Here is a 72,089-nt window from a genome sequence, read left to right on the forward strand (position 1 = left end):
ATTCCTCTAAAACCTCCCTTACTGCCCCTTGACATTCCCATAAACTGGGAGCTAAACCTAGTGATGAAACCAAAGGGCTTCTCCTTCCTTTGGTGCCCAAAAAGGCCATCCTCTGCTACATATTCAGTTGGAACCTTAGGTCTGTCCATTACATACTTTGAATCATGGTTTAGTACCTGAAATATCTGGTTCCTTGGCATTGTTGTTCTTATGCTTTTAATGCCCCTTCAGCTCTTGTTATCGTTTCTCAAAATCCACTAGCAAGAGGTCTGTTCTCAGTTCACTGGTTTGCCACTAGCTTTCATTTCTCTATTGGACCAGCTTTAGCTGTGTCTCTAGGAAAGATCTATATCCTGCTCCTGGAGGCATGCAATTCTTAGCTTAAACAGTCATTATATATATATATATATATATATATATATATATATATATATATATATATGTATATATATATATATATATATGTGTGTGTGTGTGTGTGTGTGTGTGTGTGTGTGTGTGTGTGTGTATGTGTGTGTGTGTGTGTCTCATACAAGCCATGAGATTAGTTGGAATTTAACATTGATACTTTGGAACTACATCAATTATTTAGAATTTACAAATGAAAATACCAAATTGACTTCCTTCTATTCTTATGAAACTAGTAATGTTGAGGTTTTCCTTGACCTCAAGCCATTGCTCTCCCTGCCCAATCTCCTGACTCTTATGTTTTATCTGAAGAAAGAACCATGTAAAACATCCAAAACCCTCAAGCCTGACCCTGGGAACAAAGGAAGGTATATATTAGCTATCTGACATCTAAAGGTATTACAGAATCTCTTTCTCTTGTCCATGTTGTACTTTGCTTTACTGATATCTGGTAATTTTTGGATAAAAAAAAAGGATTTGGTAGTTTATCGTTTGAAGCAATTACACAGTATTTACCCTGTTATATTCACTCTTTGCCTTGGCCTCCATTGTTCTCAAATTCATTACAAAAATATTGAATTGGAAAACAGAATTTTTGACTACACATTCAGGACACACACACACACACACACACACTATATATATATATATATATATATATATATATATATATATATATATATATATATATATACTGTGCCCTTTCAAGGAATGTACAGTAAGAAAATGAAATACAATGTTCACTCAATAATAGGGCTGTAGGGAAAATCCTGGCCTTTGGGAAACAGAGAAAAGCTAGGAAATTGAACTGAAGTTCACAGGAATGGACTTTGGATTAGAATTATTGTTCAGAAGAATCTCCTCCCTTCCATGATCCTAGATATGTTCTACCCATGACAAGCCTCTGACTAAGTTTCTCCATTCAAAGCATGTAAACACTAATGAAGCTAAGAGAAGTCTCTAGTTTTAGAGAGATGAATACATAAAGGTTTCCTCTGTTTCGCTGGAAAGCCTCCTTGAAGGGGCACTCTCAAATCTGGCCATTATAGTTCAGCAGGCAAGCTAAGGCAGTTCTCATTGACATCACCATTTGGCCCTCCCTGAAAAATCTCTTGTACCCTGGAGTGCACTAGCTTCTTCTGTGATGCCACAAGTGTTGTCATCACAGCATAGCCTAAGGGTTATTCCTTCTGTAAATCCAGGTTTACTAATTAGACTCTCATTCAATGTAAACAGTCATTTAGGAGGTAGTACAAAAAGGCTGAAGAGACCAGAGATGGGGAAAAGGCAGCTGGCCTTCTGTTTTCATTAAAAAATAAAAATAAAAAAAAGAAGAAGAAATATGCCATCACTGGGAACGTTCAGAGAGTCCGGGGTAGGGGCTAAGTGTGTTCGCTGAAGAGAAGCCTTGGTCTTAGTCTTCCACGTTTCGGAATCAGGAGCTGGGAGCCTCTGAGAAGAATCTGGACTTCCCTGTTGTTATGATACCTGGAAGTGAGAGCGTTTATAACATTCATTTATTTATTCCAAAAGCCAGGTGTTGGGAATCATACAGTTGTTTTCCTGAGAGCTCATGCCTTTATTCTTTTTGCCCAAAAGAAAAAGGTCCTAAGGAAGGAGGTAAAGACAAGTATTGTGTCCTCAGCTCAGAGGAATCTCCCACATGCTTTCCATTCCTATAATGCAGTTTGTGTCTGACACTGATATCGTGCTTCTAGTTGACACTTCATGATATCAGCCTTTCCACTAGTATTACTCTGACTCCCATTCTCTGAAGGTGACCCTTTAGATTTCTGAGACCATTGGTGACATTAGCCTGCAGTTTTCCTATCTTTTATTTCTTTCATTTTTCTTTATTTTTTACTAAATTCTGTTGCTTTTTTAAATGAATATTTCTATATTTACATTTCATATTTTTTTCTTTCCCAGTTTCCTGTCTGTAAGACCCGTTACCTGTCCCCCTACCCTTCTTATATAACCTCCCTTACTGCACCTTGACATTCCCTTGAAAGGGGAGTCAAACCTAGTTTGGACAAAGGGCTTGTCCTTCCATTGGTGCCCAACATGGCCATCCTCTGCTACGTATGCATTTGGAGTCATTGGTCTATCCATGTACAGTCTTCAAATATTTGTTTAGTACCAGAAAGCTCTGGTTTGTTGAAACAGTTCTTATTGAGTTGAAAGCCCCTTCATCTTTTGTTATCCTTTCACAAAATCTACCAATGTGTCGTCAGTTTACAATTCACTGGTTTGCCACTAGGATTCACTTCTGTATTTGACATGGTCTAGCAGTGTCTCTCTGGAAAATTCTATATCCGGTTCCCGGCAGCGTGCGATTCTTAGCTTCATTAATCTTAATTAATTTTGTTGTCTGATTATATATATATATATATATATATATATATATATACATATATATACATATATATATACACACACACACACAGACACACACACACACACACAGAAACACACACACACACACACACACACACACACACACACACATACTTTTGTTGGCTCCAAGAGGTATGATGTTAGGTGGAACTTTAACATGGATTCTGGGAAACTAGGTCAAGATTGTAGAATCCAAAAATGACTATTCCAAATAGACTCTCTCCTGTTCTTATGAAACTATTGAAGTTGAGTTTTAACTAGTCCTCAAGCCATTCCTCTCCCTGCCCATCCTCATGAATGTTATGTTTGGCCTGAAGAAAGGATCAAGGAAATATATCCAAAACCCTCAAGTGTGTCTCTGGGAACTCAGGAATTTTGATATTACATTACTGATATGTAATGGGACTCCAGAACCACAGTCTATAGTCCATGCTGTCCTTTGTTTTACTGATATCTCGAATTTTTGGAAAATATAAGAATTTGGGAGTTTATAATTTGAAGTAGGTACACAATATTTAAACTGTTGTATTCATTATTGCCTGGCCCCCTTTTTTGCCAAAATCATTGCATGAAACTGAATTGGAAAATACCATTTTTGAGTACACATACAGGAATATATAAAAATCCCCTATCATAGAATGTACAATAAGAAAATGTAATACAATATTTAGTGAATTAAAGTTGTGTGGTGCAAATACTAGCGTTTGCGAAATAGAGAAAACCTAGGAAATAGCACGGTATGTCACAGGAATGGAACTGGGAATAAAATTATTATCCTTAAGAATCTCCTCCACTTTATGTACCTAGATCATTTCTACCTCTGCCAAGCCTCTGAATAACTTCCTCCATTCAGAGCATGTAGCCAATAATGAACAAAGAGAAGTCTCTAGCTTTAGAGAGATGTAGTACATAAAGGTTTCCACTGTGTCACATGATACACTCCTGGAAAATGCACCCTCAAATCTGGTCAATGTAAGGAAAGCTGTTTAGCAGTTAGGCCATGGAATTCTCAGAGACACCATCATTAGGCCTGCCCTGAAAAATCTCTTCTATCCTGGAGAGTTTGAAATTCTTCGGTGATGACACAAGTTTTGGCATGACAGCAACTCACAGATATACCTTCAGTACCTCTAGGGTTTACTATTTGGCTGATAATTCAGAATAAACAACAATTTGGGAGGGAGAACAGGGAGGATGAAGAGATTAGAGATGGGGAGATGGAAGTTGTCTTTCTCTCTTGGTATAAAAGAAAATTCTTCGTCCATGGGAAATTTCAGTGAGTCCAGGGTATTAGTTAAGTGTGTTCTGAAGAGACAGCCTTGATCTGAGCTTTCCACATATGGGAATCAGGAGCAGGGTGCCTCTCAAAAGCATCTGTTCTTCCCTTTTTCTTATGGTTCCTGGAAGTCAGAGAGTTTATATCATTAACAGCTTTATCCCAAAAGTCAGGTTATTTGATGGGCACCGTTGTTCCGTAGAGCTCATGGCTTTTATTTGTTTTGCCCAGAAGAAAAAGGTCCTGAGGAAGAAGGGAGGAAAGACAAGTATTTTGTCCTCAGCTCAGAGGAAATTCCTCGTTGATTTGGATTCCTATAGTGCAGTTTATCTCTGACACTGATATTTGGGAGAGAGAAGTGCTTTGACTTGATATTTCATCATGTCAGTCTTTCCACTAGTATTACTCTGACTATCATTGCCTGACAGTGACCCTTTAGATTTCTGAGTCAATAGGTGTGTTAGCTTGCAGTTTTCTTCTCTTTTTCTTCTTTCATTTTTATTTTATTTTTTAGACAAATTCATTGCTCTTTTAAAATTATTGATTATATATTTATTTCAAATGTTATTTTCTTTCCCAGTTTCCTGCCATAAGTTCCCTACCCAGAACCCTCCCATTTTCTATAACCCCATTTACTGCCCCTTGACATTCTCTTGAACTAGTAGTCAAAGCTAGATTGGACCAAGGGCTTCTCCTTCCATTGGTGCCAAACAAGGAAATCCTCTGCTACATATGCAGTTTAGACGTAGGTATGTCAATATACAGTCTTTGACAATTGGTTTAGTAACAGAAATCTCTGCTTCATTTGAATTATTTTTCTTATGGTTTTGAAAGTCTTTCAGCTCTTGTAATCCTTTCTTAAAATCTACCAAAAGGGGTAGGTTTAAAGTTCACTTGTCTACCACTACCATTCACTTCTTCATTTGACAAGCTCTAGCCGTGTCTCTCAGAAAAGAATTATATCTTGTTACTCTCAGTGACACTTCTCTGCATTATCTAGATTTGGTGGCTGAATATATATATATATATGTATATATATATATGTATATATATATATATATATATGTATATATATATATATGTATATATACACTTTTGCTGTCTCCTACAACTATGAGCTTTGGTGGAATTTTAACTTGGATTCTGGGAAACTAGATCAAAGATTTGGAATCGACAAAGAACAATGCCAAATATAAACCCTCATGGTATTATGAAACCAATGAGGTAATGATGTAAAGGATTCAATGGACCTCACCGATTCCTCTGCATGCCCATCCTACTGAATCTTATGTTTGGCCTAAAGAAAGAATCATGGTTAAATATCCAAAAGCCTCAATTCTGCCCTTGGGAACACAGGAGGTAGATATTAGAGAACTGATATCTAATATGGATACAGATCCACATTCTATAATCCATGTTTTCCTTTTCTTTACTGATGTCTAGTAAATTTTTGATAAAATAGGATTATGGAGTTTATCTTTTCAAGTAGTACACAATATATACACTGGTATATTCACGCTATGGCTGGAGCCTCTTCATTTCCTACGTCATTGCAAAAATTGAATTAGAAAACAGAATTTTTGAGTACACATTCAGGAATATATATATATATATATATATATATATATATATATATATATATATATATATAGCAAGGAATGTACAGTGAAAAAATGTAGTAATATATTCACCCAATTAAAGATCTGTAAGGAAAATACTGGCCTTTTGGAAAGAGAGATAACGTAGAAAATTGAACTGCATGTCACAGGAATCAACCTGGGAAAAAAATTATTATCCAGAAGAATCTCCTCCACACATATTTTCTACCCATGTCAAGCCACTGACTAACTTTCTCCATTCAGAACATGTAACCAATAATGAAGCAAAGAGAAGTCTCTAGCTTTAGAGAGATGTAATACGTAAAGGTTTCCTCTGTGTCACAGGAGACATCCTGGAAAGGGGACCCTCAAATCTCTTCAATGTAAATAAAGCTGTTTAGAAGGTAGGCCATTGCAGTTCTCAGTGGCATCACCATTAGACCCTCCCTGAAAAATCTCTTGTACCCTGGAGAGCCCTAGTTTCTTCAGTGATGTCAAAAGTGTTGTTGTGTCCGCATGTGCCTCTTGGATGTTCCTTCAGTACCAATAGTGTTTACTATTTGGCCACTAATTCAGAGTAAACAGCCATTTGGGAGGGAGAACACAGAGGATGACAATGTCAGAGATGGAGAGAAGGAAGCTTGAATTCTGTCTTGGTATAAAAAAAGGAAGAAAAATATGGTTCATGAGAAACTCAGTGGGGCCTGAATAGCCATTGAGTGGTTTCACTAAACAGATAGACTTGATCTGAGTGTTCCACATATGGGATTCAGGAGAAAGATGCCTCTCAGAAGCATCTGGACTTGCCTGCTTGTTATGGTTGCTGGAAGGCAGAGAGTTTATATCGTTCATTTCTTTATTCCAAAAGCCAGTTGTTGGGAAGGGGTCCATTGTTTTTCTGAGAGCTCATCACATTTATTTTTGTTACCCCATAGTAAAACATCCTAAGGAAGAAGAGAAAGACAAATTTTATATCCTCAGCTCAGTGTAAACTCCTCCATGCACTGATATCTAGGAGAAAGAAGTACTTCTAGTCGATGTTTGATCATCTTACTCTTTCCACTAGAATTACTCTGACTACCATTCCCTGACAGTGAATCATTAGATTCCTGAGTCAATAGGTGTGATTAGCAGGCAGTTCTCTTTTGTATTATTTCTTAATTTTTAACTTTTTTTTGCCTTTTTAGTTGGATATTTCTTTTTTTTTCTTTTCTTTTATTCAGAGATGGGGACCATACCCAGGGCTTTGCACTTGCTAGGCAAGTACTCCACCACTGAGCAAATCTCCTACCCCTAATTGAATATTTATATATTTTCATTTCAAATGTTATGTTTCTATTCAGTTTCATTTCCATAAGATCCCTAAGCAGTCCCCCTCCTATGCCTCTATAACCACACTTATTACCCCTTGACTTTCCCATTCACTAGGAGTCAAATCTATGGATGACCAAGGGCTTCTCCTTCCTTTGGTGCCGTACAAGTCCTTGCTCTGCTACATATGCAGATGGAGACATAAGTCTGTCCATGTACAGTCTTTGAACATTGGTTTAGTACCAGGTTTGTTGGCATCTTTGTTCTTATTGAGTTGAAAGCCCCTTCAGCCCTTGTAATCCTTACTCAAAATCTACCAACAAGAGTTCCGTTTTCAGTTCACTGGTTTGCCACTGGCATTCACTTTTGTATTTGACATGCTCTAGCTGCGTCTCTCAGGAAGGATCTATATCTAGTTCCTGGAAGAATGCACTTATTACGTTCATCTATCTTATCTAGATTTGTTACACTATATATATATATATATATATATATATATATATACATATACATATATATATATATATATATATATACTGATATATACTGGATATATATTTGGTGGCTTCTACAATTATGACATTAGTTGGAATATTACCATGGATACTGCACAATTATCTCAAGAATGTAGAATCCACAAATGACAATGCCAAATAGACTCCCTCCTGTTCTTAAGAACCTATTGAATTTGAGGTATACCTGGACCTCACCCATTCTTCTCCCTTCCCATCCTCCTTAATCTTATGTTTGGCCTAAAGAAAGAATCATGGTAAAACATCCAAAACCCTCAAGACTGGCCGAGGGAACACAGGAAGGTAGATATTAGAAACTGATATCTAATGGAACTACAATACTGTATTCTATAGTCTATGTTGTCCTTTGTGTTACTGATGTTTGGTAATTTTAGGAAAAAATAAGGATTTGGGAGTTTATCTTTTGAAAAGAGTACACAATATTTACACTGTTATATTCACTCTAAAATTGACCCCCTTTGTTACCAAAATCATTGGAAAAAATTGAATTGAAAAGAGGAATATTTAAGTTCACATACGGGAAAAAATATATAGAGTCCTATACCAAGGAATGTACAATAGGAAAACGTAATACAATTTTCATTCAATTAAAAGTCTGCAAAGAAAATCCTGGTCTTTGGGAAACAGAGAAAACCTAACAAATTGAACTGTATCTCACAGGAATATATCTGGAAATAGAAATATCCAGAAGAATCTCCTCCACCTTATGTTCCTAAAATTTTTCTACCTATGCCAAGCCCCTGACAAAGTTTTTCCATTCAGAGCATGTAACCACTAATGAAGCAAAAAGAAGTCTCTACCTTCAGAGAGTTATAGTATGTATAGGTTTTCACTGTGTCACTGGAAACACTCCTGTAAAGGGCACACTCGAATCTGATTAATATAAGGGAAAGCTGTTCCCCAGGTAGGCTATGGCAGTTCTCAGTGACATCATCATTACACCTTCCCTGAAAAATGTCTTGTATCCTGGAGAGCCATTGCTTCGGCTGTGATGTCAAAAGTGTTGTTGTGTCTGCAACTGCCTCATTGATATTCTTTCAGTATCTCTAAGGTTTACTAATTTGCTTCCAATTCAGAGTAAACAGGCATTTGGGAAAGAGAACAAAGAGCATGATGATATCAGACATGGGGAGAAGGAAAGTGGCTTTCTGTCTTGGTATAAGAAAAGGAAGAAATATGTCGAAAATGGGAAAGCTCAGTCATTCCTGGGTAGGAGTTGAGTGGGATCGCTGAAGAGATAGCCTTGTCAGAGCCTTCCACATATGGTAATCAGGAACAGGAACCTCTCAGAAGCATCTGTACTTCCCTGCTTGTTATGGTTCCTGGTAGTCAGAGAACCATACTCCAAAAGCCTGGTTTTGGGAAGGGCACAGTTGTTTTCCTGAGAGCTCATGGACTTATTCCTTTTGGCTCATGTTTGTAAAGAATTTAGTTCTTGATAACCTGAACCCTTCAGGTCTGTAGGAAGGCACATCACTTTTGTCACAGTGTTAGAGTCAGTTGCTAACTGTTACTATTAGTAATACTACTCGCTGGGGACAGCACACATGATAGTTTACCTTTGGCCAACACTTCGTTTCCAAAAAACATCCTTCGTAGTTTATCACTTACACAAACATGAAATCTTTTTACTGTGTCTTCATATTCTTTGAATTTTATCACTATTCACTCCATCCATTATTACTATCTTTGTCTCAAGAGTTGTTTCTTGTTTATCCTACAACAGTGTGCATCTACCCTGAGCTTTTTCTAACCACAAGTCTGTGCAATGTGGTTTCCTTCTGTTCCCCTTTCTTCAAACCCTCCCCCTCCATAGTAAACAGTATGTTCAATGATGTTGCACCTTAATTGTTGGTTACTTCCTATCTTGTCTTTCTCCCCATGTTCATTCAGTTGAATCCATTAGTCTTTGGACACATCTGTTGCTTAGGGAGCTCTTTCCCAGGGTGTCAATTTGCCTTATTCTTTCCCTTCATTTAGATCTCTGTTTAATGCTGTATTATCAGTGAGGCATTCAGTGAGCACACTACATTAAAATGGTCTCCTCTCTATTTTTCTATCCCTTTAGCCATATTAGTTTTCTTCAGATGCTTGTGACATGACAGTGCATCACATACTCCTGTCTCTACTTGCCACTAATATGTAAGAAATAGTTGGACTTGGTCCCAAACACCTTTATTGCTGGACTTTTGTCTCTAATCACTAGAATACTACATGCAGCATAAGAGAAGTTTAACAATATTTGGAGAAGTATGAATGGATTGAAGAGAAAAACCAATTGAAATTAAGTGATGTACAGAACTTTATTATTTCTTGGATGCTTTTTCCTCAGAATTGCCTACTTTATATCACAAAGTTATAAACCTATTTGCAAGGCATTGCAAGAACTTTCCAATTAACTGTATGTTTTCATTGTATTATTAGAGTTTTGTAGCTAGAAAGACAGGTCAGCCATTACAACCAAAACTTCAAGGTCCTCCTTCCCACTAGTTGCTAAAAAGTATTATTCACACAAATCATACAATTTAATATTGCTGAGAGTTATGATAATTTTTAACCAGTTTCTGTGCATGTAGGGTAATTATAGTGTACGTGTCTAGGATACATGAAACGTCTACAGTACACACGACCAACCAGATTACCAAGCTGCCATGGAAAGAGCAGAACTCGGTCTGACTTTCAGTTCCAGGTCCATCATTGTTGGATTGTTTTGGTCCAATGGAAAATTCTTCTTTTCTACAGCAGTTTCCTCATCTATTCAATGAACTCAGTACCTTAAATATACAGGATTATTATAAATTTATCTTTATTTGTTCATCTATAAGTAACTTAGAACCTGAAGTTTTTGTATTATCCATAAATGTAAATGTGACCCCTGCACAGTTAGAATATCAGAGGAACAAGGCTGTTTTGAGGCTGGGTTTCTCTATTGTTTACCTCAGCTATGCCATTCAAGCTGGCCTATAGGTGTCTATTATTCTCCTATCTCACCCTGCTATCCAGTGGATGGAGCACAAGGATTATAGATTCATGTTATAAAATCTTGCTTTTTATGTGGATTTCTTGCATTCAAACTCAGATCCTCACACTTGCACCTTAAGCTCTCTGCTCACTATGCTATTTCCCCAGTAAACCCGCAAGTCACCTTTATGTGACTTGAACACATAGGAACTGCCCTTGACCGCAATGAGTCTTTAGACAAAAAAAAAGGGTTTGGGCGTACAGAGGAAGGAGAGGGTTATGTAGTTCAGTAGCAAAATGATTGCCTGTCTCAAATGGACTCCTGAGTTCAGTCCCCAGTACTGAAAAACTAGGAGAAGTCAATCCTTAAGAGTTAAATAAGTCAGGAAAAAAGCAGATTTCTTTCTTTTCATGTGAATTAAAGGAAAGGGAGATTTTGGGGGTTTTTTTATTTTTTTAACTTATTTGACAAGCTAAGTTTTTAGTAAACATAGACTGTATTACTCTGAGTTTATTTTTAATGCATGCAGTTTATATATCTAACATTGTGCATTACACTCTAACCTCAGAACCTTTTTTTGTTTGATTTTTGTGAGTATTGGTGAGGGGTAGGGTAAACAGATAAGGCCAGCTGTCTGTCTTTATTTAACTCCACTCAGGTACTGAGAAGATAGCACTGTTGAGAGTCAGAGAGAAACACAGCAGCGGTAAAGCAAGTACAAGCAAGATTCTTTTCATTTTGCATTCACATAAAAATTATGTGAAAAATTGCTATGGTCTCTCAAGGGAACATGACCTAGTGTTCAATAATTTTCAATAAAAAATCTCATATCCCAGAGTTTTAATTTCATAAAAATAATTTTTTCTATACAGATTTTTGTTTTTCAGTTTTTCTTCTATTAACCTTTGCTCAATTTAAAATAATCAAATTATTCCAGATTTCACTTATGACTTAACAATTGCAGTAGACTTAAGTGTATAAAATAAGCACTTGTAAATTAATGGTAGGACTATTGATTGTTGAAATCCTTTTTGAGAATAATTGGTAGTATATGTAAAATGTTAAAAAAATTTAATTATATTGTTTTTTATAAATGTACAACCTAAGAGGCTACAATACAAAGAAATATTTTTGTGCCAATGTGCCTACAACAGTAGCAGCCTCGAAGCCTCTCACATAGCCATATATTTGGAGTGTACAGGAGTTGTGTTGCTCTGTATAGTGGCACATCTTGGCAGTAATACTGGAAGTGAAAGGTAGGCATAGCACTTCAGAGTGTTGCTAGGCACTATTTACCAAAATGGAGGTAACCTATGTTTGTGGGCAGTAACCTATGAACCTCTCTAGGAATAGAGATAAGTGCATTCACCTACGTGTAAGCACTCGAGAACATTAGTAACTGTACTATGTTTATGTTCCCAAACTGGAACAATACAAAGTTCTATCAACAATGTAATAGATGTTTTGTTTTGTTTTTTTCCCAATGTGATGGTGTGGAGAAGAGAGAGGAATGAACTGAAGCCACATACAGGGACACAGATGAAAGTTTATAACTGAGGTTTATAGAACATGAAACTAACCATTTAAAAATAAACAAAAGAAGCCAAACTCCAAAAATACACTTATTTCATTTAGCTCACAAAAAGATTGACAATTCGTATTAGAAGACAGTGCTTACTTACCATGGCTGGAAAGGGATGTAAAGCGCAGGCACTGTTTTGTGATGAGTTTCAACAGTGATTTAGGACCCAAAACAACAAAAGAAAACATATCCACCAACTGGACTCAATGCAGCAAAGATTATAATGAAAAGATATAGAATAGACTTCTGTTTGGGGCATTGTTTTTTTTTTTTTTTTTGAGTTCACAGACATGTTCTGATTTGTAAATATTTTACATACAAGTCCAGAAGGCTCTGGAACCAGATTACTGAAATTAAATATTTGTGTCCTTAGATGACGTACTTGATTTAACTCTGTTTCTTCATTTAGCTCCTGTAAAATCATGTACTTTTTACTGTGAAAATAAAATTATACACAGCAAGCAACATAAAACATCACTTAGCCCAAAAGATGCTAATGAATGTTAGTATCCTCTCACTAAGATTTTAAACTATGTGAGAGTTTAGAATAGAACAGTATGCAGCTTTTATTATATGGATCCATTATTCACAGAGGTGGTATTCTTATTCTTAGATAGAAACTCCATGAACTCAGCTTATTCCATAATTACTTGAGTTTTTTTGCGGCCCTCTCACATCAGCCATCAGTCAAGACCGTCTCCCAGAGACACAGTCACAACACATTCTCAATAGGGGTACCTCTTCCCAGGTCACTCTACGTTATGTCAAGTTGACCAGACAGAATTAGAAATTTTGGAATGTTGGAGCAAATCCGTGAGTGGCAAACAGTTAAAACAGTTAATCTTAAGATGGAATTTCAATGTCAACTTCAATATTTTATTACTTTCCCCCTTTGTAATTATTTTTTTTAGTGAAATGAAGTGTATAAAAGATGAACACTCCTTCTTTGTGTGTGTGTGTGTGTGTGTGTGTGTGTGTGTGTGTGTGTGTCAGATTCCTGTATACAGGTATACCCAGCATGTGTACATGAAAAAGCCCAAAAGAGGATAACAGATGTCTTTCTTATCCCTGCTTTATTCCCTTAGGCCAGGTTGCTCACTGAACTTGAGGCTGATTATTTTGCTAGGCTGCTGGTTAGTGAACTTTCCAGGCATGACTGGCTTCATGATACAGCACTAAATTATAAGTATCTATGACAAAGCCTGTTTTTATATGGTGCAAACTCACTTTGTCATGCTTGCTTAAGCTGTTTTTTGACCTCAGAATTAACTATTTTACAAGAAGATGTCAATATTGTTGCACAATCTACCTAAACCTTTTACTGTCTTAGAAGGGAGCCCAGTCACAAATTTCTATTGCTCCAGCTGTCGACAACTACAGAACTTTTCTGTCTTTATGGATATACCTCCAGTAGATAGTCCATGTGATTGAAGTCTTGTGGCATTTTCACTTAGTGTATTCTCAATATTCATTTACGTTGTGGCATCAATCCGTACTACGTTCCACATATCACTTTTTGTTTATCCATTCGTCCATTCATAGACTCTTTGGGTCTTCTAAACTTAATTAATAAACTTTCATTGTTTATATTATGATATTAGGACCTATGGGCATGTGCTTGCTATGGCTCACATGTATTGATCAGAAAACACTGTACGGGTGACGTAGGTGAGTTGTTTCCCTCCTATTGGGGCGAGAAATGGAACCCAAGTAGGTGTGCAGGCTTGGGACATGCTTTACTTTATAGGAAAGCATCTTATTTTCTTCTATAGAGGTTATACCGCTTTCCATTACTACCAGTAATGTATGAGGGTGCTTTAACGTCCATCCAAGTGGATGTGAGGTATTGTCTTAGTTTTTAAGTTGCATTTTCCTAATAACTTATCATTTTAAGCATTTTTCTTTTAGACCAGTATGAGAACAGATGATATTTCTATTGACCAAGAGGAAACTGAGAACCAGAAATTCTAAATCAAATAATTTCTCCTACTAGGATTTGATATTTGATTTATATATTTGATTTCAAAGCAACACTTTTTCTGACCTGTTATTTTTAAGTTACTAAATATTTTTTTTAAAAAAAATGATTATATAAATTAAGGAAGTATAATTTGGTTGAGATGAAATCAAAGAGCACAGTAGGTGCTGGGAAAAAACCCACTTTTTAAAAGGTAAGATGCATTAGGACTGTCAGTGGGAGTAGTGTAGCATAGGTTTGGGAAAAGTAATTTGGAGAGTAGATGTCTTTAAGAGCTTTAATTTGCAGAGCTAAAGTGTTTGAATATCAGAATTGTAGGAAGTGGAGATCAATAGTGTTCCCGAGTGGTGTGAATGGGCATATAAGCAACATAGTACTTGAGAGCACCAGCTTCGTGCACAGTTATAAAAGTTGCAGCCAGGTGTGGAGGCAGAGGAGATGGGTACCTTCAAGTACAAGGCCAGGCCAACCAAATGTTACATTTAGCTCAATAATCCAGAGCAAATTCCTCAACCTTTCTGTGCTCTTGTTTTCTCCATCAACATAGGCATAATAATTTAAATTCATGAAGCTATTATAATGATTTAAACTATTTTACATGTAAATGTACCAAGAACAAAGTAAACTCTTAATGTTTTAAACATTCCATAGATGTCAACTATTATTATGTGACATTTGCCTTGTGTTTTGTATCTTTTCATTTTACAACAAATCTGTGCAGTAGAAGTAAGTGTAATTAGTGTAATGACAGAGACAGCAAAGTAGAAGAGGTTGTATCATATAGAAAGCTCCCATTGACTAAACTAGTCTTATACTAGGCATGGCACATATTTAATGCCAGGATACAGAAGGCAGAGGAAAGATGATCCCTGTGTTTGAAGCCAGTCTGGTCTACATAGCATGCTGCAGGATTGTCATGACTGCATGTCTCAAACAAAAACAAAGTCTGGTCTTACTGTTCAATGCCATTTAAACCTGCTGTTTTATACTTTAGAAAAAGAATGAAAATTAAAAAAAACATATAGAACTATGGAATAACATGATTAAAAAAGTTTGATAGAAATTAATCTAATGGAACTCTGCAGCATAAAGAGGTAGAAGAATATGCCTAGATGTATATTTGTTGACTATTAAGATTATCTATATACAGATTGTCTTTGTAGAAATATTTTGTCCTAGGTCTGTGACTTAGAGAATTATGAGAAAAGATATTTAAAGGGAACATGGTAGATAACTAACCAATATATTTCTTTCAGTTGTTTATAAACTTGAAATAGATAGAACTGTGTGGTCCTTGATAAGAATCTACTGTGGTAGCTATCTTCTGATTGAATTCCTTTTTCTACTGAGCATCAACACAAATGGTTGGAGACAAGCTGGAGTAAATCATTTCCTCACCTTTTAACTTAATTCAAGAAACAATTTGTCTCATCATCATCCCTTTGAGGTAGTACAGCACAGAGTCTTGTGAACATGTCCTCACTAAAAGAATGGCCAGCTCACTGGGAGTCTCCTGAGTGTTCTCCGCTCTCACAGAGCGTCTGACTTACTGGGACTCCATAGATGTACTCCACTCTGAGTGACTGAATGCAAGGGTGTTCATGAATAACCTGATCAGTGCTCAAGTCAACCTCCCACTAGAGGATTATTGAACTGTGCATCATTTTTATATATTTGTTTATTAAAGGCTATTCTGTGTAATGATAATGAGGAACTTTCTCTCTTTTGTCTTCCCTCTGCTTTACAGATTGCTGAATTCCTGGTAATATTATGGTTCCTGAGTCTTCTGCCGTGCTTCTTTGCTCCAATTGGTATCATCCCAATATATGTGTATTCACTTGCGCTTTATGGGTTTATGCACTTCTTTCTTATCAACCCCCCAAAAAACTTTCTACTATAAATCCAGATTTTGGTTGTTTAAACTTCTGGTAAGTCTAGAAGGCATGCACAATATTTTGAGCATAGTACATTAGCACTGACTTCCTCAAATTCCTCACTGGACTGTTGGATTGCACAGCCTTAGAGGGAGGATTCACATTGGGACAAGGGAATAGTGCCCAGATTCAGGAGTAAGTGCTTTTGTTGGATACCAGATATAATTGAACATTTATAACATGGAAGTCAGATAGTGAATTGATTGTATATATTATAATTAATTAACCAGTGTGGTAAAATATAGCACTTTTTTTTCTAAAGAAAAGAGAGTCAGGCAGAGTGTTATTGTGTAATCCATTACTTAGAATTTGAAGGTAGAAGGATCAGAAGTCCAAGGCTACTTTATACTGCATTTACCTCAGTATTCTCTTAGATTTCCTCTAACTATAAATCCCTATGAAGTGTTTATTTTTGTCTAAAACATATATGTGAGTGCCTACATATATGTATATGTATGGGTATCACATATGTGGTTGGTATTCATGAAAGCCTAATGAGTGTGTCTGATCCCTGAAGGTTGAGTTGTAGACAGTGGTGAACCAAGCATGGGTGATGGGAACTAAGCTCCTTTCTCCACAAAATCAGCAATACATAACTATAGAGCCACCGATCTAGCATTTCTATAAACTTATTTCTAAATGACGGTTTTGGAAGATTCAGAAAGCTTACTGTGATGATGTTGCAATAGCAGGATGGTATAGATGCGTACTTTGTGAGCAGTGCCTCGGTGAGTCCTTTTTTTTTTTTTTGAGTAGGAAGCCATCATTTCATGCATAATTACTTTCTCTGATGAGTAGAATGATCCCTGTTGAATGGATGGGTATCTAGGTCTGAACTGTGTGATGATAAATTTAGACTGATTGGTTGAATAGGCTAGAGTGAGGTATAAAAAGGATTAACACACTAGTAAACGTCTTCTTTGAAGAAGTGATTTGTTGCTTTTATAATATCATTACTAAAACAGAAGTGTTATAGGGTATAGGTCATTTAAAATCAGTTCGACTATTTACTCAAACTTCATTTATAAAATTATTCCCTAAAATGTATGTCAGAGTATTAACTTAATGTTTTCACCATAGTTTTATTTATTGAAAATGTTTGTAAACTTTTGTCCTAAAATAAATATCTTATTTCCCTTTTTTCTCCATTATTTTTACTGAAAAATACTTGGTCTTAAAAATAAAGATTGCTCAACATTTATATTCATAGTTGTATCGGAATCTTTATAATTGACTTATGCTACCTTCTTTGACCCCCAAAAAAATTAAGAAATTTAAGTACTATCTTTCTGCAAAGTTACTGTGTCAAATATAGTGCATTCTATTTATACTAAGGAAGTCTTTTGTCCTCTATCCTATCATTTTTTGCCCCAACTAGGAATCCAATTAGATAGCACAAAGTCCCAGACTTTCCAATAGTAACATTACCTCATTCTTCTAGTAAGCTAACTAAAGTTTTAAAATAGAGTCCTTAGTTATATCACTAGCGATCAATTTGTTATGTTTTGTTTATTTTTGTTGCTGCTGCTGCTGCTGTTGTTATTTTTCAAGGCACGTATTTCAGTGTGGCCCTGTTTGTCTGAGATCAGGATCTACAGAACAGGCTAATCTTGAACTCACCCAGATCTGCTGCCTCTGACTCTAAAGGCATGTGCAATGAGTGCCTGGGCACAGATCAGGTTTTACCAATTTTTTTGTGTAAAATTGTGTGTGCATGGACATGAACTTAAGGGACCTGAAGAGTGTTCAGTGGTTATCAGCACAGGCTGAGGATCATGGAATCAAAATATATCTGCTCCAGAGACCAGTATCTCAAAACTTGTTATTATTGTTTCCATAGCTAATTCAAACCTTATCTGTTATAGATGATATTCAAGATTGATTCATATTATATAGTCATGTATCTCTCTGAAGAGAAATGTTTATAGAATAAAGAGAAAGAACCAACCACATCTGAGGGCAGGCCTGCCATAGTTTCCCTGGTTGAATGTGTCTACTAAATAAAAAAAGGATACATCCAGAGAGCTAGAAATTTAAGCTCATTTTCAGAATTACTATAGTGTCAGAGGAATGCAATATTATCTATAAATTTTCTTCTGTATGATAAAGTAAAGGGAGACTAAGAGGATAAAGTTAAAAGCTATCTCTATCCATTCTCCTCCACGCAGGTACCACTGGGTCCACTGCACAACAAACAGTATCTGGTTCTCCTCTGCAGTGACAGGAATTTTTTTTATAATTATAACAGGTTTAAAGAAAACCAGTCAAGGTGAATTTGTGTTAATGCGAATAACAAAGGACTAGCTTAGGAAATACTATGAGAAAGTTGACCGTGCTGTTACACACTATGATCCTGGCCTTACTGAGTAAAGGCAGGAGAATTTCAAGTTAGAGGCCAGCCTGGGGTACATAGTGCAGCCTGTCTCAACCCCCCCTTAAGAGAATTGTTATCAGAATTGAGCTATACCCATTTATAAACTCTAAGAGAATATATTGCATGAGTTAGTTGCTTAACAACACATTTATCATTATTTTCAGAATAGTGGTCAGAGGTGATTTTTGTGGAAATGTTAAGGCCAACACAGTCATTACCATTACATTAGTGAAATCAATATTATATAGTCTGTGGGTGCAGTCAAGTGGTAGAGTGCATGCCTCATATGCATAAGATCCTGGGCTTGAAACCCAATGCTCTAAGAGTGTCATTTAGGTTAGAGAATGCAACAGACCTCAGATGATCACACTCCCTGCCAGTTTTTCTCTCTCTGATTTTGTGAGACAGGGTTTTTCTGTGCAGCTGTCCTAGAACTCATATTGTAGACCAGGCTGGATAACAATTCAGAGATAAGCATGCCTCTTCTTCCCTCTTTTGGAATTAAAGGCATGACCCACCACTGTCTGTCCCTTCCTGTCTTTTATAGGCAAAGAAGAGCTTTGTAGTCAGCCAAGTGTACCCTGTCCAACAAATGATTTGTAGTCCAACACCGGGTTACCTCTTGTGCTTACATCACTTATTTTTCTTACTCCATAGCACAGGCTAGCCTCAAACTTGTTGCACTGCTGCCTCAGCCTTCTAAGTGAAGGCCTACAGGAACGAACCACTATGGCTAGCATATTCTCCCTCCACTTGGTTTCTGCTTTCCCCAACGAGAACCACACACTCATCCACTGTTTACCTTCCAATTTTGCATTCAACTCCTTCCTACTTTACTGGGTTACACACCCTCGTTGTCTGGGCTTAGTGTACGTGTGTTATTTATTGGTTTCCTTTTTAACAGCAGTCATTCTGAATGGTCAGCCTTGCAGTAGAGAACTGATTCTATGTTTTCTCATTTTTTCCTTTCTTTTTCTCATTTTTGAGTATTTACTGCTGCCTTTCATAAGGTAGGCTTTGCCAATTTCTGGATGGCCGATCAGCTGAACAGCCTGTCAGTGATTCACATGGACCTGGAATATATGATCTGCTTTTACAATTTGTACTTAAATGGGATGAGAATAAGGGCCTGTTGCCAAATGATCCGCAAGATACAGTATGATTTTGTATTCACACTAGTGAATGCCAGCATAAACAAAGAACTGTTGGGAATGATAACTTCGACAGTTAATGTCATGATGAAAACTCATCCAATAGCATTACACACAGAATTAAATGTGCTTGACACCCTGTTAGCAATCTCCTTAACTGAAATCATTTATTTGGCATTTAAGTTGTGTTAGGATTTTAGTCAACCTCTTGCCAAAACATTTACAGCTTACATTTAAAGAATTCTGCAGTTATATCTCAACGTTCATATGTGTTGGTAGCTGTATCACAACTGCTAGAGTGCCAGCAGCTAGTCCTCATAGAAATGCTCAGGATGCCATTGTAGGAGCCAGTGGTCCAAGTACTGATTGCTTAGAATCAGGTTGAATGCCTGAGAAAGAACATCCTGGTCAGTTCAGAAGTCTTGACCTTCTTCTGGCTCTTTACCCATGCTTAGGTGACACCAAGTTAATTTAGTTAGGAAGTTTGCATTAATTACAAAGATCTAAATTTAGAGAGACCTAGCATGTACTCACAAAAGATAATGATAAATTGGGTATGGCAGGCCACCACTCACCTGCAATCCCAGCACTGAGGAGGCTGAACCCATAGGATGGCCAGTCATCCTGGGGTGCATAAATGAAATCCTGTCCCCAAAACAAAAAACTACTGCAGAGCAGCAATTAAAGCAATAATGAGCCATAAGCGTTCTATGATTATGAGGAGGCCATAGAGCGTGTGCTTTGGGTGTATGTTTATAGTATCTTGCCACTTACAAAGCTGTCTCAGTACCCGGGATATTTCTACATTTTCCTATGTTTAAAGTCATAGAACAAAGCATGTGTTTTTCTTCCTTTTATTCATAGACTCTTTTCCTATAGTTTTATTACACTTGAAAAAAGTACAAAATTGTTTGAGTTCGTTCTAGGATATTCAGAAATCACAAAAAGAATTGCCCAGTAGTCACCTCAGCTTCTCTCGTTTTCTCAGCCACTAAAGAGGTTGTGCAAGTAGTGTCTGCATAGGAGAAAGTGACTGTGAAGCACGGGTTAGGGTTTTATGGATATGCTGATGGGTAGTTGTAGTGTGTGACTAAATGGTATGAACAGTTAATTTATTTGAATTGCGATATTGTTTTCGTTCTTCTTTGAAATCTTCACAGAACCAGAATTTTGCAACAGAAATACATACAGAGTGCGAGCCACTGTTCAGTGCATTCCTGCTTGGCTTCGCTTCATCCAGTGCCTGTGCTGGTACCGTGACACAAGAAGAGCCTTTCCTCTTCCAGTAAATGCTGCCTGGCAAATACTCTACGACTTTCTTCACCCTGACATTTCCAGCCCTTTACAACACTCACAAAGGTAGGGTGAGTTCTCCCATCTGAGCCCTTACTACTGCATTCTGTTGCCCTGGACTCTGCCGTCGCTGCTGCTGGTTCTGCTGAGGCTTCAGTACCTGGACATCTCACTTTAGCCTTGAATATAGTTTTAATCTCATTTCAATTAACAGTTATTATCACTAAGATTTTCAGTCAATTGGTAAGAATTGTGATGCTGTTTCAATCCTGTCTGTTGCTCAGTGGCTTTAACCTATGGGTGCCTTGGGTTTTAATTTAGTGGTTTAGAGTGTTTTTTTTTTTTTTCTGTTTGTTTTTGAAGATTTTTTGTTGTTTTTCCTTGGTGGGGTTGGGGAAGTTGAAATTTCCTTGTTTATTAGTGAGGTTAAGAAATGGTTAGGTGCACAAGAATCCCTCTTCCAACCAAGTATTTAATATTTAAGTATTTTCTTTGATGAACATGTAAGGATTGTTTACAGCCCATTTAACTGCAAATTGAGTTCTCTGATCGCTTCAGTTTCTCATTTCCATGGCATCCTGCTATGACTTGCTACTGATCTTCTGTTGGGAATAGAAAAAAAAAAGTCTTTTAAGTTTAGAACCAAACGGAGACACTCATTTTGAATTTTTACCATTTCCCATGAACTGTCAGTGGTTTTCCATCCTTGCACTAAAATGTATTCCTTCTTTGTCTGCTGAGTAGAGAGCATCAGCCCACACCTTACAAAGTGCAAAGAGCTTTGACTAATGCAGATTAGTAAAGAGCTTTTTAAATACGCACGTAAATTGTTCTCAGTAAACTTTTCTGTGCGGCTCTATTGGGAGATATATTCAGAAGTACAAAACTACTGTTGCTGTAATATGTATCTGATGCCATGTCAGATGAGGTCACTGTCAGTACCGTGATATTGGTGTCCCTGAACTTTCACAGTGTGACATAGGGTCTGTGCTAGAATAGTAATGATAAATATAGCCATTCTTATTAAGTGTTAGAATTTAATTGAGTACCTCAGTGAAGGAAACACATCCACAATAATTCCATAATTTTAGTTCTTGCTAAGGAATGCCAGTACTCAATACCAGTATGCACCTTGATTTATAGATTTGACAGTTGATTTGGAAAAAAGATGCGATATGGCTTCTTTTACTAAATTATCAGAAATATTTGTCTCCTGTCTTAGATATAAATGAGTGCTGTGATAGATTATACTAGTAATATATTTATTAGGAAGTTAAAATTGCTGGAAGGTACTATTGACACAAAATACAGCACTTACCTCAGGAAATAAGGAATAGTTAATTCTTGAGGCAAACCTAAGTGCTAGTAGCCTGGGAGCATAGACTCAGGTTATAACCATCGGAGGTGATCACATAATATTTTATTTGATACAAAACAAAGAGAAACATAAATAAGTGCATTTATCACATTGATGATCACTGCCAATAAGCAGGCTACAGCAAAACAAGTGGAACTCTGTATAGATCTAGGATGTCTGATAACATGTTTAGCTTTCAGATTGGTAAAGGATGGTGCCCTGCTGAGCATACATTTTAGGGCTGTAGTGAATTTGGTCCCCAACACCCATGTAAAGGCTGTGAAAGGCAGCAAACACCTATAACTCGAGCTCTGGGGAGATAGACACTGTGACTTACTTGCCACTCCTATTATGGTATCATTGAGCTGCAGATTCAATCAGAGACCTTGTCACAAAAAATAGGGTGGAGAATGCCTGGGAAGACACTGATACCAAGCTTCCCACACACAGAGAAAACATTTGACAGATTTGGATAGTCACAGGCCCATTCAGATAAAGGAGTGAACAGTGAGTGACTTTCAAAGGGAAAGTCTAAGGTAGTCTGGTTAGGTTCTTCACACCATCTTCAATCACGAAGCTCGTTATTGAGACTCAGCCTTGAGGAACTTATGTTTACATAAAGACCTTTAACAACGCAAAAGGATTACAAGTCCAAGCCTGTCTTATTTACAGAGTGAGTTCAGGCCAATCTGGCCGCATAATAAAATCCTGTCCCAAAATAAGTAATATATAGCTTACCTCTAATTCATAGAACTCTGTGGTCTGTCCTTAGCACGATGTAAGAAGAATTACAAAGAAGGTTGGGATGAGCCAGTAAAAATGGCTTCACAAGTAAAGGCACCTGAAGCAAAACTTGACAGCCTGAGTTCAGTCCCTGAGCACGATGGTAGAGAAAAAGAACTACCTCCATCAGGTTGTTTTCTGACCTCTGTGTTTGAACAGTTGGACTATGAGGAAATGGATGCTTTGTCCCCAGTATCACAGGGGGCTGGGGTATGTGAACAGAACTTTGAGCCAACATAATTTACCTATACATGAAGCAGTCCTGTACTAGTAAATACATACATTTCCTATTCAAGTATAGTTTAAATTGGTACAGTTTTACATTGATATATTTGATGCATTGATGACTTATCTGTTATATATATATATATATATATATGTATATATATATATATATATATATATATATATATAATTATATTCTTTTCTCAAAAACAAAAAAATATCAGATTACATTATTCTTTCATTACAAGGTACTAAGAGAAGTTTCCTTATATCTGATTTAAAATTATAGAGGTTTGTTTAACTGTATATACTAAGGAATGGTTAAAGTGGTAAATTTATGGAGGTTTAAAACCACATATTTTTGAAAGGCTTCAATTATACTATTTTGTGTAAGCAGTGATCAGTAAAACCCTTAGCACAAAACTCTCACACAGCTTGCTAGGCCACAAATAAAAGTTGACATTCAGAGGACATGCAGGTGAGAATGACCGTGAAGGTCTGATCCTCCTGCCATAACCACTCAAGTTCTGGGATTACAGAAGTGAGTAACCCTGCCTGGCTCCTTATTTTTATTTTGTGATACCAGGCTCGTTCTCAGGGGTCTGAGTGTGAAGTGCCATGGGGTCACTGTGCCATGGGGCTCATTCTGCCCCACCATGCAGTGTAAGAGGTAATTCTGCTTCCTTCTCCTGTTTCCCTTGACCCCATTTGTCATGGCTGTGTTTTTCTTACACATTGCTACATCTTTTACTTCACATAATCATTGTAAGAATTGTCCTGAAATCATGGTATAGACTTTATAGGTGTACATGCTGCATGAATGCCCTGGAGAGAAAAATGGTGTGGCCATTTATTAATTTTGTTTATCATATCCCTAAAGTTTTAAATATATTTTAATATTGCTACATATTGGATACATAAATAATTTTTGTACAAAACTTCTGACGTTTTGTAATTCACATAATATCCTAGTGGAATTAGAACCTTACTGTTCACATACATAATAGGGATTGTTGGCAGGTGAGTGTGGGGGAATTACATGTCATGTTTCCTCAGACTTCTTAGGTTGAGGTAGGATTAGCTATTACATTTTTGAAGGAGACCCTATGTAGAGCTCACTCATATCCATGTTATTGGTGCCCAGTTCTTGTCTGGGTATCTTTGTGCACTCTGAAGGCTGATGCTCTCAGAGAGGTTTTCTCGGCTCCAGTCTGGACCTCTGCAGAAGTAGCTGCTTTATTAATCTGAGTAAGCACACATAGTCCTGAAGTGCTGCTTCTCTGGGGTTCAGCCAGTTGCTCCTCTTTTGCTGCCCTGAAAAATAGACTTCTCATCCACATTTTATTCTGCTTATACTATAATAAAAATGGTAATTTTGGCTTTTAATTTTCTAGGTAAATCTTTGTTCTATTAACGTTAAAAGATATATGTGGTATTAGCAAAAAAAAAAACTCATTTGGATAAATGTTCTCATTTTTGCCTTACTATTGAAAGTAGCTCAAAACATTATCTCTTTTGGAAGTTATTACACTCTTTTGTAATGCCCTCACATGGGAAGGAACTGATTTACAATCTGTCTCAAAAAATTGGCTAAATACCTGTGGATACCAGGAAACTAAAATATAAATATACTCGGATTTTCCTAATTAGTAATTGCCATTTTTCTGCTGTTATTATGCTGATTTTTAAAAAAAAGTATAGTTGTTTTTTACATATAAATCATGTATACATAAATTATGTCTCTATATAATATTAACTATAGCTTTGAAAAAATTTAAACCTTTATCTTCTTCTTCACTGAAGACTTGTAAAAAGTAACAACTGTGTTGACACCTAAATTTTGCTTTGATTCTTTTCTCTTGTCACATTGATTTTCTTAATTGTTCTTATAATAAAAACAACATTTCAACTGGATAGTGGTGGCACATACCTTTAATTCCCACTCTTGGGAGGCAGAGGCACACTGATCTTTGTGAGTTCTAGGCGTGGTCAGGATAATCAAGGCTATACAGAGAAACCCTGTCTCAAAAAATAAAAACAAAAAGAAAAACAAAAAAAAACAAAAAACAAAATAAACTAAACAAAACAACCACAAAAAACAGCAATTTAAATATAAGTTATATAGCTTTGTAATACTCCTACAAAATAGTTTAAAGATTGTAAAGTATCTATAATATTTTATTGTTCAGAAGTTGTAAGATTTTTGAGTCTTGAAGGAAGCAAAGTGATTGTTATTTGAGTTTAACTTATACAACAATATCTGATTAGAGAGAAAGTTGAGACTTGGTAGAATTCTAAATTTTCATTTTAATCTGTACATATGACTTCATATTGATGCTATCAGTGAAAACCAATGAATTTATTACATTGACATATTTTAGCTGGAAAAGAAAAGGCAGAAGAAATGAGCAGACAAATAGACAATAAGGCCTCATTTCTACTATATCGTATTTTGGGAGCAGACAAGACTATATACGAGTCTCTTCAAAGTCTTTTATAGTTCACCATAGTAAGAATACTCATCAGCTGTTGTTGCCACATATAAATGCACCCAAAATTTTGTAAATTAAATGATTGTAAATTGTTCTTGCTGGAAACACTTTGGGTCAGCTGGAAATTCACTGGAGTAGGTTGAACTCATCCAGTAGAACTGCTTCTGCCCTGTTTTATTTGTGCTTAGCTCTTACCTTTCAATTGGGAGTGGGGTTGTTTCATGGGTGTTAATTCTAGAGCCCCACCCCATGAAGCAAGCCTTGGGAAGGGAATCTCCTCGTGTGGCACTGAGGAAAGCAAGTCCTAAGGCACAAATACTTTTAAAGCATCTTTTCTTGCTGTCTAAGAAATCCCACAGCAGGACCAAAGGAAGCCTGCCCTGCCTAATGCAAAAGCAATCACCAAACCCAGCATCAGTGAGGCAAAGAACACTCTTGCCTTGGGAATGGAGAGCTGAAAGGAACGATATTTCAGCTGCAGCCAGACCTCTACATGGAAAACATTCCAAATTGACTCCTTAATTGGCAAAGGTCTTAACCATAATTTTGCAGAATAAACACATTAGCAGTGTTTCCATTCACTAGTAGCAGAATAATGGAAGTTAAGATAATATCTGCTGGGTGATGATGTCACTGCCAGTAAAGTTACAGGGTGGTGATCATTTATTCTCAGGCAGTTATTATTTTGAAAAATATGTCTTCTATGCAGGTGTGGTAGTTCATGCCTTTAGTCCCAGCACTTAAGTGGCAGAGGCAGACACATCTCTGAGATGGAGGCCAGCAAGGTCTACAGAGCGAGTTTGACACAGAGAAACCCTGTCTCGAAAAACCAAAATATATATATTTCGATCTAGTAAATCCCTTTCCATAACTAGAATAGGAAGAGAACTTGGGGAAAGCTAAGACATGATTATGGCATTCTACAGTAAGAAAATGAAATCATGTAACAAGTTTACAGTAGATTTAGCAGCTGCAGGACATGAAACATCACATGGTAGCCTGACAAAGGATAATTCCATCACCTGGAGGAGTAGGCCAACCAGCCCTACTTGGGAAATTTAAGGGTAAGAGAGGCCCTATCTCAGGGGGTAAATGAAGATGGATGTCCCTGATCAAAGACCAATAACATTGTCCTCTGGCCCACAGAAGACAGACTGTGCCCATGGCTAGACATTACTGGAAGTATTTACATGTACTAATAGCAGCCCTGGATACGAAAAGCAGAGCTAGGCAGGTCTAAAGGTGGCGTTTTATTGAGAAACATTGCAATTGTGGAAAAGTGATTATTATTCTTCTGTGTTTGCAACTCGACTTACAATAGTAACAAAGAAATGAGGGCTTATAGCCAAGCAGTTAAGGAAAGGAAATTCCTAAAAGGAAACATTGGATTATAGACCCTGTCTAAGCCAACCTGGCAGATTCTTGCTGAAGACAGGTGTAAGTGCTCCGATGAATGTTGGGTTTGCACAGTCTAGACTTACTTAGAAAGATGCTTGTTAGGACTAGGTGACATAGACCCCATGTACAAATTACAAGAGCTAGGACTGTGGCCTGGAGAGGTTAAAGAAACTTAGCTAAGCAAATCAAGGAGAAAGTCTTTGAGAGAGACAAACACTTGACTTTCATTTTATAGGGAAGGGAATTAAAGCAGTGGTTAAGATATTTGCCCAAGCCCCCCAGTTAGGAAGTAGAGGAACCAAGGGAATGAATATGCATAAAAGATTGAACTTCAAAATCCACACTACCAAATGGATAACAGTGCTAGAATTCACTTCAAGGACTTGTGATCATTTCTGTTGTACTAATATTCTTTGTAAGCTTGCCAAATGCCCTGAGTACTACCCAATGTCACAGTGTTAAAATCTAGGTAAACAATAGAGAACCAATCAGATAGGGTGTTGTGGTTTCATTCTATGTTACAGAGCTGTGTTTGAGAAAGCACAGAAGTACAGTGAGCAAGAATAATGCAGGTGTGTTTATCAGAAGATATACCCATTTCCTGCTTCCTTGTCCTAATCACCACATCCACTGAGTGCCAAGCCAGGAACTTGCCAGTCACACTAACAGCCACAGCATTGGTTCAGGCAGTGTGGAGTCAGCTCCAATATGAAAGTAAGTCCTCCCTCTGCAAGGGAATACATTATCTCTGAATAAGAGGAAAATAGAGACATTAATGCTATTTCAAGTTGGAAATGATTTAGCTAGTATGTTTAATTTGCCTAGCATTATGATCTTTGTACATTTTTATTTCATTTCTAACGTATATGTAATGGGGGCTCTGTGCTTGCCGTTATCTGCATGTGATATGAGAAGACAACTTTGTGCAGTCTGTGTTCACCTCCATTTTAAGTGGGGAGGGAGATACATACATACATGTGTGTGAGTTTGTGTGAGATATATATATATATATATATATATATATATATATATATATATATATATATATATATATCTCAAGTTCCAGAAGAATATATATATATATATATATATATATATATATTCCTGGATTTGCAGACAGTTGTAAGCTGCCATGTGAGTCCTAGGAAATAAACCCGTATCCTCTGGAGGAACAGCCATTGCTCTTAACATCGAGCCATCAGTCTAGCCCCAATAAAATACATTTTAAAGGTAGTATTGGAAAAAATTAGGAAGTTGGCTATTGTGCTAATAAATAAGACATGTCATCTATATACCTCTTAGAATCCAGTGGACAAAAAATGTCCACACATTTCACATACACATGTTGGGGATTTACAACAAAGTCTTGAGCATGCTCAGCATATCCTTATACTCAGCTATGCTGTGGAGTCTTCAGTGATACTCTGAATAGTATGCAGTATATGGTTTTCATTGAAACGTTGAAAGAAAATTTGTTTTGTACAGTAAAATAGTGCTTCTGTTTTATTTAGTGGAAAAGAAAAGAAAAAATTTATCATCACCTAGTATTTTACTGACACATACCATTTGCATTTGAGTCAGGCAGGCTTCTCAGTGCTTAGTACATATTTTTAATGGCTTTGAAGGATATCCTAGAGCATATATTCTTTAAAGGCAAATTTTTTACCTGTTTACACAAGGGGAATCAACACTTACCAAATAAAGTGAAATATTATCACCTACTCAACATATTTAATCTCTGGTACAGAAAGACTAAAGCAAAGTAAAGTGATACAAAGTGTAGAAACTGCTGGGTGGTTCTTCTTGTCCCTGACACTTACACACACACTATTCTGTTTCCTATATCAAGAACTTCACAGCTGGGTGTGGGTGCATAGCTCAGTAATCCCAGCACTTGAGAGCCTGAGTCAGGAGGATTTTGAGTTTGAGGACAGCCAAATCTATACACCAAGACCCTGTCTCAAACACCTCCCCACCCAAGTCTTCCTCCTCAAACAAACACAACTCAAAAGATTCTAATTGTTTTTTTTCTAATCTCCCACCTAATTTTGCATTGCCTACAGTAAGGTTTAATTACCTTCCTCTTTCAATTTAACCAAGTCCTCTGCCAGAAAGAATTTTAAAGAAGCATTTGAGTGAAAAGTCCTCATGTGTCAAGAGCTGAAACATGGTCTTGGGATAATAGACAGAGTGGGCCTGCCTTACTTTGCTCCCTTATGAACTGTGCTACCCTGAAAGAGGCACTCATCTATATTATAGGTTTATAAATGTGAAATACCCGTCTTTTGCTACCTGTAAGATTTACCTTCTGTGTAAGACTCCTGTTTCTGAGTTTGGTTGGTTGAGCTCCGTGGTGTGACACAAGCATGTAGAAAACACAAGTGAAATACCAGAGAATGTCTCTCTCTTCCTTTAATATTTTTATGAATGTGAACGTTGAGCTTGGATGTATGTCTGCACCATGTGTGAGCCTGATGTCCTTAGAGGTCAGAAGAGGATAAGGAACCTTCTGGAACTGGAGTTCTAGGTAGCTGTGAACAACCATATGGATGCTGGGAATTAAACCTGGGTCCTCTGGAAGAACAACCAGCCATCTAAACACTGACCCAATCCCAGAAAGGAGCTTTGTCTTGTTTTTAGCACACTTCTGGCGAACTTCAGTAGATCAGAGGTTGCTTCAGTTCTCATCTGTCACTCTGCAGAGCAATTTGTAAGCACAGGTGCCACTCTGCTAGATGATTAATTTGGAATTTAGTCATTTCCTTTGGAATTTCTGGTTTTTTAAGGAATTATCATTGTATATTTTTAATCCACCCTTTGTTGTATTTCCTCTTAGTTTTTTTTAATTTGTTGAGTTCTTTACATATTAGGTAGAATTCATCTGGTAGTTTTTAAAATCTGGAAGTTTTTATAAATAAATATTACCCGAGACATGCTGTGGAGTCCCATGCCTTTAATCCCAGCGCTAGGGAAGCAGAAGCAGGTGTATCCCTGAGTTTCAAATCATTCTGGTCTACAGAGAATTCCAGGTTGGCCAGGGCTACAGAAAGAAGCTTCTGCTGCAGCTTTTCTCCTAACGTGGCCTTTAACAGGCAAAGTTTAATTTATCAATATTTCCTTGTATGAATGACTCTTTACCAAGGCCTTGTTCTTAAGATTTCTTTTCTTTTCTTTTCTTTTCTTTTCTTTTCTTTCTTTTTTTTTTCTTTTTTTTTCTTTTTTTTTTCTATCTCGGTCTTAACATTTTTATTGGTGTCCTATTTTCTTGTTTTACAGGTAAGTCCATAATCTATTTTGATTGAATTCCCATGTAAGTTCTGAAATAGTCAAAGTTTCTGTTAGATCTCTGACTGTCAGTTTTGAGTAACACTACTGTTATTGCAAAGAGCTGTCTCTGCTCTATTGAATGTCCGCTTTAAAAATCAATTAGGCATTTTGGGGGCAGTGGGGCCCATTCCCAGATTCTCCCTTTGTGTTTCTTTTTTGCCAATACTGGAAAATGTGTATTAAATCTCAATTTGGTAAGAAGATTCCCCATGCCTTACTATTCGTTTCCAGGTTGTTTTGCCTCTTTTAATTCTTTGCATTCTTTTCCTAGTTTTAGAACTATATTATATTTAGAATTATATATATATATATATATATGTTTTTCCCATTTATTATTATTTTTTTAACTTAATACACTTTACATCCTGATCACTGCCACCTCCTCATCACCCCTCCCACATTCCTTCTCTGAATTCCCCCATCCCTTTTCCTCTGACAATTAGGGTTCCTCCTGGATTTCCCCCTACCCTTACACGTCAAGTGTCTAAAAGGCTAGGCATATCCACTGCCCCTGAAACCAGACATGGGAGCCCTGTTAGAAAATATCCCTCATGCAGGCTACAGCTTTTGGGAACACCCACCCCAAGTTATTCAGGACTGATATGAAATCCAGGCTGCATTTGTGCAGGGAGGCCAAGGTCTAACCTGTGTATGTTCTTTCATTGGTGGTTCAGTCTGTGGGAGCTTCAAAGTTCCAAGTTAATTGCTTCTGTTGGTCTTTTTATGGTGTGCCAGTCCCCTCTTGGTCACCAAATCCTTCCTTCTAATTCTTACATAAGAGTCCTCAAGTTCTGCCTGCTGTTTGTCTGTGGGTACCTACATATGTCTGAGTCAGCTGCTCGTTGGAGCCTCTCTGGCGACAGCCATGCTAGATTCCTGTCTGTAAGCATAACAGAGCATCATGAATGGTGTTAGGGATTAGTGTTTGCCCATGGGATGCATCTCTCGTTGGGCCAGTTATTGGTTGGCCATTCTATAAGTCTTTGATCCATCCCCTGTCCCTGCATTTCTTGAAGACAGGAAAGATTTTGGGTCAAGTTTCTTGGACGGGATGGTGTCTCTGTTGTTCCACTGAGGTTCCTGACTTGGCTACAGGAGGTGGCCTCTTTGGGTACCATATCCCCAATGCTGTGAGTCACAGCTAAGGATGCTTCCATTGATCTTGGGGACCTCCCTTATCCCAGGTCTTTCTCATCTTAGAGTTGCCCATGCCTACCCCTGTCAATTGCAGTTTTCCACTCATTCTCCTGTCCTTTTGGCCATCCCTCCTTCTCCTCCCCACACCTGTTCCTGAATTTCCCCCAATTTCCCTTCTCATCCCCTCTTCCACCCAGTTCCCTCCCTCCATCTGACTCTAATGACATTTTTATTCCCCCTCTATGTGAGTTTCAAGCATTCTCCATTGTGCCTTCCTTCTTGTTTAAGTTCTTTGGGTTTGTGGAATGTACCATGAGTATCCTGTATTTTATGGCTAATATCATTTATTAGTGAATACATACCTGGCATGCCGTTTTGGGATTGGGATACATCAATTAGGATGATACTCTCCGCCCATTTGCCAGCAAAATTCATGATGTCTTTTTTTTCAATAATTGAATAGTATTCCATTCTGTAGATGTACCACATCTTCTGTATCCATGCCTCAGCTGAGGGTCATCTAGGTTCTTTTAGCTTCTGACTATCATGAATAAAATTGAGCAAGTGTTTGTGGGATGGTGGAGAATCTTTGTTTATATGCTCAGGAGTGGTATAGCTATGTCTTGAGTTAGAACTATTCCCATTTTTCTGAGAAACCTCCAAAAGGCACTACCAACAGCAATGGAGGAATGTTCCCATTATCCACATCCCCACCAGCTGTGTTTTTATTGATGTGAAGGTCAAGTCCAGATCTCACACAGGCAGAGCATTGCTCTACCACAGTACTGCTCCCTTAGCCTCTATGTATGGTTTAACATAATTTCCCGGAATTATCGTAGACATATTTTAATGGTACTCCATACTCCAAGAATTCCTTTTCACTTTAAATGTCAAAGGGGATCAGGGAAGCATTCTGTGAGGTACAAAAGTGTGTAAATAGAATTGCTATTTCCCTTTTCCTCTTTTATTCTTAGTACTGGTTAGCCCCATTCTATTTCCAATTACGTAAGTGTACAAGTCTCCTGTAAACATAAGTTTGGGAAGAGACAGAGTCTGGATTCCAACTCAAATCTAAACCATTTAATTTTTTTACCTCCTGTCTCTAGGATTGTATTATCTTTAACTGTGAATGAAACTGAGAATGGCTGCTTTTCATACTCCAAGATGAAAATTGTCATAACCTAAGGAGTACCATGTGCAATCATATGTGCACATAAACTTACTGATGACCAGTGACAGAACACCCATACTTCTGACAGATGAGAAAGTTGTGTCCTGTAACTAATGGGCATTGAGAATATGGTCAGTCCAAGTGGATTTCATGCACTTAGACGACCACAAATCATAGCTTTTGCACTGGGGAGAAACAGCTGCTGGAAGTCATGAACTCATGACCGCTGGAGCTGTGCCCACTATTGCTGCCTGTCATTATGAGAATGTCAAGCAGCATATAAGTAGTCAGAATACAGGCTATAATTTCCTCTGAGGTCATACAGATTTACATTATTATATGTTGCAGATTTTCTGTCTATTTCTCAGAGAACAGTAGTAATCTCAAAAATCAGTAGTTTGAATTGGGGGACTATAGGACAAAATCCAATTTTTTTTTTTTAGGTGAAAACCTTATTCATAATTCAGCTTACTCCAAAGCTTGGACTTTGAAAACAATGTCTGCCCCATTTTACTTTTCATCTAAATTTGGGTTGAAAAGTGTTTATTATCAGAGTGGGTGACTTTTGAGAGACTAGACACCCTTCACATGCAGACCCTTTAAGCACCCCTCAAAAAGAGATGATTGCTATTTGGTGCTCTGGTTTCCTACCTTTCACTTCTCTCCCTTCTTATTTCACTTTATTCCTATCATGGCTATGGCTCCGCAGCTCTTATGAAATTTATATATTTTTTAAACTCAATAGATGTCAGTTCTATAAATTAGTTCCATATATTATGCTTCAAATTTGGCATATGTGTAACAGAGAGACTCCTCTGGTAGAATAGCAATGATTTGATTTACTGTGATTCTTACCATTACTGAAGTGGACTAGCAGGGTAACCCAAGGAAGAATAAGGTGTAATTGCTTGACTAAAGTGGTGGTCGCATCCTTCCAGGACATCCTCTCAATACCAAAGAAGGAGGAGGACTTAAAGGAGGAATATTCTTTATTAGGGAAATAGGGAAGATAAAAAAGGAGACCAAAATGTAGCATGGGTGCATCATTGGAATCTGAGGTAAATATTACCTACTCTGGAATAGTCTGTGAAGATATTTAAAAGCCAGTACATCTACATGTGTTTCTCCTACAAGTGTCATAGAATAAATGGGCTTAGAAACAGGAAGCTGCTAACACCATCTTAAAAATTGTATTATAAAGACAAGGCAAAATTATAGAAATACAGGAAGATTAGTATACTGTGTTTTGTTTCAGTATTAATTTACTTTCTTCTGACAACAATTTATATTTATTTCTTCAGTAACTAATAAAGAGCATCCGCTTTCAGTAATAAGACTTGATACTACTTATGCTCACTAGACTAACACCAGCGTGTGACTTACTGAATATATGCCTGTTATTCTGTGCAAGTCCTCACTTACTAGTAAGCTGGTTAATTTATTATTATTTTTATTATTATTATTATTATTATTATTATTATATTTCCATTATGAGAAATGAAATAAAGTGTGTGGATTACATGACTTAACATACACATTTCATTTTAAAGGTTTCTAATTTATCATCAAATATCTTGTCTTTTAATCTCTATATTCATCTTATTTTTTAAATATTGAAGACTGGATTTCATTCCATTCCTGAAATTGCTTTATTTTTGCAAACCTTGGTAGATAAATTGTGAGCGGGTTTTAATGACCCATGAAGCTGGTAATACCTACTACTTAGCTGACCTCTGAAAAAATTCAAACATACCTAGATAACAAATTATGTGTTAGACACATAGAATTCAAATTCAGTGTTCTAATATAAATATTTAGACCAATATGCTTCTGATGAAAATTCTTATGACTTTTCAGGACTTTATTTCTGTGAAGAAACAATATCATCACAGCAATTCTCATAAAGGAAAACATTTAATTGGGGCTGGCTTACAGTTTCAGAAGTTTAATCCATTTTCATGGTGTGAAGCATGACAGAGTACAGTCAGACTGACACTGAGGAGGAGCTGAGAGTTCTACACCTTGATACACTAGGAACATAAGGAAACTGTATATTACACTGGGCCTGGAATGAACATATTAGACCTAAAAGCCTGTCTCTTCCACCAAGGACACACCTCTTAATAGTGCCACTCTCTTTGGACCCAGGTTTCAGTCTGTTGGGCCAAAACTATTCAAATAACCACAGTGATTATAATTTAAACCTGAAGATTGTTTCCTATCCAAACAGAGACTTTCTGTTCTGTTCTTTCTTTTCTTCCTCCTCTCCCTCCTTTTTCCTTCTTCCTCATCTTCCTCTATTTTCTTCTTTTTTTAATAGATCCAATTAGGATCACATGCCTTTACCTCCTACTAACTGTCTAAAAAAACGCTAAGTAAGTGATATGCTGGTGTATATTTATTTAATAAACCAGCTCTGGTGTGGGAGTATAGATTGAGAACACTGGGTTGTAGTGTTTCTTGATTTCTTTGATATAAATTTTTCCATCAGACCCAGTTTTTGCCACTGACTGTTGCATGTGGAGTTGAAAGAAGATGTGCAGTGGAGCAGCAATACACAGTGTCATGCAGATAGAATGTATGCAACCTGGAAAGGGTAGAGAACAACACAGTTTACACCAGGAAGAAGTGATAAATTGTGAGTGTCTATTATTTTAACATATACCTAGGTGTAAGTTTATATGCCTTACCATTTAATAATGATTGTGTCAGCAAACAGTTATGTATCTTATGAGATAAGACATACTGAATCCAGTTTTTCTAGACCTGCAAGGTATCAGGTCTTTCTGACTGTGCAATTCTGGTGTCAGTAAAAGTGTGAGCATTTATTTGACTAAAATAATGATCCTAAGGTCCAAGAAGGCATTCAGAAATCAAGGCCTATGTCTCTTCCAATGTTATTTCAAATGGTTACAAACTATCTTGTGTGTTGTCTTATGTCTTATAAACCCTATATAAACAACATTTTTTTTTCTTTTTTTCGGAGCTGGAGACCGAACCCAGGGCCTTGCACTTCCTAGTCAAGTGTTCTACCGCTGAGCTAAATCCCCAACCCCAACAACAATTTTTTAAACATAACACACTTTTATACCTTAAACCTTTTCAAAAATGTCTTCAACCTTGAATGACATCACTTTATCCTCCTAGCATTCGCACTATTGTATATTTCTTTTTCTAGAAATATCACAAATGCTGCGGGCGTCCATTTCCTTCTGTGGGAAACTCCCATTCTCCTTGATGTTTTTGCAGCTCTTTGTAGTTCATTTGAACTCAGCTTCACTTATGTAGTAAACGTCTGTTACTCAGCAAATTATCAGTTACCCTGGTATCATTCCATACTCAACTCACTAATAACTTTAAAATGATCTGTAAATACTTGTTTAATAGGACAAATTGTGGAGAATGCATGAGACAGTATGAGAAACTGACCAAAATTTAAAACTTTTTGAGGTTAGATGATGTGATCATTATTTTTCCTGGTAACGCAGAACCAGTTTATTGGATATCTAGCCATATCTTGTAACTGGAGAACATCATGGGGACTCAAGAAGTTACCAGAGGATGATTTCAGAGAACAAATGGCACTCAAAACCAAAAAGTTCAAATTGTATAACTATGTTTACAAATTATTTTTATTCTGATTTGATGTGCTTTATTGTGTTCTCGGAATAAAGCCAAAAGTTTCCAGCATAAAGACAGATTAGCCTTTGTATGGGTGATGCCTCAGTTGGGGGAAGCGGGGAGTGAAAGGCATGGATCTCTGTAGCTTGAGGGAAGCTCGGCTCCATGAACATAAAGGGCAAGAAAGTGCCTCATCACAGCCTCTGTTGTGTTCTCAGCTCTTTCTCTGGAGTCCTCTGTGCTCCTGAAGGCTAAGCATTGATGATCCAGTGTGTGAAGGAGGCTCTAAAGTAAAAAAACACCCCAGGTGCTCTTGGAGAGAAAGTGGTGCAGGATCTTCCTGTGGTTCTGCATTGTTTTTTCCTCCCAATCTTTTACCCTAAGCTGTCACCTAGTATTAGAAGTTTAAATTTCATGTTTAGACATCCAAAGAGTACACTGAAATGTTGCAGACCCCTAGTAAACATTTGTATAATTTTGTTTATGGTTAGTTCAATGATTCTAATGGCACATCAAAGAAGTCATATTTCTTATTAACCAATGTTTCACAATGATTCTTTTAAGGATGTTTATTTTAACAGTTTGATTTCTTTCTGGTGTTATGAAGAATCTACCTTTACTAAGGAACTATAATTCAATCTAGTAATTTTTTCTTTCCTTTTGCTTTTCTCTCCTCTTTCTCCACAATGAGGTCACTCTGACACCATGGTGTTCTCTTACATGCAGTCTTCTTTTGTATCATCAGTTCCTGCTATGCCCTCATCTGGGATCTCAAGATGGACTGGGGTCTCTTTGATAAGAATGCAGGAGAAAACACTTTCCTCTGGGAATAAATTGTATACCCTCAAAAAGCATGTATGGAATATTCACACTTATCTTAGATATATCTGCAGTTAGGTCATACAGCAGTACTGACACAGGTCTAGTTAACTAATATGATTACAAAACAATTATCCCAGATGCCAATCTAGCCCCAAAACACCTTATCTTGTTTTTCTGCTGTGTAGTAAATGCAGTGGGACATTTGTTAGAAGTGAGTACCAACCCAATCAGAGTGGGAGAAAAAATATATATGTTATATGTTGTATATAATATATTTTATATATAATATAATATTTTATGATTTTACTGGTATATTAGAGTTACAGGACTATGAGATGCTGAATTTTAAATTAAAAGAAAAGATCCTTACACAGATGATTTAGTAAAGGTAAATGTGGTGATTAGATCTTGAAAACATTAAGCCAAGAACTGGGAATCTAGCTGTCTGTATCCAATCCCAGCTGTACAACAACTAGGCCATTCAGACAGAGAAGTCCATAGAAGATTATTAAAGTAAGGATGTTAGACTACATTAGCTCTTTATATTTTTATTGGCCTAAAGTTCTCTTTGGATAGCATAGTTATATAGTTAATAATTTTTAAGATTTTTATATTTATTTCATGTATATGAGTACATTGTAGCTGTCTTCAGACACAGCAGAAGAGGGCATCAGATCCCCTTACAGATGGTTGTGAGCCACCATGTGGTTGCTGGGGTTTGAACTCAGGACCTCTTGAAGAGCAGTCAGTGTTTTTAACTGCTGAACCATCTCTCTAAGACTGAGTTAATGTTTTGACCTATATCAAAATGTCACCATTATGTCAGATTTGTGTTTTGAAAAGTATATGACTGTGGGGTGCTGGGTAGAGAAAGTTGCCTGTGAGGACTGGAGCAGCATGCATGAGCCGTATGCTGTATGCATAGGGGCCTCGGGTGAACCCTTGCAGGGAAGCAGTGATCCTGACATGAGAATTTAGGAAACATCACTGTTCATTGAATATACTTTTTACAATTCTAAACTAAAGGGAAACAAAGGGCAGGGCCAGGTGACAGCAGGCATGCACAATCAGGCACAGGATGGAGATTTCAGTCCCTAGTACCGTTAGAAAGAAAGAAAGAAAGCAGGGTCAGGTAAAGCTGCTTCATATTCACCACATGTGTGCTTCTTATTACTCTTGTGCTGTTTGGTAAAAAATGGGACACATTTGTTTCCTGTGCTGACTGTGTAAGATCAGTGTCTCTATATGAATGTAGTTTGTTTTCTGTCATAGACTTCTCATTTATAGACTTCCATACAGTGAGATTGGCGAATAGATTCTGTCAGTCAGTTTCTTTATTATTACATATTTAATGTGATAGAAAATAAAGTTATACTTTCTTGAAATATAATTGCAAATTTTTAAGAAAAACGTGAAGAAGCCAGTGTGCAGTCCAGTTTACCTTCATTCTGAAATCCTGTTATAGTCCTCATTCAAATTCTGCCTGCCTCCTCTCAATGGGGAACCTAGGTTCAGTGTGTGTGTAATGAAACTGGGAAGGGGACCACGAAAGGGATAAAATAAGCTGTTAAGCCAGGAGGGCATGGGAGTGAACACCACATGTGACATGAAAATAGAAGTGGAGCCACTGTGTGGCAAGAAGAGGGGTTAGGGCTGGGGGGCAGGAATGAATCTGAAAAATTCAGAATGGAGATTGTGGAGATGCCATACCAAAAACTTTTGCTGATTTTTGCTGGCATAATTTTTTTTATTTGAAAGCTAATTGTCAGCTCATTGATAATGTTTAATACTGAATAATCAAAACATTTACAGTTATGGAGTCAAATGGGATGGATAATTACAAATGTTTGTCTCTAGGGAGTGGAAAAAGAAAGCAGTACAAGGGGACTGATTGTAGGTTCTTAACTTTCTAGTGGTGATGAATACACTTGGTTAAAGTTAAAATAGGGTTGGAGGAATGGCTCTGGAACTCAGGAAACCTGTTGATCTTTGAGAGGAACTTGCTCAGTTCCTAGTATCCCATGACAGCTCACAGCCATCTCCAATTCAATGGCAGGAACTCATTCTCTTCTCCTAGCTTCTGAAGGGGCAAGGTACACACAAGGTACACATATATACATGACAGCAAACACACACATAAAAGAAGAATACTTTTCAACAGTAAATTAAATAAATACTATAGCTTAGTACCTAGGAGTTCTATTTACCAAAATGACACAGCCGTGAAATACACTTTAAAGTGCTAATTTTGCTTAGAAATAAGTAAATTATATGTTCCGGGATCTGTTGGCAGTTGAATTCTTAAGAATCTTGGATAAACTGCATTACCAGAATACTATGATCAGTGATGCTTCTCGAATCCAAACCTCGATTTATTTTTCAACATCAAAATAAAAGGCAACAGTTATGTGTGGGATGAAGAAATTACAGTCTGCACATTGTGTCTGACACTAATATCTGGGAGAGAGAAGTGTTTCTAGTTGAGACTTCATCGTCTCAATCTTTGAATTAGTATTACTCTGACTACCATTCATTGACAGTGACTCTTTATATTTCTGGGTCAATACATGTGATTAGTAGGCAGTTCTCTTTTTTAATAACTTCTTTCATTTTCTCTCATTTTAACAATTTTTTGCTTCTTTAATTGTATATTTTTATATTTTCATTAAAAATGTTATGTACTTTTCTAGTTTCCTGTCCATAAGATCCCTAAGCTGTCCCCATCCAATTCTTCTATAACCAACCTTACTGCCCCTTGTCATTTCCATAAACTGGGAGTTAATCCTAGGAATGAAACCAAAGGGCTTCTCCTTCCTTTGGTGCCCAACATGGCCATCCTCTCCTACATAAACAGTTGGAGCACTAGGTCTGTCCATATACATTCTTTGAATATTGGTTTAACCTGAAACTTCTGTTTTGTTGGCATTGTTGTTCTCATGGTGTTGATCCCCCTTCAGTTCTTGTAATCCTTTCTCAAAATCTAACAACAAAAGGTCCATTCTCAGTTGACTGGTTTGCCACTGGCTTTCACTTCTGTATTGGACGTTCTCTACCTGTGTCTCTCAGGAAGCAACTATATCCTGTTCCTGGCCGCATGCACTTCAAAGCTTCAACCCTCTTATCTAGTTTTGGTGGCTGGTATATATATATATATATATATATATATATATATATATATATATATATATATATTAGATAATATATATATATATACATATGATAATATAATAGATTATATATATACACACACACATACACATATATATTTTGGTGGCTCCTATAAATGAGATTAGGTATAATTTTGACATTGATTCTTTGGAACAAACAAGCTCAATTATTTAGAATCCACAAATGACAATGCCAAATAGACTCCCTCCTGTTCTTATGAAACTAGTAATGTTGAGGTGTCCCTGGACCTGAAGCCATTACTCTCCATGCCCATCCAAATGAATCTCATGTTTTGTCTGAAGTAAAACCATGATAAAATATCCAAATCCCTCAAGTCTGGCACTGGGAAAACAGCATGGTAGTTATTAGAGAACTGACATATAATGGGACTACAGAACCACATTCTATGGCACATGTTGTCCTTTGCTTTACTGATGTCTCATAATTTATGATAAAATAAGGATTTGGGAGCTTATCATTTGATGTAGGTACAGAGTATCTACACTGTTATATTCATTCTATAGCTGTGCCACCTTTGTTGACAAAATCATTGCAAAAAAATTGAAAAGGAAAACTGAATTTATGAGTACATATTAAGGAATATTATAAAGTCCCCTATCAATGAATGTACAATAAGAAAATGTAATAAAATATACATTCAATTAAAGGTCTATAGGGAAAATACTGGCCCTTGGGAAACAGAGAAATACCAGGAAATTGAATTGTACGGCACAGGAATGGACCTGGGAATAAAATAATTATTCAGAAGAATCTCTTCCACTCCATGTTCCTAGATCCTTTGTACCCATACCAAGGCCCTTTCTTTCTCTATTCAGAGCATGTAACCAATAATGAACAAAGAGAATTCTATAGATTTAGAGATATGTAGTATTTAAAGGTTTCTCCTGTGTCACAGTAGACTCTCTTGTAAAGGTCACCCTCGAATATGGTCAATGTAAATATAGCAGTTCAGCAGGTAGGCCATTGCAATTCTCAGTGTTATCATCATTAGGCCCTCCCTGAAAAATCTCTTGTATCCTGCAGAGACCTAGCTTCTTTTGTGATGTCACGAGTGTTGTCCTGACTGCAACTGCCTTTCAGATATTACTTCAGTACCTCTAGGGTTTACTAATTGGCTCCTAATTCAGAGAAAACAGCCATTTGGGAGTGAGAACAAAGAGGAAGATGATATCAGAGATGGGGAAAAGGAAGCTGCCCTTCTGTCTTTGTATAAAAAGGGAAGAAATACATGGTCTATGGGAAAGCTTGGTGAGTCCTGCGTTGGGTTTGAGTGAATTCACTGAAGAGATAGCCTTGATCTGAGCCTTCCACATACGGGTATCAGGAGTTGTGAGCCTCTCAGAAGCATCTGTATTTCCATGCTTGTTATGGTTCCTGGACATCAGAGAGCTTATATCATTAATTTCTTACAAAATCCGTGAGTTAGGAAGGGCATAGTTGTTTACCTGAGAGCACATGACTCTTATTCTTTTTCTCACAGAAGAAAAAGTTTCTAAGGAAGAAGGGAAAGACAGGTATTGTGTCTTCAGCTCAGAGTAAACTCCTCCATGATTTGCATTCATTTAGTGCAGTTTTTGTCTGACCCTGTTATCTGGGATAGAGAAGTGATCGTATTAGACACTTCATTGTCCCCATCTTTTCACTAGTATATCTCTGACTACCATTCCTTGTCAATGATTTTTTAGATTTCTGAGTCAATAGGTGTTATTAGTTGGTTGTGCTCTTTTCTTTAATTTCTTTCATTTTTTTATTTTTACCATATTTTATTCCTTATTATTAATTGGATATTTTTATATTTATATTCAAATGTTATTTCCTTTCCCAATTTCCTGCCCATAAGACCACTAGCCATGTTTTTGTTCTTGTTCTATTATGCCCCTTACTCCTCATTTACGATCCATTGACCTGTGAGTCTAACCCAGGGAGAACAAAAGGGTTGTCCTTCAATTGATGCTTAAGAAGGACATACTCTGCCACATATGCAGTTCCAGCCATAGTTCTGTCCATGTACCTATTTTGAATATTTGTTTAGTACCAGAAAGCACTGATTCATTTGCATTGATGTTCATATGTGGTTAAAGCCCCTTCACCTCTTGTAATACTTTTTCAAAATCTACCAACAAGAAGTCCATTTTAAGTTCACTGGTTTGCCACTAGCACTCACTTCTGAATTTTTTCTAAGGAAAGATCTATATCTGGTTCCTGGCAGAATGCACTTCTTAGGTTCATCAATATTATCTAGTTTTGGTGGCATATATATATATATATATATATATATATATATATATATATATATATATATATTCACACATAGATGGCTCTTGCAGTGAGGAAGTAAGGTGGAATTTTAACATGGATTCTGTTCAACTAGGTCAAGAATGTAGAATCCATGTTGGGGATTTGGCTCAGGGGAAGAGCGCTTGCCTAGTAAGCGCAAAAACCTGGGTTCGGTCCCCAGCTCTGCAAAAAAGAAATAAAAAGGTAGAATTCACAAATAAAAATGCAAAAGAGACTCCCTCCTGTTCTTATGAATCTACTGAAGTTGAGGGTTCCCTGGACATCAGTCATTCCTCTCCCGGCCCATCCTCCTGAATCTTTTGTTTGGCCTGAAGAATGAATCATGGAAAACTATCCAAAACCCTGAAATCTTACCTGGGACACTGGAAGGTTGATACTGTAGTACTGATATCAAAAAGGTCAAGAGAACAAATTCGATACTCCATGTGGTCCTTTGCTTTACTGATGTCTGAAATTTGTTGAAAAAAAATTAAGAATTTAGGAGTTTACTATTCGAAGTAGGTACACAATATTTACCCTGTCATACTCACTGTGTACCTAGTCCCCTTTTTTGGCAAAATCATTGAAATAATTGAATTGGAATACAATTTTTGCGTACACATTCAGGAATATATATAATGTCCCCTCTCAAGAAATGTAGAAAAAAAATTATTACAATATTTCATCAATTGAAGGTCTGTAGGGAAAATACTTGCCTTTGAAAAACAGAGAAAACCTAGGAAATTGAAGAGTATGTCACAGGAATGGACCAGTGAATAAAATTATTATCTGGAAGAATCTGTTCCACTCCATTTTCCTAGATCCGTTGTACCCATAACAAACCCCTATCTTTCTCTATTCAGAGCATGTAACCACTAATGAAACAATAGAAGTACTTAGCATTGGAGAGATGGAGTATGTAAAGGTTTCCACTGTGTCACAGGAAACACACCTGGAAAAGGCATGGTCAAATCTGTTCAATGTAAGGAAAGCTGTTTAGCAGGTAGGCCATGGCATCTCTCAGTGACATCATCAATAGGAACTGCCTGAAATGTCTCTTGTATCCTGGAGAGACCTAGCTATTTCTGTGATGTCACAAGTGTTGTCCTGACTGCAACTGCCTTTCAGATATTCCCTCAGTACCACTAAGGTTTACTAATTGGCCTCTAATTCAGAGTAAACACCCATTTGGGAGTGAGAAGAAAGAGGGTAAAAACTACAGTGATGGGGAGAAAGAAGTTGGCCCTCTGTATTTGTATAAAAACGGAAGAAATTCTTGGAACATTGGAAAGCTCAGTGAGCCCTGGTTAGGGGTTGAGTGGGTTCCCTGAAGAGATAGCCTTTATCTGAGACTTCAACATATGGAAATCAGGAACTGAGGTCCTCCCAGAAGCATCTGGACATCCCTGTTTGTTATGGTTCCTTGAAGTCAGAGAGTTTATATCATTAATTTCCTTATTCCAAAAGCCAGTTGTTGGAAAGGACCCAGTTGTTTCCTGAGAGCTCATGGCTTTTATAATTTTTCCCAGAAGAGAATGATCCTAAGGAAGAAGGGAAAGAAAAGTATTCTTTCCTCAGCTCAGAGTAAACTCCTCCTTGCTTTGGATCCCTATAGTGCAGTTTGGGTATGACACTGATATCTGGGAGAGAGAAGCGTTTCTAGTTGAGTCTTCATTATCTCAGTCTTTCCACTAGTATTATTCTGACTACCATTCCCTGTCAGTTACCCTTTAGATTTCTGAGTGAATAGGTGTTTTTAGCTGGCAGTTAACTTTTCCTTTTTCTCTGATTTTTTTATTTTTTATCAATTTTTATTGCTTTTTCTAATTGGATATTTTTATATTTACATTTCAAATATTATTTCCCAGATTCATATCCATGAGATCCCTAAACAGTCCCAATAACCTTCTTCTATAACCCCCTTACTGCACCTTGACATTCCCTTGAACTTGGAGGCAAACTAGGGAGGAGAAAGGGCTTCTCCTTCCATTGGGACCCAACAAGGCCATCCTCTGCTACCTATGCAGCTGGAGCCATAGGCCTGTCCATACACAGTCTTTGAATATTGGTTTAGTACCAGAAAGCTCTGCTTAGTTGAATTGTTGTTCTTATGGGGTTTAAAGTCCATTCAGCTCTTGTAATCATTGCTACAAACATGAGGTCCATTTTCAGTTCTCTGGTTTGCCACTAGCATTCACTTCTGTATTTGACATGCTCTAGCTGTATCTCTCATGAAAGAGCTGTATCCAGTTTCTGGCAGAATGTTCTTCTTAGCTTCAACAATCCTATCTAGTTTTGGTGCCATATATATATATATTCTTTTGCTGGTTCCTACCACTATGAATTTTGATGGAATATTTACTTGGATTCTGTGTAACTAGGTCAAGAATATAGGATCCACAAATGACAATGTCAAATAGACTCCCTCCTGTTCTTATAACCTATTGAAGTTGAGTTTGAGGAGTTACACTCCTGGAAAGGGCACCCTCAACTCTGGTCAATGTAAGTGAAGCTGTTCAGCAGGTAGGCTGTGGCACTTCTCAGTGACATCATCATTAGGCCCTCCATGAAATATCTCTTGCACCCTGGAGAGGTTTAGCTTCTTCTGTGATGTCACAAGTGTTGTCATGACAGCAACTGCCTCTCAGATATTCCTTCAGTACACCTAGGGTTTATTAATTGGCCTCTAGTTCAGAGTAAAGTGCCATTTGGGATGGAGAACAAATATTATGAAGAGATCAGAGATGGGGAGAAGGAAACTGGCCTTCTGTATTGGTATAAAGGAAGAAGAAATATGTGGTCGATTGGAAAGCTCAGTGAGATCTGGGTAGGGGTAGAGTGGGTTCTTCAAGGAGAGAGTCTTGATCTGAGCCTTCCACATATGTGAATCAGGAGCTGGGAGCCTCTCAGAATCATCTGGACTTACCTGTTCTCATGCTTCTAAGAAGTCAGAGAGTTTATATCATTACTTTTTTTCTCCCAAAAGGCAAGTCTTTGGAAGGGCATCATTGTTTTTCTGAGAGCTCAAGGGTTTTATTCTTTTTGCCCAGAAGAAAATGTGGTGAGGATGACAAAGTATTGTGAACGTATTGAAGACGAGAATTGTGTCCTCAGCTCAGAGTAAACTCCTCCATGCCTTGGATTACAACAGTTCAGGTTGTTTCTGATACTGATATCTGGAAAAGTGAACACCTTCTGGTTAAGACTTCATCGTCTCAGTCTTTCCACTCTTATTTCTCTTATGTCTCACACACAAATAATTGACTTACTCTTTGTTGTTGGGGGATGCTGGACTGATCCAAGAGATGAGGCGTAGACTCCACAAATTAGTTAAAACCAATGTCAATAAAAGAAATCAGAATTCCTCTTCTCTCTTGAGAAAGCGTTCAGTGCATGAGCAATGCTTACATTTTAAACTTTAAGAGCTATGACTTGAAAACAGTAACAACTGAATCCCACTTTTCAAACAGCATTTCTCAGATGTCTAGTGACTCGACTTTGATTTCATGTACTTGTAATTGCTCAGTTCTCATGACTGTAGGATTGAACTAGGTCATTACTGGACATAATTGTGTAGGGACAGTAAGAGCTTAGACAATTCTTCAAGTTGGAAAACCTAAGAAACCATCCTAGCAACAGCTTAATCCAAAATGGAGAAATCTTTGCTTGTGTAAAGTCCAGAGTTCTTGGGCACTCCAATCTCTTGAAATATTAATTCTGCCAAACCCATTAGACTGCTTCTGTTACTCTTAACTGTTTTAATCTCATGGAATTTTTGCCTCTCTCCTTTTCTCTCTTTATAAATATCCCTCTAAACATGTAACACTTTGCACTTTAAAAGTTGTCTTTTGTCCTATAGTAGAATATTTATAGTCAGATTCTTGAGTTTCATAAAAGTAGGTGATTTATTGTAGTAAAATATTCTATTCACAATTTATTGTATTAATTTATTAATTCATCAAAAACTGACCTATTTATATTATCTACTTATCCTTTAAACTATAAAAGCTTTGATTTATTGAAGTCTTTACAGTCTTTCAGAATATTGGCTGTATCACTCTTATACGTATTCAGGATGGATCATGTGTACTTCTTATGTCTTCTTACTAATAGTATGCTTTATAACTATGCCAATCCACGATTTTTGTTATATATTTTAAGACTATTTTGAGTGCAATATTTCCCTGATTTCTCTCCCATGGTTAGAAATTGTAATACAGAAGAGATAATGAGTTTCGTGTGTTAATTTTGCATTCCACTACCTCATGAATGTATTTTCAGCTTTAAGAAACTTATTTTTTCAGAGAAAAATTGTCTCTATGATCACTTCTAGCTAATACACAGTGGTCTTGGCATTTTAAATATCCACAATATTTTTTTATCCACAATATTTTATTATATATTATAAGATTATTGTGAGGGGTATTTTTCAATAGATTTTCTAAAAGTATGATTTGGATTGGTGTAAAGGAAGGCTAAGGAATTTTGTGTGTCCCTATTGTATTCTGCTTTTATGAATGTATTTTGCACTCTTAAGAGACTGATAAAATTTTAGAGTTTTTAAAGTGGTACCATGATATCTGCATATGAGAACAATTTAACTTCTTAATTTTTATTGTATTACCTGGATCTTCTTCAGTTGTCATAGAGCTCTAACTAAAATTAAAAATACTGTATTACATAGGTATGAAACCAGAGTATATACTTTTCTTGTTCCTGATTGCAGTGGAACTGCTTTGAACTTTTCTCCCTTTATCACAACGATAGTGGTGGGCTTGCTCTACTTTTCCTTTATTATGTTTAACTATATCATCTATAGCTATAACTTCTCCAGGACTTCTGCCTTGAATGAATATATTATTTTTTACCAGTAATTTTTTAATTTTTTTTGCAACTAATAAAATAATGGTGTCTTTGTGCCTTTTATCATTCTATATACTAGCGTACATTTGTGTATATATATATATATACATATATATATACATATATATGTATACACACACACACACACACACACACACACACACACATATATATATATATATATATATATATATATATATATATGTGATAAACCAACTTGTATGTCTCGCATTTAAGAACGCTTACCTGGTTGAAGAATAATTTTAACTTCGTCTTGAATCTGTTCACAAGGATTCTATTGAGAATATGTATGTATCAGTGGAAATTAGTCTGTAATACTCACTCTTCCTCTCTTTCTGTCAGTAGTCTGTAATTCTTTCTCCCTCTCTCTGTACCTTTCTGTTTTCTTCTTATCCTCCTGTCTCACTCTTTCTCCTTTTTTCTCTGTCAATTGTTGGATAATACCAGATTTAAAATAGAATTTTAATGTATTCAATGCTTTTGTCCACTTTATGGAATAGTCTAAGAAACTGTCAATGCTCTTTAAATGTCTAATCAAATTTTTAAACTGAATACATGTGGTCCTATGATATTTTCGGTGGGAGATATTAAATACCTGACTTTGTGTCATTGTTTAGTATAGTGCTGTTTAAATTATGCACATTGAGCTGATTTAATATTGGTATAACAAATACATATAGTAAATCATTAATGTTTTAAAAAATATTATAGATTTCTGACTGTAAATATAAAAAGTGTTTTCTCCACGTCTCCTCTCTTCTCTTTTATTTTGTTAATCCCACTCTTTCTTTACTTAATTTGGCCTGAGGTTATGAGAATCTTGTTAATACTTTCCAAGAATGAACTCTTCTTTCATTCATTATATTGTTGTGTTCATTTTATTGATTTGAGCCATGATGAGTTGGATATACATATTATACCCCTTCCAAAAGGCTTAAAAGCCATCCTGAAAAAAGGGCAAAGAGACTGTAGGTGCAAAATTGTGGGGTACATCAGAGGGAAATCGTGTCTTCAGGATATGAGGAGTGCTGTCCTCATGACACAGAGCAGCTGTGGTTTCCTGCACAGCATCAAGCCAGTCAACAGTCAAGAGTGCAGTGAAAAGGCCTGAAAGCTGTTACTCCTAACTGACAGACTGTGGACAGTTAGTGTCTTCTGATGGAGGTTTGATCATTAGTTGTAAGGGTTTATCATGGGGTTATTAAATAGTATTTTAATGTAGAAGTTACAGAAAAGTAGTATTCAAAGAAATAGAGTGTTGTGGGTAAAATTAATGGGAAAAGTGTCATCAAAATACTTTGGTGGAAATTCCCCAAAAATTAAACAATTAATGTCTATTCTACAATTTTATGTACATACAGAATGTTTTATTACGTAGGGAGATTTTATGAAGTGACCTTAATGAATTTTGTTAGCTACAACAGATCTGCCAATTCTGTGAGTTTATTGGGAGCACATTATATGATTTGACCTTAGTAAATTTAATTTAAAGTGGCTATTTTCAAAAATACTAAGCATTATTTGCATGTACACATTCAGCAATGAGCTTCTATAAATCAAAATAAAAAACTAAAGAACTATATATCAAGAAAAAAATAATTAAATTGGGCTACATATCTAAAAATATTCACAATTGAAGAAACTCAAATCAATAAGAATCTTATGGCAAATATGTATCATCCTTTTACATTATGGAAATGCAAAACGAAATTATTCTGAGATTTTTCATCCCTTTCAGAATACTTAGTTTAATAACACATGAGCCAACTTACCTTTACTGTGTTATGGAGAAAAGGGGAATATTCCTATTCTCCTGGTGGGAAGGCAAACTTCTATAACACCTTTTAAAATCAATATGATGTTTCTTCTGTAATATGGAAATCAATATGCCTAATGATATAACTCAAGGGGATATGTCCAAATGTTGATTCATCCTAGTATATAGACCCTTGATAATTTGGAAATATTCTAGTTGTTCCTTAACAAATGAAGGCATAAAGAAAATGTGGTGCTTTTACAGATTGGAAAAAAGAAAGCATGTAATTTTCAGGACAAGGAATGTATCTTGAGAAAGTCATCATAATGAGGTAATCCAGATAAAAAAAGAAAAATGGGATACAAATTCACTTTAATCTGAATGTTAATTCTCAAAACGGTTTATCTGTATGATCAGCTTAGTGCCCCTTCTGCATTTTGGGAAGTACAAATGTTCTTAAGGATTTCTCAGGGACACAGTCAGGAACAGGAATGTCAAATGTGAAGAAAAAGGGAAGAGGGCAACAATGGAGGGAATATAGAGAAGTACAGCAAAAATTGAGAGGCATTTGAGGCATTGAATGGAAACCTAATGTGATAGAAATACAAAATATTTTTTTAATTATAAATCGAGGTAACTAAAGATTTATAGCTATAAGGACAGGAGATAAAACGTTGATTGGGTATATCTACGTAAAATTTCAAAACTAAGTATTTTATGAAAATTATGGATTGCAACATTAAGTACACCTGAAACAGTACAGATAATGAATAAATAGTCCTTAAGGGGACAGATGTGATTATGTCTATTTTAAAAATAATATCTTATATTATAAACAGTATATTCATTTGTTTATATTTTGAATGTCATTGCCCAAACTGGTATTTTTCTTGAATTCCCAAACCCATTTTGATCCTCTTCGTTTCTAATATGGTGCTCCCCCATCTCCTTGCCCACTTCCACTTTAACCCTCCAACATCCCCCTTCTCTGGGATATGACGTCTCCACAGGACCAATTGACTACCTTCCCAGATATGGCAGATGAGGCAGTTGTCTTCTCCATATGTTCTACGGTCTATGTAGCAGAAGCAATTGCCTGAACCAAGTATTTTCTAGTTGGTAGTAAATTTCCTGAGTCTCTGAAATGTAAACTTAATGAGTCTGTTGTTCTACATATTAGACTCCAATCTCCTTCAGATCCTTCAGGCATTCCCCTAACTCTTCTTTTCTGGCTGTCAGGTTCTGTCCAATGGTTAGCTGTATCTACATCTGTCATGGTCAGATGATGGCGGAGCCCCTCAGAGGACAGACATATTAGGGTCTTATATGCAAGCACATCTTGAAATCAGGAATAGGGCCAGGATTTAGAGTCTGTGGTTGAAATGATTCTTATAGTGGGGTGGTCTCCTAAGGGTATTCCCTTCAGTCTTTGCTCTGTTTTTGTATTTGCATATTTGTAGGCATTGGATATATATAGAATAAAGATTTTGAACTGTGTGGGCAGCACCATTCCTTCACTGGGGGGCATTCCTAGCTACAGGTGGCAGTCTCTAGTGGTTCTATCTCTATCCTGCTTGGTATTTCAACTACCATCATCCCATTAGGTTTATGGGATCCTCTTGCATCCCTGGCACCTGGGACATTCCTGGGGATACCCAAGTTCACCACCCAACACTGATGCTTATTGTCATTTATTCCACTTTTCCGCTGGAATCCTCTCTTGTCTCTTTTCATTGTTGCAAATCCCCCCACTTTGTCCATCATTCTCTACCTCTAAATAAGTCCTTCCATCCCTCTGCCTTCCATGATTATTTTCTTCTCCCTTCTAAGTTGGTTGCATGCATCAGCAATTTGGCCTTCTAACGTGTTACCCTTCTTGTGGTAAATGGTCTGTACAGTGGGAATTCTGAGCTTTGGGGCTAACATCCACTTGTCACTAAGTTCATCCCGTGTTATTTCCTTTTTTATCTCTAACTTCACTAATTTCCAGCTCCATTCCTTTGCCTAAAATTTCTAGGTGTCCTCATTTTTAATACCTGAGTAGTGTTCCTTTGTTTAAATATAACACACTTTCTCTATTTATTCCTCAGTGGAATTGAGCTATATCACACTTGTTTCCAGCATTTGACTATTGTAAGTAAGGCTACTGTGAACCTGATCAACCACATGTCCTTGTTGTATGTGGATCATGTTTGTGTATATGTGTTGAAGTGAGTGGTAAAGCTGGTTCTCCAGGTGAAGCCATTTGCAATTTTCTCTGAACCTCCACATTGATATCCAAAGTGGCTGTACAGGTACTAATCTCACCAGCAATAGACGAGTGTACCACATTGTCTACATCCTAGCTTAGTCTGCTACTGCAACAGTTTTATATCTTAATCATTGTTATTGGTGTAATGTAGAATCTCTGGTTCATTTTGATTTGCCTTTTTCTGATAACTGTGGATGTTGAACATTTCTTGATGTTTTTCTCAGCTATTGATATACCTCAGTTGAGAATTCTTGGTTTAGCTCTCTAACCAATTTTAAAAGTTTGGATATTTGGTTGTCTGAAACAGTAAGGAAGGTGATATCAATGTGGAGGGGACAACCACTATAAAAGGTGAGGGGAAGAGTTTAGGGGTGATGGACAGGAAATATAAAAAGAATTAAAATGCACATAATTACACAATTTAATAAAAATGGAAAAAAGTAATCTTCCACTTCTAACATTTTACTGTTAAATAAATGTAGCTTTGAGATTTTATAAAATTTATATCCTATGGAAATTAAAATTGTATATGCACATAGAAGACAAGTGCTCAGCACTGTGTGTGCTGGTTATCTGGAGCCTGAGAATTATACTTGTGTTCTAGATCTAACTTTTAGAATATTTTTAGGACTGTTTTTAAAAATTATTTGTACAAAATATCTGAGCCTGACACTTCTATGTTGAATATGTCCAACTGTTTTTACCAAGATACAGAAAAGTTACTTAATCTTTTCAAAAATTTGTCAAATATATTTCAACACTTACTCAATATGAATTAGGGTGGATATTATAAGGTATTATTAACCTACTGTTTTCATATAAAAGCAAATTCTGTCCCTAGTAATTTATTGAATCTTTTTATTTTTTATACTTTATGAAATATCAAAATCTACATTTGCATCCCATTATCATTTACTTATAATATTAATTTCATATATTGTAATATGGCATAGATGCAGTGGAAAATGGGAGAAATATGAGGACTGCTGAGAAGCATACAATCTCCTCTTTGTGAAGCTTGGCATATATCAAAATCAGAAAAGTAGAGTGACTGAAAGTCATATGTAAAAACTAAATTATTACAAATTGTGTATATGTATGAAAATGATAAGCAAGCTTCATCTTTAAGATTTTTAGTATTTAAAGGGAAAGTTACTTTAGATTGGTTTTATTGGAGGTCTTTCTGTGGAGATTATTAGTTCTTAGTAACAAATGCCCACAAATATGATACTGTGCTATGTTTATTATTTTAAATTAATAATACCTGGATTAGGCACATGCTGGAAGAAGTTTCATCCACTATACTCCTGTCTGTTTAGAGATTGGATATACCAAAGATGAAAAGGGTTATCTTCGGTTCCTTATTGAATTTATTTAAATAAATGAATGTTTTAAAAAAGAAATATTAAAGAATATAACCATAACTGAACAGGTTTTTGTCACAGATTATTGTTTTGTTCTCAATATAGAATTATTTCATTAAAGAGTCATGCATATTGTTAGTTTATCTGAGCCATTCATCACATTAAATCATCCAATAACCTTCAGCATGTTCAAGTTATCAACATCTATATTGTAACATGTACCAAATTTCAACTTTATTTTCTTTTCTGCTCTATTACACTTTGATGCCATTTTTTCTAGTATTTACCATGGATTTATAAATAAACCTGCTTATGTAATCCACTCAGAGTAACGTGTAAATATTCTTCAACAACTTTCACTCAATATGAATGTTCAGGTCTTTTACACTTTTTTTTTTACAATTGCATGAAGCACTTCCCTGCATGAGGTCTTCTACAAACTCTTCTTCTTTTCCATAAGTGTTCCTCCTATGCTTCCTGTCACATAGACAACTTTCAGTTTTAGGTCTGAGAAGAACCAGCACTTTGTAACAACTTTGTTTTTCTTGTATAAAATTTCATTGGAACAAACTGTTGGTACATAATTTACTAGGGGAAAAATAGATCATTTTGGTTTTGGGGATTTAGCTCATTGGGAGAGCGCTTGCCTAGCAAGCTCAAGGCCCTGGGTTCGGTCCCCAGCTCCGAAAAAAATAAAAAGATCATTTTATTATCTCATATAACGAGCATTTACAAAATGATTGATGTTGAAAATAGTACTGAAAACAGAGAAGGGGATAGTGATCACATTTGTGACAGAGAAATAATAGTTACCTCTACGAGAGCAATGTTAGTAAAGATTAAAAGTGATTCATCATGAATAATTTTCATGATAGCATATGAGGATCTATTAGAGACTTATATAGTGATAGGATTTGAGGTAGAATTCAGAGCAGGGTGTAAATTGACGGTTGATTTGAACATGGATAAAAAGTATGATGTTATGCATTTAAGGAACAAAGACAATATGATGGAATAATTTGACAGATTGATGTAAATGAGGTTAAGTATTTCATGTTTTTATCTACCTGGGTGGAAGTGTCAAAAAGACATTTTATTTTAAAGATTATGTCTGATATATCTCCCTTAGGTATTAAAATATGAACAAAATTCACATTTAAAATTTTGCTCCATATTAGAAGATATTTTCTTGTTTCAATACTAATTATTTCATAATTGATGATTCTGAGTTTGTGATATTTGTCTACTTATCATCTGTGATCTTTCATCAATGTAACTATGCATGTATGAATGTATGTATGTATGTATCTATATATCTATATATCTTTCTATCTATCACTCTGATCTATCACATATTGAAGTCATTTGATATAGTTTCTACCTCACATAGGTCTAATAGTATCCTGAAATTATATCACATGCTGGAAAAGCTAATTAGTTATGTCTCATGCTAAAACATATATACAGTCACATAACTAAAGTAAATATTTGTGTTTTTATGAAAAAGATAAAAAATTTGATAGCAAAAAAATTAATGACCCATATTGAATCTATTTTCTGAGCAGTACTTTAAAATGAATCAAAATTAATGAAGCAGTTTTTAAAATTCTTGAGTCCTGATGAATATATGAGAAAAATTTCATAATATTAGAAAATAGAGTGTATTTGTATGTTACATATATATACACATATACACATACAAATATATATATATATATATATATATGTATATATATATATATACTCATGTGGCCACATAAACATATATACATATACACATATATAAACAAGTATACAAAATATAAACATATGTCCTTATGTACACATACACATATATACAAATATACACATACATACATACATACTTACATACGTACATACATACATCTATACCTACATAGATACATGCTTTTACAAAGCAAAATCCTTGCTTTTAAAGAATTTCCCTAGGCATGACATATATGGTTTAGCCAAATAAGAGTAAAATGATGTTATTGCTAAATGGCTCTGACTGAGTTCTCATTTCTGCTGGTTTAACATGATGATGGTTCTACCAATCTGACTTCTATGTACTTGGGGATTGAAATGATGTCCTTTGCTACTCTAACTCAATCATACACTTTCTCCAAAAATAAGTGATTCCTTATCCCTACAACTAGATGGCATGTGCCTTTAACCACACATAATAGGAGAATTAACAGAAGAGCCTCATGTCTTACAAACATTATTTTATAAACTTGCTTGAAATCATAGTTTTGATAATTATCATTTTGACCAAAGGCACCATCAGGCTTACATATTCACCTTTTTCTAACTAACTGTATTTTATTTAATACAACGGTAAGAATAAGTTACTGCTTTTGAGGTGGTTTTAAGAGTTTGCAGTACCATTACAGATCATAGATTGTAAGTGTTTTTAAACTTTTTATATTGGAAACATGGTCAAAGGATCTACACTGTCTTGATTTTTCTCCTCTCATCACATATTGAATTACCCATTTCAACATTAGCAACAATAGGTGTAAATGATTGGAATACCCTCTATCCCTCTGAGGAGAAAATGATGCACAGGATTACTCAGCTACAGTAATATATTTGTAGCAGCAACAAACATTGCCAACATCTTATATTGTTCCAATCGAAATCTGGCTATGCAGACTTAGAGAAACAAATAAAGCAGCAGCAACAATGTTTGTGGATCTTGAGTCTCTGCTGATCTTCAATTCCCAGAGAGAAGCACAGCATAGAACTTCTCTCTGTCCAGGTTACTGACAGAGGCCTGGCTGTTCTACTAGGTTGTGCCACTTCTGCTGTTTCCTGTTTGTTATGACAAGTCTACAGAACTGAACTAATAGTGTATTCATGAAATGTTTGCTAATGGAACAAGCTACGTATTCCAACTTGAGAACAAAAATTTTGCTTTCCAGAAAACACAGATGGGAGTTGCTCCAATGAACTTTTCTAAACAGGGCCACCACCCACAATCCACAATACCCCCCATCCTTTCTTTTACCTCTGGTTGCTGGAGGGCTACAGGGATGTTAAGCTTTTAAGCGTCGTCAGCAAATATTGATATTTGGAAAAAATTAAGTTTATCTTGAAGAATTATGAGCTGTGGGCTATCCTTGGGGTGTAATATCACTCAGGCATTTGATGTATGCTACATGGAAGGAACCTGAGGATGCCAAGTTAACAGCAAAATGACGGATATTTTCTGGTGCTGCATATATCAATGAATATAAAGTTTTTTATCAACAGTGGTAAGAAGCAGGAGGTTTGGCGTCTGGGAGGAGAGAGAAGGAAGATGGTTACTATGTGTAAAATGCATGGCATCTCAGCTCCATAAATTCAAAGAGATCTGGGTCAGAGAGGGAGTGACAGGCACACACCAGAGATTCTGAGCACTATACAAAAAGTGGTAAAATGCTAAGTTTTTTGCTGTATATATTTTGATACCAAACCAAACCAAACCAAACAAAACAAAACAAAAAAAAAAGAAATAAAGAACCATGATTGTGTATAAAGTTCTGCTGAAAGTAATTTGTCTGAGGCTCTCAATATTCAACACTAAATAAATAATCTAAAATAAATGATGACCCACTCACTCATGGAGCTGGCCACCGAGTAATATTGGCAATAGTCTTTTGAAACAGCACTGAAACCCATAGCAAGTGTTCACTGCACAATATGTGGAAAATATTTGCATGTTTTTTTTCAGTGTGAATCAAGCTCTGGTTGCATGTGTTCATGCATTTGTGTGAACATTCAGCTTCCTGAGGTTCAGGCTAACTGACCATTGTTTTCCTGCTGCAAGGACAGCACTGTCAGCATTGAATCATAATAAGCTGTTGTCCAGTGAATGAAGAAGGAAGTGAGGGACTAAATACCAATCAAAGAGTACACTTGGAGGCATCCATGACTTCAGCCTCATATGTAGAAGAGGATGTCATTTTCCGGCATAAATAGGATGAAAGGCCTTGGTCCTATGAAGTCTGGTTTCCCTTGTTTAGGGGAAGGCCAGAGTGTTGAGGTGTGAGTGGACAGGCAGGATTGGCAGCAAACTCACAGAAGCATGGGGAGGGTGGATGGGAAAGAGGGGAACCAGGAAGGCTATAACATTTGAAATGTAAATACATAAAATATCCAATTAAAAAAGAAGGACATGAGTGAGAAAGGAACAGGAGGCTAACCTCAAAGAAATGAGAGCTTCTAGATGATGGCTTAAGTTAAAAGATTCAAGAATCTTCATTATGTATGAAAGACAAGGGTCAGCAGACTATAGCATTTCTTGTTCTTAAAGGAAAGTAATTGAAATAATAGTTCCATTTTCTTATATGAACACACAAACTCATTGGAAAGAAAAATAGACAGTTGGTATTATTGGTTTTATTGGTTAAGAAGAATTGGCATATCTTCCAACATAGCTTAAACCACTATCAGAAAGATTTTTATGGGATAAGACAGCAATAGAGAGTATTGGGTCAGTGTTGGGATACATGTATCTTCCATGTATTTTCAGTCACATACAAACACCTTTTTAAACTGTGAAAATATAAAATTATTAATTGATTGAATGAAATCATACGATTTTAATTCCTTACATGAAGCAGTACTGTTTCTGTATAAGACTTTCACAATTAGAATAATATTACGAATTGAAATCATTTAAAAAAATTTTAAAAGTGCTGTGGTATAGTGATGGAATACAGCATCTAAAGTCTTACTGTCTGAGATGGAATACTGGCTCTCCATTATCTAATCATAAATCAAATAAGAAAGTAAAGAGACAAGTGCCTCTGAGAAAACACTCACTATAAAATATAAAATGCCTTCTACATTCAAAATAATACTATAAATATTTTAGATCTTCTAAAAGGACATAAGGATGATCATTTTAGACTGGGTTCATATTGCCATACAATATATTTTATTTAAAATTCAAATTCACACGTGTGAAGTGTTGTTGGTCAGAACTGTTTTCAAGCTATAAAGCTTTAATTTTCTACCTGACTTACTGCTTTAATTCTAATTGATTGATTTTTATTGCAACATTCTATGTTGCCAAATTTTTGTCTGCTCTGTGATAGCAACAACCATTTGTGTGCAGGTGTATTTGTCAAACATGTAGAACCAGAATAAATCTGTTGTGTCATGGTGAATGGAATTACAATAGGTAAAGTTTATATGATATATTTTGATATTAAGTACATGCATAAAGAAACTCTGTAGTACATATATTTTGCAAAATTGATTGTAAATATTTTGAGATAAAAATTTAAGAGAATGTTATTTGAGAAAATGAGAATACCCCATTGGCAAAATGCAAAAAAATTTAAGATACTCATTCTGAATTGCAAGGGAATGTAAAATCACAATTAACAAGAGTAATTTGATGGGATGGCTATTGTGTATGTAATATTTCTATGTCTCAGAATTTTACCCTTACATTAGTACTCATTTGTACATTAAAAAACAAAATGACCAAACTGAATTTTTTTTCTTGTACTACAGTTTAAAAAGAACCCAAATGCTATCCTTTTAAATTCTTTTAAAACTTATTTTCCATTAGACAAATATCTCCTTTAATTAGAGTAGAATGACTTTTTTCTATAAAACTTTTGCTAACTAGAGACATTCAAAAATGAATTTTCCTTCCTTTTTCCAAAAGCCAATACCAGCGTACATGAAGAAAGTCCATAAGTAGTGAGAAAGATCATTCCTGCAATTCTTCAATAATCGTTTCCTTTGGTAACTGAAATTGTTCCAAGTGTGTGAAAATTAATCTAACTATTGCAATTTCCATCAGTAGATGTAGAAGAAACAATGATATAAAAAATGGAATTCACTGCTACAGTAAACTCATTAAAGGTAAACCATTCCTGCAAGCTACAGAAACTTTTCCAAGCAATTCCAATTGAAATTCTTACACAAATACTTTTTATAATATATGTAGTAAACAAAACACTTCCATACAAACAGTAATACCTTTGGACTTAAGTTCAAATTAAATTCAAACTTTCTCTCTATATAGAGTATTATTCATTAATCTATTATTACTTTGGAATGAATAAAAGATAATATGGATTGTGTTGGGTAGCAGGCAGCAATCAGAAGGCTCAACCTCTTTGTGGTAATCTAATAGATATGAATTTCATTACTCCATGAATATTTCAGCAAGATTCTGCCCTTTTAATATTCCCAGTCTTTTTATTTGTTTCCAGATATCACGGATCCCATAATGGTTGGACTAAAAAGGGTTCACTATGTCATGATAGTAAACTTAGTCTTAGAAATTCCCTGTTAGTTGCTACCTCTTGAATAAGGACGTTTGAATCAGATCATGCAACTTGAATCCACAGAGATGTCATCCCTGCCAAAATCGTTGCAGAAAATGGAATTTGAAAACAGAAATTTTGAGTACACATTCAGCAATATTTATAAAGTCCCATATCAAGGAATGTACAATAAGAAAGTAAAATACAGTATTCATTCAATTGAAGGTCTGTTGGGAAAAACTTGCATTGGAAAGCAGAGAAAACCTACAAAATTGAACTGTATTTCATGAAAAGTACCTGGGAATAAAAAATTATTATTCAGAAGAATCTCCTCTACTCCATGTTACAAGATCTTTTCTATCCATTCCAAGCCCTTGAATAACATATTCTTTAGAGAGATGGAGTACATAAAGGTTTCCACTGAATCTCAGGAGACATACCAGGAAAGGGCACCCTCAAATCTAGTCAATGTAAGGAAAGCTGATTAGCCAGTAGGGACTGGCAGTTCTCAGTGACATCATGATTAGGATCTGCCTGAAAAATCTCTTGCAAGCTGGAGAGCTTTATCTTCTTCTGTGATGTCACAAGTTTCGTCATGATTGCATCTGCCTCTCAGGTATTCCTTCAGAACCTCTAAGGTTTAGTAATTGTCATATAATTCAGTGTAAACAGCTATTAGGGAGTGAAAACAAAGAGGATGAAGAGATCAGAAATGGGGAGAAGGAAGATGCCTTTCTGTTTTGGTCTAATAAAAGGAAGAAAGATGTGTGCTTGGGAAAGCTCAGTGACTCCTTGGCAAGGGTTGAGTGGTATTGCTGAACAGAAAACATTGATTTTAGCCTTCCACATATGGGATTCAGGAGCTGGGGTCCTCTCAGAAGCATCTGGATATCTCTGTTCTTATGGTTCCTGGAAAGCATAGAGTTTATATCATTCATTTCTTTATTCCAAAAGGAACGTGTTGGGAATGGCACAGTTTTTCCGTGAGAGCTCATGGCCTTCATTCTTTTTGTCCAAATGAAAAAGTCCCACAGAAGAATGGAAAGACAAGTATTGTGTCCTCAGCTCAGAGTAAACTCCTCCATGCTTTGGATTCCAAAAGTGCAGTTTCTATCTGACTCTGATATTTGGGAGAGAGAAGTGCTTCTAGTTGAGACTTCATCATCTCTGTCTTTCCAATAATATTACTCTGAATAACACTTTAGATTTCTGAGTCAATAGGCATGATTAGGTGACAGTTTTCTTATCATTTATATCATTCTTTTATTTACTTTTTGGCAAATTTTAGTGGTTTCTTAAACTGGATATTTTGATATTTACATGTAAAATAATATTTTCTTTCTCATTTTCCTTCCCATAAGATCCCTACATATTCACTGTCCCTTCTTTAACCACACTTTCTGTCCCTTGACAATCCCTTGAACTAGAAGATAATCCTAGGTTGTATCAAGGGCTTCTCCTTCCATTGGTGCCCATCAATGCCATTCTCTGCCACATATTCATTTAGGGCAATTGGTCTGTCCATGTAAAGTCTTTGAATATTGTTCTAGTACCTGAAAGCTCTGGTTCATTGGCAAAGTTGTTCTTATGGTGTTGAAAGCACCTTCAACGCTTGCAATCCTTTCTCAAAATCTACCAACAAGAGGGCGGTTTTCAGTTCACTGCTTTGCAACTAGCATTCACTTCTGTATGTGACATGCTCTAGCTGTGTCTCTCAGGATGTATCTACATCCGGTTTCTGGTAGAATGCACTTCTTAGCTTCATCAATCTTTTCTAGTTTTGGTGGCGCATATATATATATATATATATATATATATATATATATAGTATTTTTGGTGACTCCTACAGTATGAAGTTAGTTGGTATTTTAACATGGATTATGCGCAACTAGGTGAAGAAGGTAGAATCCACAAAGGCATTGCAAAATAGACTCTCTCCTGTTCTTATGAACCTATTGAAGTTGAGGTTTCACTGCTCCAGAAGCCATTCTTCTTTCTGCCAATCCTCCTCTATCTTATGTTTGGTCTTAAGAAAGATTCATGGTAAAACATCCTAAACCCTTAAATATGACCGTGAGACACTGGAATGTAGATATTGCAGATGATATCAAAAGCGAATAAAAAAGAGAATTCTATGCTCCATGTGGTCTTTTGCTTTACTGATATCTGGAAATTTTGGATAAAATAGGATTTCAAATTTTATCATTTGATGTCGGTACACCATATTTAAACTGTAATACTCAGTCTGTAGCTGTGCGCCTTTGTTGAGAAATCATTGCAAAAAATTAAAGTGGAAATCCGAATTTTTGAGTACACATTCAGGAACATTTATAAAATCACCTATCAAGGAATATACAATAAGAAGTGAAATACAATATTCATTCAACTAAGGGTCTGTAGAGAAAATACTGGCCTTTGAAGAACAGAGAAATCCTAGAAATTGAACTGTATTTCATAGTAATGAACCTGGGAACAAAATATTATCTAGGAGAATCTCTAACATCCAATGTTCCTAAATCTTTTCTATCCATGCCAAGTCCCTGACCAAATTTCACCATTCAGAGCATGTAACCAATAATGAAGCAAAGAACAGTTTGCAGCTTTAGAGAGATGGAGTTCATAAAGGTTTCCACTGTGTCACAGGAGACATACCAGGAAATGTCACCCTTGTATGTGGTTCATGTAAGAAAAGCTGTTCAGCATATAGGCGATGACTGGTGTCAGTGACATCATCATTAGGCCCTCCTATAAAAGTCTATTGTAACCTGGAGATCCCTCGCTTTTTCTGTGATGTCCGAAGTGTTGTTTCTAATGAAACTCCCTTTCAGATATTCCTTCAGGACCTCTAGGGTTTACAAATTGGCCTGTAATTCAGAGTAAACAGCCATTTGAGAGGGAGAACAAAGAACATGAAAAGATCAGAGAAGGGGAGAAGGAAGTTGGTCTTCAGTCTTCGTCTAAAATAAAAGGAAAAAATATGTGGTCCATGGGAAAACTCAGTGAGACCTTGGTATAGATTGAATGGGAATGCGGAAGAGATAGCCTTGACCTGAGTCTTCCACATCAAGAGCTGCGAGCCTCTCAGAAGCATCAAGACTTCTCAGTTCTTATGGCTTCTGGAAGTCAGAGATTTTATATCATTCATTTCTTTATTCCAAAAGCCAAGTGTTTGAAAGATAACAGATGTTTTCTTGAGAGCTCATGGCATTCATTCATTCTGTCAATTATAAAAAAGTCCTAAGTAAGAAGGGGAAGACAAGTATTGTGTCCTCTGGTCAGTGTAAACTTCTCTATGCTTTGGATGCCAATAGTGCAGTTTGTTTCTTATACTAATGTCTGGGAGAAAGAAGTGCTTCTAGTTGAGATTTCAACATCTCAGTCTTTCCACTACTATTTACACTGACTAACCCTTTAGATTTCTCAGTCAATTGGTGAGATAAGCTTGCAGTTTTCCTTTCTTTTATTTCTTTAATTTTTTAAATATTTTTTTAGCAAAACTCTCAAATCTCATCCTGGGTGACGATGTAGATTAGACCCATTAGATGAAATGAAGAATTAAAAATCTCTCCTGATGATGAAAGTGGTAAGGAAATCACATTGATGTATCATAAATGCAGTGCCAAGAGCAATATTCAGACTAGTCTGGGGAGATGCTGCCTTCATCAGAGACCACAAACCTTTAGTGGAGTATGATTCAATACAAAACTGGGAAGGAAAAATTATGGTTGATATAGTTCTAGTAGATCTCACAACATTAAAAAGTGTTTCTTCCAGATAAATGAATGATTATTGTAAAGCAACTCCCGGAATGAACTTATGAGACCCACCATTAGCCTGTGAAATAATGTGTTAAAGAAGAAATCTGTGTCTCTCCAGGGACAAACTGTTGCTTTCAAACAAACCGTAAAGTGTCCATTCTAGGAATGATACATAGATATATACACATTATAACAGGATGGATAACGAGTTTCTTCAGGTCCATGAATGAGGTATTCAGCAGTTGACCTGACTCAGCAATAAAGGTAATTTTTGCCAACACTTGAGTCCTGAGCTCCTTCACTAGGAGCCCCATGATTGAAGGAAAGACCAAACTTAAGACTTTTCTCAGATTTTATTTAGTTCAGGTTTCATGGTCTTGGTCCTCAGAAGGAAGGACATCTTGCTTTCCAATTCTTGTTTATCCTATAATCCTTCTCTCTGATGCACTCATGCAAATAAATTACTGTGCATTTCATTGATAGGTTATTATTGCTATTTTAATTCTCTTGCCAAGAACTATAGAAAATAAGAATGACTGTATCAAAGCATCATACGAAAATCAGACTAAGGCAATGTGGCCATTGGAAATTTGTAACTGAGCTGAAACTCTTACTAGAGACAAACTGTTGTAGAAGGTCTTCTATAGATACCTGGTGTAGTAGTTGTTGTTCCCCAACAGATACTAAAGGATGAATATCTCTCTACAGAGGAATCAGACTAGTCACAATGATCACAGACTATGGACCACATAATTTAACAATGGCTGACTATTTGTAAAGTCCTAGAATGTTTCATTAGTTTATTAGTCCAATAGGCTAGATGTCTCATCTGGTCATTGGTATATGGATAAATCTTCAGTATGTAGGTTCTAATGTCTGTGAGGGTTTGGTAGCAATGTGACTGCAAGCAGGAAAGGTAAAAGCTTCTTTCTTCCATGTTTTCTATGGGGATTCAAATAGAATGCATGGTTAAGAATACATTGGGATTGCCATTCTCAAACAGACCAGTATCTTCAACTAAACATTCTTTTCTGGGAAGATGCATCCTGTCAGCTTGGCTCATGTGTATGTGAACTGGAAGATCTTGTGTGGGAAGGCAGTCCTGTTCATCAATCCCAATTGCCCCTATTACAGAAATATCCAAGACTTCCTCAATCAACTCCTTTGCAAACATGGTCTTCTGAGATTTGAAGACATTACATCTACTAACAACACAAATGGGATTCAAGATTACTTGCAAAAGCTCACTGGAGTGAGAATAGTTCCTTGGTTCTTTATATGTAGACAAAGAATGCATAGGCAGACACAGTGATCTAATCTACCTGCAAAAGAATGGGGAGCTGATGATGTGCCTGAAGCAGATTGGAGCTCTGCACTTATAAAAGGGGTGGCAGTAAAAGCCCATGCTGACAGGAGACATTCAGCCATCCTGCAGCCAGGCAGAGAGTTGATGTGCGTCACAGAAGATGTCAGCATTTTCTTATGATTGACATTTTCAACAAATTGGCTTTTATTCTATTACTCAGTGCAAAAATCGGTTGCTGTTTGCCTCAAAAATTGTGGTAGGGAAATTTAAGGGGCAACAGAGGTTTGATTATTCAGTCTTCATGTGCTGACATGTCTCTACCTCTAAGTCTATGTTCCACAATCCAATGCATTTAAATCTACAGAGAATCAGTTACTGTTTTTCTACCATGCTGATCTGCTGAAGTCATTTTACAGAAGTCCACCTCCTAGTAATTATTAAAGCAATGAATATTGTGAAGTTGTTTATGATCTACACACAGGCCTTTCACACCCCAAGCATGTACCATCCCACTTCTGCATTTGCAGCTCTCAGCCAGTGTTCTCAACCTATCCATCCTACAACCCACAGAAGTCCACAATTGTATGAGGATGCTGTTTGAAAAACAGATTAATAGATTTATTATAGTTGTTCTTCACTGTACCCATATTAACACAGACGGCAGAGCATATGATGCATTCAGCTCTGTTTGTAGTGTTTAATTGCCCATAAGGTCCCAAACAGTTGTGAGTTGATTCTATCAGAGTACCAGCAAAGTCAAATATGAAATGCAAAATTTCAGAACACTCCTTCCAAGATTGTTTGTGAAAGAAGTTGTTTGCAAAACACTGTCCTAATAAATTTATTACATTCTCACTTTGATATTTTGCTTTGATGTCTTGAAGTGATGTTTATTATTGATATGCAGGTCCCCTCTATGGTCTCCAGTGAGAAGGATTCATTCCTCAAATGAATGTATCTGCAGATGCCTGAAAAAATAAATATAACAATTAGGTCTTGATAAAGTTCTAGGTTAAAGATGCAACATCCTACTCCAAAGATCCATATAAGAAATACATTTGACCTTGACTTTATGCAGAAATTTGACACATATTCCCTTTGTCCTTGGAGTTTAATTAATCTCACATGAATAATTGACAACCAAGAATAGCCTTTAGAATCATTTTACCCTCTTCACTAATAGTTTTGAGCAAATGGAACACTAAAAGATCACAAAGAAGAAATGGTTATAATCAAAAGATACATGTGGTTCAGCTCTAACTCTCATGGTCTAGGTGACTTTGGACACGCTCATTGTGGTCATGGATTGCTCTCATAAGACTCTGCAGAAGGTTGTTCCTACTGCCTCATTTTAAGCTCCAGGAAGACCAAGCCACCAGAGCTGATCAAGTTCCCTTAGAATGCACTTGAAAGCCACATACGCTGAGGAACTTTTGATGTGCTTTAGCTCTATTTTCAGTTTTTTTAAGCCTCTACCAAACAGCAGGCTACCCTTTTTACTCCCTACTCAACACCTCTAAATCTGCCCTAGCTCAGTTGCTCAGTTGACATTAGTCATTGCTCACCACCCCAAGTATGCTCTCATCTTACTGTGTTTCTAACATCCTGCCTGCTACACCAATTGCCACTCCATACTAGGTCTCACATGACTGGTAGCTCTTACTCCATCTGAAGTACTAAATCCTTTCTCCACCCTTGTGTCTACTAACCTGCAGGCAGGTTAGTAGACACACAACTGCTTGGCCAAGAGCATCTTTATTGAACTATACAGAAACAATTTGGAAACAGGACTTTCAGTGTTTGCAGGATGATTCCTGATCTAAGAATCAAAACGAGACCATACAAGACTCAATACATGTCTCCGGTTTTGGAAGGGAGATAGAGCAGTTAGAATTTCAGAGTTGAAATTCAAATAATTATAATATATATGTAGCATTAGTTATGCCAGGAAAAAAGGATCCAAGAACGTGTAAATGGGTAACATTAAAGGCAAAAGAAAAAACAAAAACAAAAAAAAAAAAACAAAAAAAAAAAAACATACTACAGCCAAGAATGTGGACCTGTCAGAAAGGCTGGGCTTTTTCCGGCCATCTGAATTTGTACTTGAAATTCTTCCGACCAATTATTGATCTCTGCATGTAGAAAAGAATAAAAAGAAAAAGAAAACAAAATAAAATAAAAAATCAACAAAATGTAACAAAACGCAAAAGCAAAAGCAAATCAACCCCATTTCTAAAAAAAAGAGGATCGAGTGAAGATTGTTTGAGGTTCTCATTTTCAACTACAACTACAAGCCACCAATATCTTTCAATGCAAAAATTATTCCTTATTTTATTTGAAACTTCTCTTTGGGTCAAAGAAAAAAGGTTTATACGATGCAAAAACAGAAAACAGAAACAAATCATACTGTAGAGCTCACCACTGATATTACTATGGTGACTGTGGGCAATGCGGAGAATACGTGTTTGACAACGGGTCTTGTGGTTTTCTATATGCTGGCAATATCTATGACTCTGATATGAGTTAGAGTCATCACCAAATCATCACTAAATGAACTGCTCCTTTTCTTTGGAGAACAAGATGTGGCAAACACTTGACTGACTATGATTTGTAATTTGGACCTAGCATCTGTAGTAAAGCTAAGGCATCTGATGGAAAATCCTCCACCAAAACACTGGATCGTCAATGTTGTTGCCAGCCAAAAACCATGTCCTGAGTCTACCCTGCAATCTCCAGAAGAGGTTTCAAAATGTCAAACTTCACAAAATTTTATTTGTGGCTTTGTCTTGTTGTCACTTTTTGTTTTAAATAAAGTGTGATTTCTGGCATAATCCGTCTAATTTTTCCTCATATAGAACTTCACTTTTGATCTCAAATTCCATTCATGAAGGGGTACTCTTTTGTTGGCTAAGTTTTCTATTTTCCTTTTATGGCTTGCTGTGATTGCTTATTGTGGCTGTCTAAATGATGCATTATTGAGCAACTGACTCCATCAGAATGGCTTGTCGGCATCAGTATTTTGCATTTTCTTGATGGCTAGATGATGTATGGATACATTGCCCACTGTGGATGGTACCAACATTAGTAAGCTGAGGAGGTTATAGAGAAAAGGTAGCTGAGCAGATTAGTAAGCAGAGTTCCTCTTAATTTTCATGCTGCTTCCGTGTGTCCTTTTCTTGTGTTCCATTATGAACTGTAACTTGTGAGGTGAAAAAAAACCTTCAATTTCCCACCTTGGCATTTTTATGATTACTATAAATTAGTAGTACTATCAGAAACATTTGGCATTTTCTGGAGATCTGATCTGATAGTCTAGACTCCTGTTGCTATGTAACCTCACCTTTTAAATCAATAAATAAATCCTGGACGCTCCAATCCTTTGAAATATTCACTCTGACAACAACATCACACTGTGTATGTAACCCTTACATTTTTTTAATCTCATGATATTTTTCCTCCCTCTTTGTTTCTCTTTAAAATTATCTCCCTAATCATGCTAGCACTTAGCACTTTAAAGTTCTCCTCTGTCCCATAGTAGAATAATTATAGTCAAATTCTTGAGTTTCATATAAGTGGGTGATTTATTGTAGTAAAATTTTCTAATAAATATTTATTGCATTAGATTTATTAATTAATTAACAATTGACATTATTATATTATCTACTTATACTTAAAACTATAAAAGCTTTGATTTATTCAAGTCTTTAAGGTCCTTTAGATCATCAGCTGGAACATTTCCATATATATTCTGGATGGATCATCATTACTTCATATGTCTTCTAACTAATAGTATGCTTTATAACTTTGCTAATCCAGGGTATTTTGTTATATATTTTAAGAGTGTTTCAAGTGTAATATTTCCCTGATTTTTCTCCCATTGCTTGAAATTGGAAAACAGGAAAGATAATGTGTTCTGAGTAATCACTTTGAATTCTACTATTTATGAATGTATTTTCAACTTTAAGAAACTTAATCTTTTAGAGAACAATTGTCTCTATTCAGGATCACTTCTATCTAAGTCATAGTGGTCTTTGCATTTTAGATATTTTTATCCACAATATTTAATTTTATATTTTCAGATTATTGTGAGGAGAATTTTACCCATATTTTCTCACAGTATGGTTTGTATTGGCAAAAAGTAAAGCTAAGGAATTTTGTGTGTTCATATGATGTTCTGCTTTTATGACCCTATTTTTCAGTCTTAAGAGACTGATACATTTTTAGAGTTTTTAAAATGGTATCACAACATCTGCAAATGAGAACATTTTGATTTCTTCGTTTTTCATTTGTATTCCCTGGATCTTCTTCAGTTGTAATATTGTTCTAACTAAAATTACAAATACTATAATACATAGTTATGAAACCAGTGTATATGCTTGTCTTCTCCTGCTTGTAGTGGAACGGCATTTGATTTTTCTCTCTTTAGCAAGATGATTTTGGTTGGCTTCTTGTACCTTGCCTTTATTATGTTGAACTATATCCTCCATACCTACAACTTCCCCAGGACTAATCAAACTTGTATGTCTGGGATTTGAAGAAAGCTTATCTGGTTGAAGATTATTTTTAATGTTGACTTGAATCTGTTTACAAGTATTTTATTGAGAATATGTGTGTATATGTGTAAATTAGTGTGTAATTCTCTCTCTTCCTCTCTTTGTGTCATTTGTCTGTAACTTTTTCTCCCTCTTCATTACCTTCCCTTTTGCCTCATTGTCCCCCTGTCTCACTCTCTCTCCTTATATTCTTTGTCATTGTTAGATAAAACCAGATTCAAAAATATAATTTTAATGTATTCAATCCTTTTCTCTACTTTATGAAATAGTCTTAGACACTTTAAATGCTATTTAAATTTATATTCATTTCTTTTCAACTGAATACATGTGGTCCTATGATATTTGAGGTGGGAGAAATTAAATACCGATTCTATGTAATTGTTTAGTATAGAGCTGTTTAAATTATAAAAAATGAGCTGATTTAATATTGATAAATCGAATACATCTAGTATTTATTGTCACTTCCAACCCCGACCAGCAGGAAAGGAGTGACACCCCACATTCTTCTCAAAGCAGTTTATTCAGGAACCCTTTTGTCTGCAAGCAGGAACAATGTCTCCATCCAGCCCCGAGCCCACTCCCTTATATCCTCCCTCAACCACCTCAACCGTCCAGTCTGCGTAACCTCCATTCATAGGTCCACGTCACATGGCCTGATCTATCCTCATCGTGCGCCTGCGCAGCTCTCACGATTGGGCGTGGCTTAATTACAGGTGCTAGTCTTGAGACTCGGCAGCAGTCCCGGGCTCTATCTTGGGATTGCCCCTACACCCGCTCCCCACAGTAAATCACGAATGCTTTAAAATATATCCTAGATTTTGTACTGTAAATCTAAATAATCTGTGTTTTCTTCATGTTTCCTATATTCTCTTTCATTTTATTAATTCAAACCTTTCATTACCTAACATGGCCAGAGGTTATGACAATCTTGTTAATACTTTCCAGGAGTGACCTCTTCCTTTCATTCATAATATAGCTGTCTACATTTTATTGATTTCAGCCATAATGAGTTGGATATGCATGTTATACCCCAAGAATAAAAAGCCATCCTGAAACAAGGTGCTAAGAGACTGTAGGTGCCCAAATTGTGGCTGGGATCAGACATAAAGAGCGTCGTCTGGATACAAGAAGTGATACTCTCATGTCACATAGCAGCTGTGGTTTCCTGCACAGCTTCAAGCCAGTCACAGTCCGAAATGCAGTATAAATGCCTGAAAGCTGTTACTCCAAACTGACACACTCTGGACAGTTAGTGGCTTTTGTTGGAGGATTGAAAAATTTTTTGTAAGGGATTATCATGGGATTATTAAACAGTATTTTAATGTAGAAGTTACAGAAAAGTAGGATTCAAAGAAATAGAGTGATGTTGACAAAATAAATGGGTAAATTGTCCTCAAAATACTTTGGTGGAAATTCTCAAAAATTAAACAATTAAAGTATATTCTACAATTTTATGTACATAGAGTATGTTTTCTGATATAGGGATGTTTCATAAAGTGACCTTAATGAATTTTCTTAGCTACAACAGATCTGCCAATTCTGTGAGTTTAATTGGAGCACATTTTATGATTTGACCTTAGCATATTTAAATTAAAGTGGCTATTTTCAAAAATACTAAGCATTGGTTACATGTACACGTTGAGCAATGAGCTTCTATAAACCAAAATAAAAAACTAAAGAACTATATATCAAGGAAATTGAATTAAATTGGGCTACATATCTAAACAAAAAATTCACAATTGAAGAACTGAAATCAATAAGAATCTAATGGCAAATATGTATCATCCATATACATTATGGAAATGCAAAACAAAATTATTCTGAGATTTTTTTCATCATTTCAGAAAACCTAGGTTAATAACACATGGGCCAACTGATCTTTACTGTATTATGGAGAGAGGGGAGCATTCCTATTCTCCTGGTGGGAAGGCAAAATTCTATAACAACTTTTGAAATCAATATGATGTTTCTTCAGGAATATGGAAATGGATAAGCCTAATGATATAACTCGAGGGTGTAAATCCAAATGATGATTCATCCTATATAGAGACCCTTCATAATGTGGAAATATTCAAGTTCTTCCTTAACAAATGAAGACATAAAGAAAATGGATGCTTTTACAGATCAGAAAAAGGAAAGCATGGGATTTTCAGGATAGGAATGGATCTTGTGAAAGTCATCATAGATGAGGTAATCCAGAACAAAAAGAAAAAATGGGATACAAATTCGCTATAATCTGAATGTTAATTCTCCAAACTGTGTATCTGTATGACCAGTTTAGTGTAAGTGTCAAGGGACATGGTCCAGACTGTCTCCATTTTGGGAAGTACAAATGTACATATGGATTGCTGAGGGACACAGTCAGGAACAGGAATGTCAAATGTGAAGAAACAGAGGGCGACAATGGAGGGAATATAGACAAGTACAGCAAAGACTGAGAGACATTTGAGGCATGGAATGGAAACCTAATGGGATAGAAATACAAAATATGTTTTTTTTTAATTTAACATCGAGGCAACTAAAGATTTATAGCTATAAGGACAAAAGATAAAACTTTAATTTTGTTTATCTTTGTGAAATTTCAATACTAAGTAATTTATGAAAATTATGGATTTCAACTTTCAGTAAACCTGAAACAGTACAGATAATGAATATAAAATCCTTAAGGAGAACAGATGTGAACATCTCTATTGTAAACATAAATATCTTATATTATAAACAGTATGTGTGTAAAATAATCTCTTCGTTTTTTTATATTTTGAATGTCATTGCTCAAACTGGTATTTTTCTTGAATCCCCATTCTGATCCTTTGCGTTTCTAATATGGTGCTCCCCCATCTCCTTGCCACTTCACTTTAGCCCTCCAACATCCCCCGTCTCTGGGATATGATGTCTCCACAGGACCAATTGACTCCCTTCCCAGATACGGCAAATGAGGCAGTTGTCTTCTCCATATGCTCTACGACCTATGTAGCAGAACCCTTTGACTGACCCAAGTATATTCTATTTGGTAATAAATTTCCTGAGCCTCGAAAGTGTAAACTTAGTGATCCTGTTGTTATTCATTTTAGGCTCAATCCCCTTCAGATCCTTCAGGCATTCCCCTAACTCTTCATTTCTGGCTATCAGGTTCTTTCAAAAGGTTAGCTGTAACTACATCTGTCACGGTCAGGTGATGGTGGAGCCCCTCCGAGGACATACATATTAGGGTATTATCTGCAAGCACATCTTGAAATCAGTAATAAGGCCAGGATTTAGAGGCTGTGGATTAAATGGTTCTTATGGTGGGGAGGTCTCCTAAGGCTCTTCCCTTCATTCTTTGCTCTGTTTTTGTATTTGCATTTTT

At 36.2% G+C, this 72,089-nt stretch overlaps 1 long non-coding RNA gene across 1 annotated transcript; it reads left to right on the forward strand.

Annotated features, from left to right (window-relative positions):
- Nucleotides 1–7,688: 7,688 nt before the first annotated feature.
- On the forward strand, nucleotides 7,689–36,837 carry LOC134484673 (uncharacterized). The gene is made up of 4 exons (XR_010062301.1): nucleotides 7,689–7,805; nucleotides 15,793–15,973; nucleotides 20,665–20,863; nucleotides 35,179–36,837. It is a non-coding gene; the product is annotated as an uncharacterized LOC134484673 (long non-coding RNA).
- The last annotated feature ends 35,252 nt before the right edge of the window (nucleotides 36,838–72,089 follow it).

This window comes from Rattus norvegicus (genome assembly GCF_036323735.1).
Source record: "Rattus norvegicus strain BN/NHsdMcwi chromosome Y unlocalized genomic scaffold, GRCr8 chrY_unlocalized_28, whole genome shotgun sequence".
In the NCBI taxonomy this organism is placed as follows: Eukaryota; Metazoa; Chordata; class Mammalia; order Rodentia; family Muridae; genus Rattus; species Rattus norvegicus.